The sequence below is a fragment of the Manis pentadactyla genome, chromosome 9, assembly GCF_030020395.1.
Source record: "Manis pentadactyla isolate mManPen7 chromosome 9, mManPen7.hap1, whole genome shotgun sequence".
Classification (NCBI taxonomy): domain Eukaryota; kingdom Metazoa; phylum Chordata; class Mammalia; order Pholidota; family Manidae; genus Manis; species Manis pentadactyla.
This window is the reverse complement of record NC_080027.1, coordinates 45751996-45823667: the sequence shown is the minus strand read 5'-3', so window position 1 is coordinate 45823667 and position 71672 is coordinate 45751996. Positions and strand designations below refer to the sequence as shown.

The following is a 71672-nucleotide window of genomic DNA, read 5'->3' as shown; positions in this document are numbered from 1 at the left end:
TTATATTATTGCCACATTACAAACAACGGAAATTATATTTCAACATCTTAACCGTCCAAACTATTTTACCCTGATGCTAATCTTGCCTAATACCGTGAGATGGATTGGAGTAATTTCTAGGATTCCTTTGGACTTGATAAATAGTTCGATGATAGTGTACTTTCCCAATCAATTCTATTAAAAAGGAAGCAAACTTCCCCCTGGACACGATTAAGAGTCTTGACAGGGAGTCTGATAGAGGAGAAATAATTTTGGAGTGGGGTCAGTGTGGTAAGGAAGTTTGCATAAAATGGTATATGAAGAGTGGACCAATATTTTCATACCATTAGAAACATACTATTGTTGGTATGTTTCACTCAACAAACACTGAGCTACCCACTGAGCCCTAGCAGCAGAGCATGTGAGAACACATAAGTCTTTCTTCCTCTGTCCTTTTCCAGTGTCAGTCTGCAATCAGAGCTTGCCACGGCACCGTCTGGGCTGAGGACCTAGAGCTAATGACTGGCTGGTTGCAGAGAGGGACACCTTGAAGAAGCCAGAGATGCTGAAGGTCAAGAATAAAGCAGAGACCCTATAGCCTCCCAGGCTTTTCCCCGGGTTGCAGGGAAGGTCCACAGTGCAGCACTGTGGTATTCCTGTGTCCAGGCGTCCCCCCAGCTCCACAGAGTTCCAGAAGAGCGACCTGCAGACCTGTCTCCCAGTGTTGTGTTGGACATCACTGTGTGCCCCCAGTGACTGAAACCTCGTGGATCCTACGGACATAATTTTCTGCTTTTGGCAGCAGTGGCATTTAGAAATTCCTTAGATAGAGCTGCAAGCTGAGGAACTACTTTCTGAGCCCCACTGATCCCCACCTGCAGCCTCTACCCTCAACCTCTGAAGTGAACTAGAGTAAATTTAATTCCAACCCCAGGAGTGAAACATTTGTAGGCAGAGTCTTTGCCTGAAGTCTCCTAAATTCCCACACTCAGAATCGAGAACCCCGATGCTCTCACTGGGGTCCAGATGATACACTTTCCAGAGCTGTCCCCCCCCACCCCGCATTATTCTCCTTTCCTAGGGACAAAGTCCCACTTCTCTGCATCTCTGGCAGTGCCAAGCAAAGTTCAGAGAAGGCAAGAGGATGTCAGATGTTCTCATGGTGCCTTCTGACCTGAGGGAGGCTGCAGGCTGCACGGCCCTGTTTTCAGCCTGCTTTCGCGGTGCCAACTCCGGAATGGACAGGAACGCAGCTCCTGACTGAAGAGCAAGCTCTCTCCTGTCTTCTTGCTAATGATGGTATAGCTGGATCTCAGGTACCTTCTACCCAGGTGTACTTTCGGAGGGTGTGAAGCACAGACTCTGGCTCCACTGATCCTGGAGTTTTGGTTAGGTCCCAACATACCTGGGGTATTTATTACTCTGGAGCCTAAGGGATGTCGCCCTCTAGGAACTTCTCCATCCTTCCTTCCTTGAACTCAAAGGATCCTCCTGGGACAGACAGTCAGGCACATTGGAAAAGAAAATGATTTCCTTTGTCTCTAAAAGAAAAAAGCCCTTTTAATTTAGCCGTTTGTTGGCTATGTGTCCTGTAGGGAGTTAGTGACTCTCCTAGGTTTGGGGTCTTATATCCATTCACACATGTTCATACTCATTTGCACACCCACACTCAGAATCTTCCATGTGTGGGCTTCCTCTATGTGCTTGTTAGATAGCCTCCCAAATCATCCTATTGGATGGAGCGATGTTAACTTATCATGACTTCTGTTATGGCATTGCAATGATAAATAAGCAAGAGAGAATTACTGAGAAAATGCACTGTAATTTTCAGAGAGAAAATCCTGCAGTAATTTCTGCTACAGTGAAAGATTTTAAAATCATATTTATATACATGTGGAAATTAGGAAACATGATTTGTTCCTTATTTTTTATTTTCACCTTGAGCCTCATGTGAATCATTCATGCTCCTCAAGTTGTCGAATAAGCACCATCTGTTTCTTTAAGGTCCTCCCATATTTTGCTCTATTTTTTATATCTTTTTCTTCTGCATATACCTACATTGCTGCTATTTATCTTCCCTTGAGCTAAATGGAAACTGTAGGATCCCTTCCATATTTCTTTCTAATTAATCTGCAATGTGCCTGTTTAGGTATATGTTCACTTATTTGTGGTTTTGGTATTAAATTTATAGAACTGTCATCAGGTTCTGCATCTGATACTGTTCTATATTTTCAGTTAAGACTAAATCTTAAAAGTCTGCCATGTTGCAGTGTGTAAGTCATCTTCATTATTGACTGCTGTGCAGTTTCCATTCTGTGCATTTTCCCTTTCTGTGTAAGTAGCTAACAGCATGTGACCTAAGATGAATTGTTACCAGAAATAATGTTACTGTCAATACTCTGGTCCACCTTTACTTATGGACCTCAAGAAGGTACATGTGCAGGAACTTTTTATAGTTGTGGCGTACAAAAAAATTTAACTTCACTTGGAATTTCTCTCCCAAATATATATAACCCCACTGGAAATTTCTGAAGTTTCTTTATTTTTTACATTCTTTATACCATTTGATGCTTGTCTTTTGAAAACTGATGGATGTAAAGTAGCATCTCATTATTTTAATTTTAATTTCTTCTGACCAGGGAGCATCCTTCATATTCTGTTTAGCCACTTTTGGTTTTGAAGCTGTGAAACCATAAGTGTTCACATACATGTTCACATCCCTTTCCATCTTTTCCTATTTATTTTTGTTTTTTCTTGCATATTTACAAAATCTCCTTTCAAAGTTTAAACACTAGAGTCCCCTGTTGGCTTGATTTTGCTAAGGTCTCCTGTAGTCTGACATGTATTTGCCAAATTTACTGTGTGCTGTCCATTATTCAATGGAAATCTTTCAATTTGATCAAGTCAAATTATTGTTCTATTAATGGATTATCCCTGGAGATCTTATTTCGGGATTCCACAAGATCACCAAGGTGTTTCTGTTTTGTTAATGTTTGTTTGATAATATTTTAATAATAAATTTTCTGACACAGGATTATTGCAAGGGTAAAATTACTTTTACTTTTTTACTGAATGAATATTTTGATCGTACTGTGTAGAAAGCATTATACTATGTGTTAGAAATAGAGCACATCAAAGAATATTTTCTGCCTCCTTAGGAGAAGGAGACCACACTTACAGCTACATCAAGGACCACACTAGCAGCAATTATCATACATCTTCTTACCGTGTCATATTATTCTGATTGTTACCTGATATTTCCTTTAGTCCTCATAACAACCTAGTGAGGTAGAATGGGGTGACGTGGGGAAAGGGGAAAGACAATAAAGAAAAGAAAGAAAAATTATAAATTACACCTAAGAAAATTCTTTGCATCTGTGTTTTGTGTGGGTTTCAGCCTGTCTTGGATACTGATGCTGTTAAAAGAAACGCCTAGTGTCACTCACCTGGGCCCATACTCCTTGCAACAGCCTTTACAGACATTTCTCCAACCTGAGCCAGTGTTGAGGCTGAACTAGCTTTGTGGTTTTTCCTGTGATTCCTAGACTCACATTTTCTGGATTTTATCCCCAGGCAAGGGAAATGAAAGCAAAAATAAACAAATGAACTATATCAAGCCAAAATGCTTCTGCACAGCAGAGGAAACCATCAGCAAAATGAAAAGGCAATTTATTGTATGGAAGGATATATTTACAAGTGATATATCTGATAAGGGGCTAGTATCTAAAATGTATAAAGAACTCATAAACTCAACAGAAAACCTGAAATAATCTTATTTAAAAATGGTCCAAGGACCTGAACAGACATTTTTTTCAAAGAAGACATGCAGGTGGCCAACAGACACATGGGAAGATGCTCAACATCATCAATCATCAGGGAAATGCAAATTAAAACACAATGAGATATCACCTCACATTAGCCAGAATGGCTAGTATCAACAAGATAAGAAATAACAGCTTGGTATTTCATCTAGAAATTCTGGCGTAATTATGTACTTATTTTTGATTAATATTTTAGAAAGCAGACACGTTTTCTGTGGGTTGTGCTGGTCTGATGAAGTGCCTCCCTTCTTCAATCCCATTTTCTTCCGTATGTCTTCAGTTCACAGGATCGTGTTCCTGCTTTGGTTCAAACTCAAGTTCCTGTTATCATATTCTGCTTAGTCCTTCAAATTCTCTTGTAGATTTGCACCCCAGCCTTCCGCCTAATGGCCATAGTATTGGACCTCTGCCTTAGGTGCTCCTTGGCTATGTCCTTCCTGTTGGCATATTCTGCTGCTGTGTTGGGAGAACTGTTATGAAATCTATTGACACTTTCCACTGCTTCTTGGACTCCTCTTTCTTAGAGGTTTAGAGCCTTTGCAGTTGTAAGCATGGACCTTGAGTATGTTCCTCATTGCTGCAACCCCAGAACCATAACAAAACTTTGTCTATATTCTCTGTAAATGCACACTTGATAGACAATATGTTAGATGTTGGTCTCAAGGGCCATTATCACTCTGTGTATGTGCTTGATGATAAGATGTCAATATGTAATATTGTGAAAAGTGGTAGGTATTTAATATTTTGTAAGAGACAGTGGTCCAAATTTACCTTAGAAGCTGTTTAGTACATTCATACCTTTTATACACATAACGCCTTCCTGTTGGTATTCGGTCATGCACACTTGAAACCAAGCCATTTGAATTATTTTGAAATGTTTGAGAGAATGAAATTTTGGGGAGTTCTCCTTCAAATAACAAAGTAAAAGTTTATCTAGGTTTTAACCAAGATGGATCCTGAGAGATTTTTTTTACTTTTCGGAAATGTAATTCAGTGTTAATGCTTGATTATATGCTTTCAGGTATTGTTTTTCCTTATGTGAATGCATGTTTAATTTTCAAAGGGTAGCTCATAATGGTATCCAGGAGCAGAGGAATGAAATACCAATTTATTGTTCTTCACTGTGAGAGGGAGGAGGAAAGAAATGGGCAGAGCTTTGTGGAATGAAAGCTTAAGTTGGTCAAGGATGTATGTCAGGTGATTTTGGTTAAGACCAAAAGACCCAGACTTTGGGGACAGTATTGGTATTAGACTATGGAGAGATTTTGCTTCCATGATCAAAACAGGGTAATACCCTTACAAATTATTACTGAGTCACAAAGGCTTCCATTTAGAAAGGATCTGCTTAAACAAATTGTTCACTATTCTCAGGTAATAGAGGAGTAATGTGAAATACTGTGAGCCCAGCTCTTTCGGGCCTAAGAACACATTTTTTGTAGTTGTGTAAGGCTTAAACTTTTAACTCTCTATAAAGTGGTTTCTTTTGTTGCCTGGTACCTTACTGCCCATCAGGTATTTATTCCATTCCTCATTCTCACCTGTTGAGAGGACTGTATTCCAAGAACTCCTATTGTGTCCCTCCTAACCAACCTTTGAGCCCCTGAAAGCAACAACAATGTTCTATGTATTTTTGTGTCTTAAGAGTTCACAGAAATCCTAGGACATATTGTGCTTACTACCTGTCCAATTAATAAGCATACAATGTTTGAACAGCATACTTTATGTTTAAGTATGATTACTTGATCATATGTTACAATCCTTACAACCCTTTACCACATTAGCACAGGTGTGTGTGCACCCCATGAACTATGACACCCTGGATTAAAAGATGCATGTCAACAGCACACACCCACTGGAAGGAGAATCTAATAAAGATCATGGCTAATTGTTACACACATGAGTAACGCAGGTAGAAATCTTGTCCTTTTGCCAAGTACACAGGACACAATACAAAAGGTCACCTCGTCTCCTAGAGAAGGAGAGAGAGAGAGGCAGAGATGGAGTTGGAGACACAGAGATGGAGAGACAAAAAAAGACACTGATGTGGTCAAAGGCTGACAGAGTAAGAGCCAATTAATGACTAGAAGCATCTTCCCTTCATTCAGGACAGAAACTTCACTCCTATGTCCTTGTCTCCAATATACTCCCTTCTGTGGAAATGCAATAAGAACACATTACACAACACAACCTACCAAATATCCACAGATGTATATTCAAGAATACAAAGTCATGATACATTAACAGCTGTATTTATAGGAACATAAACTTCTTACTTTAGAACCTACTCCCAGGAATGTCTATACTTTGGACAAAATAAAACAATGTGTAAGGAAAGACAGGTGAAAGGGACAAGGAGATTCCCAATGGAGAGGTGAGAGAAAGAGAAACTTAAAACGAAACTGAAGTTTTATTAAAGAAGGTGTGATATCTAATTTTCTGAGTTTAGAAAATAACTCATCAATGTAAATTTCAGGCTATTCACCTTTTATTGCTTCAGAGTGACCTTCCATTAGGAATGCAGAGATCCAGTGTCCCTACCACGCTTTCCTCAGTAACCTCTGGATTCCTTGCTTGATCTCCTGGGTGCGCACTCCATAAACAATAGGGTTGAGGGCTGCAGGGATGACGTGGTGGAGGACATTGAGCAGGGCCGGCACCTCAGGGAAAACCTTCTTCTTGGCCACATGCGTGAGGACGAAGACCAGCAGGATTGTGCTGAAGAAGAGGATGAGGATGAAGTGGGAGCCACACGTGCTCAGGGCCTTGGCCACAGCTCCCTCTGCCTTGAGTCTCAGCACAGCTCTCAGGATGAGGGTGTAGGAGAGGAAGATGAGGATGAGGTCGGATCCTAGCAGAGTCCAGCCTCCAGCAAACTGGTAGATGCGATTGATGGTGACATCATCACAGGAGAGCGTGGACACAGACATATTGGCGCAGATGCAGTTCTCAATGACGTTTCTCCTACAGTAATGGAGCCATGCTGCGAGAATTGGGATGGGCATTGTGAGAAGGACATTCCTGGCCAAAATAAAAATGGCAGCCTTACCCACAAACTGGTCATTGATGATGGACGGGTACCTCAGTGGGTGGCAGATGGCCACATAGCGGTCATAGGCCATGACCATGAAGGTGCAGGACTCCATGGCGAGGAAACTGTTCATGATGTACATCTGCAGGAAGCAGGCAGAGAAGCTAATGGACCTGAGGTCAAACCAGAAGATGGCCAGGACCTTGGGGATGACGGTGAGGCAGAGCACCATGTCCAGCATGGAGAGGAGGCTGAGCAGGTAGTACATGGGCTGGTGCAGAGAGGCCTCCATCCGGATGGTGACGAGGAGGGTGGCATTGGCCCCCATGGCCAGGAGGAAGAGGAGGCTGAGGGGCAGGGACAGCCAGAGCTGCCAGCTGGGGGACCTGACAAAACAATTCAGGAGGAAGTCTGAAATCTCAGTGGAGGTGGTGACATTGTGTTGTGTGGTCATACTTTGTCATGTATTCCTACAGCCTTCTTCTGGGAATCTGTAATTAGGATAAAAATTGGCTATTGACTACACAAACATGAATTTCCAATAATATGCCTTTCCTATGTAAACTGTGTGCGTCCTAGCAGTTTATCCAAAGTAAGCAAATGCGTCTGTTTATTTGTTGTGCCATGCTACTGGGGTATTTCTCTCATTCTAAGCAGCATAGAGGCGTGAGGTAATAGCATTTGTTTATACATGTTTGATCTGTTCAAGGCTCAGTTTCAATGTAATTATATCCTTGCATATAAATGTAGAAACTACTTTTTGTGACAGGTGAGTCTAAATTTGTACTTGTGAGTTTCTTTCTTTTTGTATTTTTTAATGTACACATAGGCGACCACCAGTGCAACTTAACTCTAGCAGTACATACCAATAAGTATCAGAGCCAGCATGAAGTGGCGCTCAGAAGAGTATCCCCAGTCGTTTTGTCACCTTCATTCTGACTTTTCAGCTGTATTTACTTTGCTTTAATTAGAGATTTAAGATAATTATGGAACTGAAATTAGTATTTGACATTTCGTCTGAAAAGTATTTCAAGTGGATAGGTATGGAATCCCCCTAATACTTGTTTTCCCCTCTGTTTATCAGCTCTTCACCTTTGTAGGATTCCTAATTTCTGGAAGTACCTTTTAAAGGATGATGGCCAATTTTGCCGAGTTTTGGAAGGGCCATACCTGCCGTTAAACCAGACGGGAAGGCAGTCATTCTGCGGGCAGCTGTGGGAGGCTGGCGACGTTTATCTTTATACTCCTGCCCTCTTCTGTTTCCCTTTTCAAGCATCGATGTCATGGACCAGGTGGGCAGTCCCCTGCTTCCAGGCACTGCTTTAATGTTGGCATTGCTTTCTATCACTCAGCCTTTTCCCCTGGCATTGTGGGACGTAGCAGAGCCACAGAACTGAACAGGGAGCTGTTCTTACTCTCGAGGAGGTAAAGCAAAAACCTTCTTGGGAACAATGGGGAATCATAAGAACAAATGACAGGGTCTTGCGCAAACCATTAGGACAGGATGGGGAGGACTGACTAACTTTGACATGGGCGTAGGTTGGACAAGAAAGATTGTACATAGAGTGATGTGGTACCCTCATTTACATTAAAGGTGAAGGATCCTAAGGTTCTTCCCCTGATTGTGAAAGGGTCCAAGGAAGGCTGTAGCTTGGCAAATAGTATATAGGTCAGGTCTTTCTGGGATCCTTCAAGTCATGGAGTCCATTGTACCTAAATCTGTGTATATGGACAGAGTCTCTGTTAAAGAGTTATTTTGTGGGTTAGAAATTATTTTTCATCAGGAGTATTAGAACTACGCTGCTTATTACTCATTAGTCTCACTAATGTAACATAAAATTATGTTAGGTTTGGAAGTCTTACTACTTGCTGGGAACTATGCCCAAATATTCTAAGACTTTATCCCTTTGATCATTCAACATCCTATGAGATATATTATATTATTGCCACATTACAAACAACGGAAATTATATTTCAACATCTTAACCGTCCAAACTATTTTACCCTGATGCTAATCTTGCCTAATACCGTGAGATGGATTGGAGTAATTTCTAGGATTCCTTTGGACTTGATAAATAGTTCGATGATAGTGTACTTTCCCAATCAATTCTATTAAAAAGGAAGCAAACTTCCCCCTGGACACGATTAAGAGTCTTGACAGGGAGTCTGATAGAGGAGAAATAATTTTGGAGTGGGGTCAGTGTGGTAAGGAAGTTTGCATAAAATGGTATATGAAGAGTGGACCAATATTTTCATACCATTAGAAACATACTATTGTTGGTATGTTTCACTCAACAAACACTGAGCTACCCACTGAGCCCTAGCAGCAGAGCATGTGAGAACACATAAGTCTTTCTTCCTCTGTCCTTTTCCAGTGTCAGTCTGCAATCAGAGCTTGCCACGGCACCGTCTGGGCTGAGGACCTAGAGCTAATGACTGGCTGGTTGCAGAGAGGGACACCTTGAAGAAGCCAGAGATGCTGAAGGTCAAGAATAAAGCAGAGACCCTATAGCCTCCCAGGCTTTTCCCCGGGTTGCAGGGAAGGTCCACAGTGCAGCACTGTGGTATTCCTGTGTCCAGGCGTCCCCCCAGCTCCACAGAGTTCCAGAAGAGCGACCTGCAGACCTGTCTCCCAGTGTTGTGTTGGACATCACTGTGTGCCCCCAGTGACTGAAACCTCGTGGATCCTACGGACATAATTTTCTGCTTTTGGCAGCAGTGGCATTTAGAAATTCCTTAGATAGAGCTGCAAGCTGAGGAACTACTTTCTGAGCCCCACTGATCCCCACCTGCAGCCTCTACCCTCAACCTCTGAAGTGAACTAGAGTAAATTTAATTCCAACCCCAGGAGTGAAACATTTGTAGGCAGAGTCTTTGCCTGAAGTCTCCTAAATTCCCACACTCAGAATCGAGAACCCCGATGCTCTCACTGGGGTCCAGATGATACACTTTCCAGAGCTGTCCCCCCCCACCCCGCATTATTCTCCTTTCCTAGGGACAAAGTCCCACTTCTCTGCATCTCTGGCAGTGCCAAGCAAAGTTCAGAGAAGGCAAGAGGATGTCAGATGTTCTCATGGTGCCTTCTGACCTGAGGGAGGCTGCAGGCTGCACGGCCCTGTTTTCAGCCTGCTTTCGCGGTGCCAACTCCGGAATGGACAGGAACGCAGCTCCTGACTGAAGAGCAAGCTCTCTCCTGTCTTCTTGCTAATGATGGTATAGCTGGATCTCAGGTACCTTCTACCCAGGTGTACTTTCGGAGGGTGTGAAGCACAGACTCTGGCTCCACTGATCCTGGAGTTTTGGTTAGGTCCCAACATACCTGGGGTATTTATTACTCTGGAGCCTAAGGGATGTCGCCCTCTAGGAACTTCTCCATCCTTCCTTCCTTGAACTCAAAGGATCCTCCTGGGACAGACAGTCAGGCACATTGGAAAAGAAAATGATTTCCTTTGTCTCTAAAAGAAAAAAGCCCTTTTAATTTAGCCGTTTGTTGGCTATGTGTCCTGTAGGGAGTTAGTGACTCTCCTAGGTTTGGGGTCTTATATCCATTCACACATGTTCATACTCATTTGCACACCCACACTCAGAATCTTCCATGTGTGGGCTTCCTCTATGTGCTTGTTAGATAGCCTCCCAAATCATCCTATTGGATGGAGCGATGTTAACTTATCATGACTTCTGTTATGGCATTGCAATGATAAATAAGCAAGAGAGAATTACTGAGAAAATGCACTGTAATTTTCAGAGAGAAAATCCTGCAGTAATTTCTGCTACAGTGAAAGATTTTAAAATCATATTTATATACATGTGGAAATTAGGAAACATGATTTGTTCCTTATTTTTTATTTTCACCTTGAGCCTCATGTGAATCATTCATGCTCCTCAAGTTGTCGAATAAGCACCATCTGTTTCTTTAAGGTCCTCCCATATTTTGCTCTATTTTTTATATCTTTTTCTTCTGCATATACCTACATTGCTGCTATTTATCTTCCCTTGAGCTAAATGGAAACTGTAGGATCCCTTCCATATTTCTTTCTAATTAATCTGCAATGTGCCTGTTTAGGTATATGTTCACTTATTTGTGGTTTTGGTATTAAATTTATAGAACTGTCATCAGGTTCTGCATCTGATACTGTTCTATATTTTCAGTTAAGACTAAATCTTAAAAGTCTGCCATGTTGCAGTGTGTAAGTCATCTTCATTATTGACTGCTGTGCAGTTTCCATTCTGTGCATTTTCCCTTTCTGTGTAAGTAGCTAACAGCATGTGACCTAAGATGAATTGTTACCAGAAATAATGTTACTGTCAATACTCTGGTCCACCTTTACTTATGGACCTCAAGAAGGTACATGTGCAGGAACTTTTTATAGTTGTGGCGTACAAAAAAATTTAACTTCAGTTGGAATTTCTCTCCCAAATATATATAACCCCACTGGAAATTTCTGAAGTTTCTTTATTTTTTACATTCTTTATACCATTTGATGCTTGTCTTTTGAAAACTGATGGATGTAAAGTAGCATCTCATTATTTTAATTTTAATTTCTTCTGACCAGGGAGCATCCTTCATATTCTGTTTAGCCACTTTTGGTTTTGAAGCTGTGAAACCATAAGTGTTCACATACATGTTCACATCCCTTTCCATCTTTTCCTATTTATTTTTGTTTTTTCTTGCATATTTACAAAATCTCCTTTCAAAGTTTAAACACTAGAGTCCCCTGTTGGCTTGATTTTGCTAAGGTCTCCTGTAGTCTGACATGTATTTGCCAAATTTACTGTGTGCTGTCCATTATTCAATGGAAATCTTTCAATTTGATCAAGTCAAATTATTGTTCTATTAATGGATTATCCCTGGAGATCTTATTTCGGGATTCCACAAGATCACCAAGGTGTTTCTGTTTTGTTAATGTTTGTTTGATAATATTTTAATAATAAATTTTCTGACACAGGATTATTGCAAGGGTAAAATTACTTTTACTTTTTTACTGAATGAATATTTTGATCGTACTGTGTAGAAAGCATTATACTATGTGTTAGAAATAGAGCACATCAAAGAATATTTTCTGCCTCCTTAGGAGAAGGAGACCACACTTACAGCTACATCAAGGACCACACTAGCAGCAATTATCATACATCTTCTTACCGTGTCATATTATTCTGATTGTTACCTGATATTTCCTTTAGTCCTCATAACAACCTAGTGAGGTAGAATGGGGTGACGTGGGGAAAGGGGAAAGACAATAAAGAAAAGAAAGAAAAATTATAAATTACACCTAAGAAAATTCTTTGCATCTGTGTTTTGTGTGGGTTTCAGCCTGTCTTGGATACTGATGCTGTTAAAAGAAACGCCTAGTGTCACTCACCTGGGCCCATACTCCTTGCAACAGCCTTTACAGACATTTCTCCAACCTGAGCCAGTGTTGAGGCTGAACTAGCTTTGTGGTTTTTCCTGTGATTCCTAGACTCACATTTTCTGGATTTTATCCCCAGGCAAGGGAAATGAAAGCAAAAATAAACAAATGAACTATATCAAGCCAAAATGCTTCTGCACAGCAGAGGAAACCATCAGCAAAATGAAAAGGCAATTTATTGTATGGAAGGATATATTTACAAGTGATATATCTGATAAGGGGCTAGTATCTAAAATGTATAAAGAACTCATAAACTCAACAGAAAACCTGAAATAATCTTATTTAAAAATGGTCCAAGGACCTGAACAGACATTTTTTTCAAAGAAGACATGCAGGTGGCCAACAGACACATGGGAAGATGCTCAACATCATCAATCATCAGGGAAATGCAAATTAAAACACAATGAGATATCACCTCACATTAGCCAGAATGGCTAGTATCAACAAGATAAGAAATAACAGCTTGGTATTTCATCTAGAAATTCTGGCGTAATTATGTACTTATTTTTGATTAATATTTTAGAAAGCAGACACGTTTTCTGTGGGTTGTGCTGGTCTGATGAAGTGCCTCCCTTCTTCAATCCCATTTTCTTCCGTATGTCTTCAGTTCACAGGATCGTGTTCCTGCTTTGGTTCAAACTCAAGTTCCTGTTATCATATTCTGCTTAGTCCTTCAAATTCTCTTGTAGATTTGCACCCCAGCCTTCCGCCTAATGGCCATAGTATTGGACCTCTGCCTTAGGTGCTCCTTGGCTATGTCCTTCCTGTTGGCATATTCTGCTGCTGTGTTGGGAGAACTGTTATGAAATCTATTGACACTTTCCACTGCTTCTTGGACTCCTCTTTCTTAGAGGTTTAGAGCCTTTGCAGTTGTAAGCATGGACCTTGAGTATGTTCCTCATTGCTGCAACCCCAGAACCATAACAAAACTTTGTCTATATTCTCTGTAAATGCACACTTGATAGACAATATGTTAGATGTTGGTCTCAAGGGCCATTATCACTCTGTGTATGTGCTTGATGATAAGATGTCAATATGTAATATTGTGAAAAGTGGTAGGTATTTAATATTTTGTAAGAGACAGTGGTCCAAATTTACCTTAGAAGCTGTTTAGTACATTCATACCTTTTATACACATAACGCCTTCCTGTTGGTATTCGGTCATGCACACTTGAAACCAAGCCATTTGAATTATTTTGAAATGTTTGAGAGAATGAAATTTTGGGGAGTTCTCCTTCAAATAACAAAGTAAAAGTTTATCTAGGTTTTAACCAAGATGGATCCTGAGAGATTTTTTTTACTTTTCGGAAATGTAATTCAGTGTTAATGCTTGATTATATGCTTTCAGGTATTGTTTTTCCTTATGTGAATGCATGTTTAATTTTCAAAGGGTAGCTCATAATGGTATCCAGGAGCAGAGGAATGAAATACCAATTTATTGTTCTTCACTGTGAGAGGGAGGAGGAAAGAAATGGGCAGAGCTTTGTGGAATGAAAGCTTAAGTTGGTCAAGGATGTATGTCAGGTGATTTTGGTTAAGACCAAAAGACCCAGACTTTGGGGACAGTATTGGTATTAGACTATGGAGAGATTTTGCTTCCATGATCAAAACAGGGTAATACCCTTACAAATTATTACTGAGTCACAAAGGCTTCCATTTAGAAAGGATCTGCTTAAACAAATTGTTCACTATTCTCAGGTAATAGAGGAGTAATGTGAAATACTGTGAGCCCAGCTCTTTCGGGCCTAAGAACACATTTTTTGTAGTTGTGTAAGGCTTAAACTTTTAACTCTCTATAAAGTGGTTTCTTTTGTTGCCTGGTACCTTACTGCCCATCAGGTATTTATTCCATTCCTCATTCTCACCTGTTGAGAGGACTGTATTCCAAGAACTCCTATTGTGTCCCTCCTAACCAACCTTTGAGCCCCTGAAAGCAACAACAATGTTCTATGTATTTTTGTGTCTTAAGAGTTCACAGAAATCCTAGGACATATTGTGCTTACTACCTGTCCAATTAATAAGCATACAATGTTTGAACAGCATACTTTATGTTTAAGTATGATTACTTGATCATATGTTACAATCCTTACAACCCTTTACCACATTAGCACAGGTGTGTGTGCACCCCATGAACTATGACACCCTGGATTAAAAGATGCATGTCAACAGCACACACCCACTGGAAGGAGAATCTAATAAAGATCATGGCTAATTGTTACACACATGAGTAACGCAGGTAGAAATCTTGTCCTTTTGCCAAGTACACAGGACACAATACAAAAGGTCACCTCGTCTCCTAGAGAAGGAGAGAGAGAGAGGCAGAGATGGAGTTGGAGACACAGAGATGGAGAGACAAAAAAAGACACTGATGTGGTCAAAGGCTGACAGAGTAAGAGCCAATTAATGACTAGAAGCATCTTCCCTTCATTCAGGACAGAAACTTCACTCCTATGTCCTTGTCTCCAATATACTCCCTTCTGTGGAAATGCAATAAGAACACATTACACAACACAACCTACCAAATATCCACAGATGTATATTCAAGAATACAAAGTCATGATACATTAACAGCTGTATTTATAGGAACATAAACTTCTTACTTTAGAACCTACTCCCAGGAATGTCTATACTTTGGACAAAATAAAACAATGTGTAAGGAAAGACAGGTGAAAGGGACAAGGAGATTCCCAATGGAGAGGTGAGAGAAAGAGAAACTTAAAACGAAACTGAAGTTTTATTAAAGAAGGTGTGATATCTAATTTTCTGAGTTTAGAAAATAACTCATCAATGTAAATTTCAGGCTATTCACCTTTTATTGCTTCAGAGTGACCTTCCATTAGGAATGCAGAGATCCAGTGTCCCTACCACGCTTTCCTCAGTAACCTCTGGATTCCTTGCTTGATCTCCTGGGTGCGCACTCCATAAACAATAGGGTTGAGGGCTGCAGGGATGACGTGGTGGAGGACATTGAGCAGGGCCGGCACCTCAGGGAAAACCTTCTTCTTGGCCACATGCGTGAGGACGAAGACCAGCAGGATTGTGCTGAAGAAGAGGATGAGGATGAAGTGGGAGCCACACGTGCTCAGGGCCTTGGCCACAGCTCCCTCTGCCTTGAGTCTCAGCACAGCTCTCAGGATGAGGGTGTAGGAGAGGAAGATGAGGATGAGGTCGGATCCTAGCAGAGTCCAGCCTCCAGCAAACTGGTAGATGCGATTGATGGTGACATCATCACAGGAGAGCGTGGACACAGACATATTGGCGCAGATGCAGTTCTCAATGACGTTTCTCCTACAGTAATGGAGCCATGCTGCGAGAATTGGGATGGGCATTGTGAGAAGGACATTCCTGGCCAAAATAAAAATGGCAGCCTTACCCACAAACTGGTCATTGATGATCGACGGGTACCTCAGTGGGTGGCAGATGGCCACATAGCGGTCATAGGCCATGACCATGAAGGTGCAGGACTCCATGGCGAGGAAACTGTTCATGATGTACATCTGCAGGAAGCAGGCAGAGAAGCTAATGGACCTGAGGTCAAACCAGAAGATGGCCAGGACCTTGGGGATGACGGTGAGGCAGAGCACCATGTCCAGCATGGAGAGGAGGCTGAGCAGGTAGTACATGGGCTGGTGCAGAGAGGCCTCCATCCGGATGGTGACGAGGAGGGTGGCATTGGCCCCCATGGCCAGGAGGAAGAGGAGGCTGAGGGGCAGGGACAGCCAGAGCTGCCAGCTGGGGGACCTGACAAAACAATTCAGGAGGAAGTCTGAAATCTCAGTGGAGGTGGTGACATTGTGTTGTGTGGTCATACTTTGTCATGTATTCCTACAGCCTTCTTCTGGGAATCTGTAATTAGGATAAAAATTGGCTATTGACTACACAAACATGAATTTCCAATAATATGCCTTTCCTATGTAAACTGTGTGCGTCCTAGCAGTTTATCCAAAGTAAGCAAATGCGTCTGTTTATTTGTTGTGCCATGCTACTGGGGTATTTCTCTCATTCTAAGCAGCATAGAGGCGTGAGGTAATAGCATTTGTTTATACATGTTTGATCTGTTCAAGGCTCAGTTTCAATGTAATTATATCCTTGCATATAAATGTAGAAACTACTTTTTGTGACAGGTGAGTCTAAATTTGTACTTGTGAGTTTCTTTCTTTTTGTATTTTTTAATGTACACATAGGCGACCACCAGTGCAACTTAACTCTAGCAGTACATACCAATAAGTATCAGAGCCAGCACGAAGTGGCGCTCAGAAGAGTATCCCCAGTCGTTTTGTCACCTTCATTCTGACTTTTCAGCTGTATTTACTTTGCTTTAATTAGAGATTTAAGATAATTATGGAACTGAAATTAGTATTTGACATTTCGTCTGAAAAGTATTTCAAGTGGATAGGTATGGAATCCCCCTAATACTTGTTTTCCCCTCTGTTTATCAGCTCTTCACCTTTGTAGGATTCCTAATTTCTGGAAGTACCTTTTAAAGGATGATGGCCAATTTTGCCGAGTTTTGGAAGGGCCATACCTGCCGTTAAACCAGACGGGAAGGCAGTCATTCTGCGGGCAGCTGTGGGAGGCTGGCGACGTTTATCTTTATACTCCTGCCCTCTTCTGTTTCCCTTTTCAAGCATCGATGTCATGGACCAGGTGGGCAGTCCCCTGCTTCCAGGCACTGCTTTAATGTTGGCATTGCTTTCTATCACTCAGCCTTTTCCCCTGGCATTGTGGGACGTAGCAGAGCCACAGAACTGAACAGGGAGCTGTTCTTACTCTCGAGGAGGTAAAGCAAAAACCTTCTTGGGAACAATGGGGAATCATAAGAACAAATGACAGGGTCTTGCGCAAACCATTAGGACAGGATGGGGAGGACTGACTAACTTTGACATGGGCGTAGGTTGGACAAGAAAGATTGTACATAGAGTGATGTGGTACCCTCATTTACATTAAAGGTGAAGGATCCTAAGGTTCTTCCCCTGATTGTGAAAGGGTCCAAGGAAGGCTGTAGCTTGGCAAATAGTATATAGGTCAGGTCTTTCTGGGATCCTTCAAGTCATGGAGTCCATTGTACCTAAATCTGTGTATATGGACAGAGTCTCTGTTAAAGAGTTATTTTGTGGGTTAGAAATTATTTTTCATCAGGAGTATTAGAACTACGCTGCTTATTACTCATTAGTCTCACTAATGTAACATAAAATTATGTTAGGTTTGGAAGTCTTACTACTTGCTGGGAACTATGCCCAAATATTCTAAGACTTTATCCCTTTGATCATTCAACATCCTATGAGATATATTATATTATTGCCACATTACAAACAACGGAAATTATATTTCAACATCTTAACCGTCCAAACTATTTTACCCTGATGCTAATCTTGCCTAATACCGTGAGATGGATTGGAGTAATTTCTAGGATTCCTTTGGACTTGATAAATAGTTCGATGATAGTGTACTTTCCCAATCAATTCTATTAAAAAGGAAGCAAACTTCCCCCTGGACACGATTAAGAGTCTTGACAGGGAGTCTGATAGAGGAGAAATAATTTTGGAGTGGGGTCAGTGTGGTAAGGAAGTTTGCATAAAATGGTATATGAAGAGTGGACCAATATTTTCATACCATTAGAAACATACTATTGTTGGTATGTTTCACTCAACAAACACTGAGCTACCCACTGAGCCCTAGCAGCAGAGCATGTGAGAACACATAAGTCTTTCTTCCTCTGTCCTTTTCCAGTGTCAGTCTGCAATCAGAGCTTGCCACGGCACCGTCTGGGCTGAGGACCTAGAGCTAATGACTGGCTGGTTGCAGAGAGGGACACCTTGAAGAAGCCAGAGATGCTGAAGGTCAAGAATAAAGCAGAGACCCTATAGCCTCCCAGGCTTTTCCCCGGGTTGCAGGGAAGGTCCACAGTGCAGCACTGTGGTATTCCTGTGTCCAGGCGTCCCCCCAGCTCCACAGAGTTCCAGAAGAGCGACCTGCAGACCTGTCTCCCAGTGTTGTGTTGGACATCACTGTGTGCCCCCAGTGACTGAAACCTCGTGGATCCTACGGACATAATTTTCTGCTTTTGGCAGCAGTGGCATTTAGAAATTCCTTAGATAGAGCTGCAAGCTGAGGAACTACTTTCTGAGCCCCACTGATCCCCACCTGCAGCCTCTACCCTCAACCTCTGAAGTGAACTAGAGTAAATTTAATTCCAACCCCAGGAGTGAAACATTTGTAGGCAGAGTCTTTGCCTGAAGTCTCCTAAATTCCCACACTCAGAATCGAGAACCCCGATGCTCTCACTGGGGTCCAGATGATACACTTTCCAGAGCTGTCCCCCCCCACCCCGCATTATTCTCCTTTCCTAGGGACAAAGTCCCACTTCTCTGCATCTCTGGCAGTGCCAAGCAAAGTTCAGAGAAGGCAAGAGGATGTCAGATGTTCTCATGGTGCCTTCTGACCTGAGGGAGGCTGCAGGCTGCACGGCCCTGTTTTCAGCCTGCTTTCGCGGTGCCAACTCCGGAATGGACAGGAACGCAGCTCCTGACTGAAGAGCAAGCTCTCTCCTGTCTTCTTGCTAATGATGGTATAGCTGGATCTCAGGTACCTTCTACCCAGGTGTACTTTCGGAGGGTGTGAAGCACAGACTCTGGCTCCACTGATCCTGGAGTTTTGGTTAGGTCCCAACATACCTGGGGTATTTATTACTCTGGAGCCTAAGGGATGTCGCCCTCTAGGAACTTCTCCATCCTTCCTTCCTTGAACTCAAAGGATCCTCCTGGGACAGACAGTCAGGCACATTGGAAAAGAAAATGATTTCCTTTGTCTCTAAAAGAAAAAAGCCCTTTTAATTTAGCCGTTTGTTGGCTATGTGTCCTGTAGGGAGTTAGTGACTCTCCTAGGTTTGGGGTCTTATATCCATTCACACATGTTCATACTCATTTGCACACCCACACTCAGAATCTTCCATGTGTGGGCTTCCTCTATGTGCTTGTTAGATAGCCTCCCAAATCATCCTATTGGATGGAGCGATGTTAACTTATCATGACTTCTGTTATGGCATTGCAATGATAAATAAGCAAGAGAGAATTACTGAGAAAATGCACTGTAATTTTCAGAGAGAAAATCCTGCAGTAATTTCTGCTACAGTGAAAGATTTTAAAATCATATTTATATACATGTGGAAATTAGGAAACATGATTTGTTCCTTATTTTTTATTTTCACCTTGAGCCTCATGTGAATCATTCATGCTCCTCAAGTTGTCGAATAAGCACCATCTGTTTCTTTAAGGTCCTCCCATATTTTGCTCTATTTTTTATATCTTTTTCTTCTGCATATACCTACATTGCTGCTATTTATCTTCCCTTGAGCTAAATGGAAACTGTAGGATCCCTTCCATATTTCTTTCTAATTAATCTGCAATGTGCCTGTTTAGGTATATGTTCACTTATTTGTGGTTTTGGTATTAAATTTATAGAACTGTCATCAGGTTCTGCATCTGATACTGTTCTATATTTTCAGTTAAGACTAAATCTTAAAAGTCTGCCATGTTGCAGTGTGTAAGTCATCTTCATTATTGACTGCTGTGCAGTTTCCATTCTGTGCATTTTCCCTTTCTGTGTAAGTAGCTAACAGCATGTGACCTAAGATGAATTGTTACCAGAAATAATGTTACTGTCAATACTCTGGTCCACCTTTACTTATGGACCTCAAGAAGGTACATGTGCAGGAACTTTTTATAGTTGTGGCGTACAAAAAAATTTAACTTCAGTTGGAATTTCTCTCCCAAATATATATAACCCCACTGGAAATTTCTGAAGTTTCTTTATTTTTTACATTCTTTATACCATTTGATGCTTGTCTTTTGAAAACTGATGGATGTAAAGTAGCATCTCATTATTTTAATTTTAATTTCTTCTGACCAGGGAGCATCCTTCATATTCTGTTTAGCCACTTTTGGTTTTGAAGCTGTGAAACCATAAGTGTTCACATACATGTTCACATCCCTTTCCATCTTTTCCTATTTATTTTTGTTTTTTCTTGCATATTTACAAAATCTCCTTTCAAAGTTTAAACACTAGAGTCCCCTGTTGGCTTGATTTTGCTAAGGTCTCCTGTAGTCTGACATGTATTTGCCAAATTTACTGTGTGCTGTCCATTATTCAATGGAAATCTTTCAATTTGATCAAGTCAAATTATTGTTCTATTAATGGATTATCCCTGGAGATCTTATTTCGGGATTCCACAAGATCACCAAGGTGTTTCTGTTTTGTTAATGTTTGTTTGATAATATTTTAATAATAAATTTTCTGACACAGGATTATTGCAAGGGTAAAATTACTTTTACTTTTTTACTGAATGAATATTTTGATCGTACTGTGTAGAAAGCATTATACTATGTGTTAGAAATAGAGCACATCAAAGAATATTTTCTGCCTCCTTAGGAGAAGGAGACCACACTTACAGCTACATCAAGGACCACACTAGCAGCAATTATCATACATCTTCTTACCGTGTCATATTATTCTGATTGTTACCTGATATTTCCTTTAGTCCTCATAACAACCTAGTGAGGTAGAATGGGGTGACGTGGGGAAAGGGGAAAGACAATAAAGAAAAGAAAGAAAAATTATAAATTACACCTAAGAAAATTCTTTGCATCTGTGTTTTGTGTGGGTTTCAGCCTGTCTTGGATACTGATGCTGTTAAAAGAAACGCCTAGTGTCACTCACCTGGGCCCATACTCCTTGCAACAGCCTTTACAGACATTTCTCCAACCTGAGCCAGTGTTGAGGCTGAACTAGCTTTGTGGTTTTTCCTGTGATTCCTAGACTCACATTTTCTGGATTTTATCCCCAGGCAAGGGAAATGAAAGCAAAAATAAACAAATGAACTATATCAAGCCAAAATGCTTCTGCACAGCAGAGGAAACCATCAGCAAAATGAAAAGGCAATTTATTGTATGGAAGGATATATTTACAAGTGATATATCTGATAAGGGGCTAGTATCTAAAATGTATAAAGAACTCATAAACTCAACAGAAAACCTGAAATAACCTTATTTAAAAATGGTCCAAGGACCTGAACAGACATTTTTTTCAAAGAAGACATGCAGGTGGCCAACAGACACATGGGAAGATGCTCAACATCATCAATCATCAGGGAAATGCAAATTAAAACACAATGAGATATCACCTCACATTAGCCAGAATGGCTAGTATCAACAAGATAAGAAATAACAGCTTGGTATTTCATCTAGAAATTCTGGCGTAATTATGTACTTATTTTTGATTAATATTTTAGAAAGCAGACACGTTTTCTGTGGGTTGTGCTGGTCTGATGAAGTGCCTCCCTTCTTCAATCCCATTTTCTTCCGTATGTCTTCAGTTCACAGGATCGTGTTCCTGCTTTGGTTCAAACTCAAGTTCCTGTTATCATATTCTGCTTAGTCCTTCAAATTCTCTTGTAGATTTGCACCCCAGCCTTCCGCCTAATGGCCATAGTATTGGACCTCTGCCTTAGGTGCTCCTTGGCTATGTCCTTCCTGTTGGCATATTCTGCTGCTGTGTTGGGAGAACTGTTATGAAATCTATTGACACTTTCCACTGCTTCTTGGACTCCTCTTTCTTAGAGGTTTAGAGCCTTTGCAGTTGTAAGCATGGACCTTGAGTATGTTCCTCATTGCTGCAACCCCAGAACCATAACAAAACTTTGTCTATATTCTCTGTAAATGCACACTTGATAGACAATATGTTAGATGTTGGTCTCAAGGGCCATTATCACTCTGTGTATGTGCTTGATGATAAGATGTCAATATGTAATATTGTGAAAAGTGGTAGGTATTTAATATTTTGTAAGAGACAGTGGTCCAAATTTACCTTAGAAGCTGTTTAGTACATTCATACCTTTTATACACATAACGCCTTCCTGTTGGTATTCGGTCATGCACACTTGAAACCAAGCCATTTGAATTATTTTGAAATGTTTGAGAGAATGAAATTTTGGGGAGTTCTCCTTCAAATAACAAAGTAAAAGTTTATCTAGGTTTTAACCAAGATGGATCCTGAGAGATTTTTTTTACTTTTCGGAAATGTAATTCAGTGTTAATGCTTGATTATATGCTTTCAGGTATTGTTTTTCCTTATGTGAATGCATGTTTAATTTTCAAAGGGTAGCTCATAATGGTATCCAGGAGCAGAGGAATGAAATACCAATTTATTGTTCTTCACTGTGAGAGGGAGGAGGAAAGAAATGGGCAGAGCTTTGTGGAATGAAAGCTTAAGTTGGTCAAGGATGTATGTCAGGTGATTTTGGTTAAGACCAAAAGACCCAGACTTTGGGGACAGTATTGGTATTAGACTATGGAGAGATTTTGCTTCCATGATCAAAACAGGGTAATACCCTTACAAATTATTACTGAGTCACAAAGGCTTCCATTTAGAAAGGATCTGCTTAAACAAATTGTTCACTATTCTCAGGTAATAGAGGAGTAATGTGAAATACTGTGAGCCCAGCTCTTTCGGGCCTAAGAACACATTTTTTGTAGTTGTGTAAGGCTTAAACTTTTAACTCTCTATAAAGTGGTTTCTTTTGTTGCCTGGTACCTTACTGCCCATCAGGTATTTATTCCATTCCTCATTCTCACCTGTTGAGAGGACTGTATTCCAAGAACTCCTATTGTGTCCCTCCTAACCAACCTTTGAGCCCCTGAAAGCAACAACAATGTTCTATGTATTTTTGTGTCTTAAGAGTTCACAGAAATCCTAGGACATATTGTGCTTACTACCTGTCCAATTAATAAGCATACAATGTTTGAACAGCATACTTTATGTTTAAGTATGATTACTTGATCATATGTTACAATCCTTACAACCCTTTACCACATTAGCACAGGTGTGTGTGCACCCCATGAACTATGACACCCTGGATTAAAAGATGCATGTCAACAGCACACACCCACTGGAAGGAGAATCTAATAAAGATCATGGCTAATTGTTACACACATGAGTAACGCAGGTAGAAATCTTGTCCTTTTGCCAAGTACACAGGACACAATACAAAAGGTCACCTCGTCTCCTAGAGAAGGAGAGAGAGAGAGGCAGAGATGGAGTTGGAGACACAGAGATGGAGAGACAAAAAAAGACACTGATGTGGTCAAAGGCTGACAGAGTAAGAGCCAATTAATGACTAGAAGCATCTTCCCTTCATTCAGGACAGAAACTTCACTCCTATGTCCTTGTCTCCAATATACTCCCTTCTGTGGAAATGCAATAAGAACACATTACACAACACAACCTACCAAATATCCACAGATGTATATTCAAGAATACAAAGTCATGATACATTAACAGCTGTATTTATAGGAACATAAACTTCTTACTTTAGAACCTACTCCCAGGAATGTCTATACTTTGGACAAAATAAAACAATGTGTAAGGAAAGACAGGTGAAAGGGACAAGGAGATTCCCAATGGAGAGGTGAGAGAAAGAGAAACTTAAAACGAAACTGAAGTTTTATTAAAGAAGGTGTGATATCTAATTTTCTGAGTTTAGAAAATAACTCATCAATGTAAATTTCAGGCTATTCACCTTTTATTGCTTCAGAGTGACCTTCCATTAGGAATGCAGAGATCCAGTGTCCCTACCACGCTTTCCTCAGTAACCTCTGGATTCCTTGCTTGATCTCCTGGGTGCGCACTCCATAAACAATAGGGTTGAGGGCTGCAGGGATGACGTGGTGGAGGACATTGAGCAGGGCCGGCACCTCAGGGAAAACCTTCTTCTTGGCCACATGCGTGAGGACGAAGACCAGCAGGATTGTGCTGAAGAAGAGGATGAGGATGAAGTGGGAGCCACACGTGCTCAGGGCCTTGGCCACAGCTCCCTCTGCCTTGAGTCTCAGCACAGCTCTCAGGATGAGGGTGTAGGAGAGGAAGATGAGGATGAGGTCGGATCCTAGCAGAGTCCAGCCTCCAGCAAACTGGTAGATGCGATTGATGGTGACATCATCACAGGAGAGCGTGGACACAGACATATTGGCGCAGATGCAGTTCTCAATGACGTTTCTCCTACAGTAATGGAGCCATGCTGCGAGAATTGGGATGGGCATTGTGAGAAGGACATTCCTGGCCAAAATAAAAATGGCAGCCTTACCCACAAACTGGTCATTGATGATCGACGGGTACCTCAGTGGGTGGCAGATGGCCACATAGCGGTCATAGGCCATGACCATGAAGGTGCAGGACTCCATGGCGAGGAAACTGTTCATGATGTACATCTGCAGGAAGCAGGCAGAGAAGCTAATGGACCTGAGGTCAAACCAGAAGATGGCCAGGACCTTGGGGATGACGGTGAGGCAGAGCACCATGTCCAGCATGGAGAGGAGGCTGAGCAGGTAGTACATGGGCTGGTGCAGAGAGGCCTCCATCCGGATGGTGACGAGGAGGGTGGCATTGGCCCCCATGGCCAGGAGGAAGAGGAGGCTGAGGGGCAGGGACAGCCAGAGCTGCCAGCTGGGGGACCTGACAAAACAATTCAGGAGGAAGTCTGAAATCTCAGTGGAGGTGGTGACATTGTGTTGTGTGGTCATACTTTGTCATGTATTCCTACAGCCTTCTTCTGGGAATCTGTAATTAGGATAAAAATTGGCTATTGACTACACAAACATGAATTTCCAATAATATGCCTTTCCTATGTAAACTGTGTGCGTCCTAGCAGTTTATCCAAAGTAAGCAAATGCGTCTGTTTATTTGTTGTGCCATGCTACTGGGGTATTTCTCTCATTCTAAGCAGCATAGAGGCGTGAGGTAATAGCATTTGTTTATACATGTTTGATCTGTTCAAGGCTCAGTTTCAATGTAATTATATCCTTGCATATAAATGTAGAAACTACTTTTTGTGACAGGTGAGTCTAAATTTGTACTTGTGAGTTTCTTTCTTTTTGTATTTTTTAATGTACACATAGGCGACCACCAGTGCAACTTAACTCTAGCAGTACATACCAATAAGTATCAGAGCCAGCACGAAGTGGCGCTCAGAAGAGTATCCCCAGTCGTTTTGTCACCTTCATTCTGACTTTTCAGCTGTATTTACTTTGCTTTAATTAGAGATTTAAGATAATTATGGAACTGAAATTAGTATTTGACATTTCGTCTGAAAAGTATTTCAAGTGGATAGGTATGGAATCCCCCTAATACTTGTTTTCCCCTCTGTTTATCAGCTCTTCACCTTTGTAGGATTCCTAATTTCTGGAAGTACCTTTTAAAGGATGATGGCCAATTTTGCCGAGTTTTGGAAGGGCCATACCTGCCGTTAAACCAGACGGGAAGGCAGTCATTCTGCGGGCAGCTGTGGGAGGCTGGCGACGTTTATCTTTATACTCCTGCCCTCTTCTGTTTCCCTTTTCAAGCATCGATGTCATGGACCAGGTGGGCAGTCCCCTGCTTCCAGGCACTGCTTTAATGTTGGCATTGCTTTCTATCACTCAGCCTTTTCCCCTGGCATTGTGGGACGTAGCAGAGCCACAGAACTGAACAGGGAGCTGTTCTTACTCTCGAGGAGGTAAAGCAAAAACCTTCTTGGGAACAATGGGGAATCATAAGAACAAATGACAGGGTCTTGCGCAAACCATTAGGACAGGATGGGGAGGACTGACTAACTTTGACATGGGCGTAGGTTGGACAAGAAAGATTGTACATAGAGTGATGTGGTACCCTCATTTACATTAAAGGTGAAGGATCCTAAGGTTCTTCCCCTGATTGTGAAAGGGTCCAAGGAAGGCTGTAGCTTGGCAAATAGTATATAGGTCAGGTCTTTCTGGGATCCTTCAAGTCATGGAGTCCATTGTACCTAAATCTGTGTATATGGACAGAGTCTCTGTTAAAGAGTTATTTTGTGGGTTAGAAATTATTTTTCATCAGGAGTATTAGAACTACGCTGCTTATTACTCATTAGTCTCACTAATGTAACATAAAATTATGTTAGGTTTGGAAGTCTTACTACTTGCTGGGAACTATGCCCAAATATTCTAAGACTTTATCCCTTTGATCATTCAACATCCTATGAGATATATTATATTATTGCCACATTACAAACAACGGAAATTATATTTCAACATCTTAACCGTCCAAACTATTTTACCCTGATGCTAATCTTGCCTAATACCGTGAGATGGATTGGAGTAATTTCTAGGATTCCTTTGGACTTGATAAATAGTTCGATGATAGTGTACTTTCCCAATCAATTCTATTAAAAAGGAAGCAAACTTCCCCCTGGACACGATTAAGAGTCTTGACAGGGAGTCTGATAGAGGAGAAATAATTTTGGAGTGGGGTCAGTGTGGTAAGGAAGTTTGCATAAAATGGTATATGAAGAGTGGACCAATATTTTCATACCATTAGAAACATACTATTGTTGGTATGTTTCACTCAACAAACACTGAGCTACCCACTGAGCCCTAGCAGCAGAGCATGTGAGAACACATAAGTCTTTCTTCCTCTGTCCTTTTCCAGTGTCAGTCTGCAATCAGAGCTTGCCACGGCACCGTCTGGGCTGAGGACCTAGAGCTAATGACTGGCTGGTTGCAGAGAGGGACACCTTGAAGAAGCCAGAGATGCTGAAGGTCAAGAATAAAGCAGAGACCCTATAGCCTCCCAGGCTTTTCCCCGGGTTGCAGGGAAGGTCCACAGTGCAGCACTGTGGTATTCCTGTGTCCAGGCGTCCCCCCAGCTCCACAGAGTTCCAGAAGAGCGACCTGCAGACCTGTCTCCCAGTGTTGTGTTGGACATCACTGTGTGCCCCCAGTGACTGAAACCTCGTGGATCCTACGGACATAATTTTCTGCTTTTGGCAGCAGTGGCATTTAGAAATTCCTTAGATAGAGCTGCAAGCTGAGGAACTACTTTCTGAGCCCCACTGATCCCCACCTGCAGCCTCTACCCTCAACCTCTGAAGTGAACTAGAGTAAATTTAATTCCAACCCCAGGAGTGAAACATTTGTAGGCAGAGTCTTTGCCTGAAGTCTCCTAAATTCCCACACTCAGAATCGAGAACCCCGATGCTCTCACTGGGGTCCAGATGATACACTTTCCAGAGCTGTCCCCCCCCACCCCGCATTATTCTCCTTTCCTAGGGACAAAGTCCCACTTCTCTGCATCTCTGGCAGTGCCAAGCAAAGTTCAGAGAAGGCAAGAGGATGTCAGATGTTCTCATGGTGCCTTCTGACCTGAGGGAGGCTGCAGGCTGCACGGCCCTGTTTTCAGCCTGCTTTCGCGGTGCCAACTCCGGAATGGACAGGAACGCAGCTCCTGACTGAAGAGCAAGCTCTCTCCTGTCTTCTTGCTAATGATGGTATAGCTGGATCTCAGGTACCTTCTACCCAGGTGTACTTTCGGAGGGTGTGAAGCACAGACTCTGGCTCCACTGATCCTGGAGTTTTGGTTAGGTCCCAACATACCTGGGGTATTTATTACTCTGGAGCCTAAGGGATGTCGCCCTCTAGGAACTTCTCCATCCTTCCTTCCTTGAACTCAAAGGATCCTCCTGGGACAGACAGTCAGGCACATTGGAAAAGAAAATGATTTCCTTTGTCTCTAAAAGAAAAAAGCCCTTTTAATTTAGCCGTTTGTTGGCTATGTGTCCTGTAGGGAGTTAGTGACTCTCCTAGGTTTGGGGTCTTATATCCATTCACACATGTTCATACTCATTTGCACACCCACACTCAGAATCTTCCATGTGTGGGCTTCCTCTATGTGCTTGTTAGATAGCCTCCCAAATCATCCTATTGGATGGAGCGATGTTAACTTATCATGACTTCTGTTATGGCATTGCAATGATAAATAAGCAAGAGAGAATTACTGAGAAAATGCACTGTAATTTTCAGAGAGAAAATCCTGCAGTAATTTCTGCTACAGTGAAAGATTTTAAAATCATATTTATATACATGTGGAAATTAGGAAACATGATTTGTTCCTTATTTTTTATTTTCACCTTGAGCCTCATGTGAATCATTCATGCTCCTCAAGTTGTCGAATAAGCACCATCTGTTTCTTTAAGGTCCTCCCATATTTTGCTCTATTTTTTATATCTTTTTCTTCTGCATATACCTACATTGCTGCTATTTATCTTCCCTTGAGCTAAATGGAAACTGTAGGATCCCTTCCATATTTCTTTCTAATTAATCTGCAATGTGCCTGTTTAGGTATATGTTCACTTATTTGTGGTTTTGGTATTAAATTTATAGAACTGTCATCAGGTTCTGCATCTGATACTGTTCTATATTTTCAGTTAAGACTAAATCTTAAAAGTCTGCCATGTTGCAGTGTGTAAGTCATCTTCATTATTGACTGCTGTGCAGTTTCCATTCTGTGCATTTTCCCTTTCTGTGTAAGTAGCTAACAGCATGTGACCTAAGATGAATTGTTACCAGAAATAATGTTACTGTCAATACTCTGGTCCACCTTTACTTATGGACCTCAAGAAGGTACATGTGCAGGAACTTTTTATAGTTGTGGCGTACAAAAAAATTTAACTTCAGTTGGAATTTCTCTCCCAAATATATATAACCCCACTGGAAATTTCTGAAGTTTCTTTATTTTTTACATTCTTTATACCATTTGATGCTTGTCTTTTGAAAACTGATGGATGTAAAGTAGCATCTCATTATTTTAATTTTAATTTCTTCTGACCAGGGAGCATCCTTCATATTCTGTTTAGCCACTTTTGGTTTTGAAGCTGTGAAACCATAAGTGTTCACATACATGTTCACATCCCTTTCCATCTTTTCCTATTTATTTTTGTTTTTTCTTGCATATTTACAAAATCTCCTTTCAAAGTTTAAACACTAGAGTCCCCTGTTGGCTTGATTTTGCTAAGGTCTCCTGTAGTCTGACATGTATTTGCCAAATTTACTGTGTGCTGTCCATTATTCAATGGAAATCTTTCAATTTGATCAAGTCAAATTATTGTTCTATTAATGGATTATCCCTGGAGATCTTATTTCGGGATTCCACAAGATCACCAAGGTGTTTCTGTTTTGTTAATGTTTGTTTGATAATATTTTAATAATAAATTTTCTGACACAGGATTATTGCAAGGGTAAAATTACTTTTACTTTTTTACTGAATGAATATTTTGATCGTACTGTGTAGAAAGCATTATACTATGTGTTAGAAATAGAGCACATCAAAGAATATTTTCTGCCTCCTTAGGAGAAGGAGACCACACTTACAGCTACATCAAGGACCACACTAGCAGCAATTATCATACATCTTCTTACCGTGTCATATTATTCTGATTGTTACCTGATATTTCCTTTAGTCCTCATAACAACCTAGTGAGGTAGAATGGGGTGACGTGGGGAAAGGGGAAAGACAATAAAGAAAAGAAAGAAAAATTATAAATTACACCTAAGAAAATTCTTTGCATCTGTGTTTTGTGTGGGTTTCAGCCTGTCTTGGATACTGATGCTGTTAAAAGAAACGCCTAGTGTCACTCACCTGGGCCCATACTCCTTGCAACAGCCTTTACAGACATTTCTCCAACCTGAGCCAGTGTTGAGGCTGAACTAGCTTTGTGGTTTTTCCTGTGATTCCTAGACTCACATTTTCTGGATTTTATCCCCAGGCAAGGGAAATGAAAGCAAAAATAAACAAATGAACTATATCAAGCCAAAATGCTTCTGCACAGCAGAGGAAACCATCAGCAAAATGAAAAGGCAATTTATTGTATGGAAGGATATATTTACAAGTGATATATCTGATAAGGGGCTAGTATCTAAAATGTATAAAGAACTCATAAACTCAACAGAAAACCTGAAATAATCTTATTTAAAAATGGTCCAAGGACCTGAACAGACATTTTTTTCAAAGAAGACATGCAGGTGGCCAACAGACACATGGGAAGATGCTCAACATCATCAATCATCAGGGAAATGCAAATTAAAACACAATGAGATATCACCTCACATTAGCCAGAATGGCTAGTATCAACAAGATAAGAAATAACAGCTTGGTATTTCATCTAGAAATTCTGGCGTAATTATGTACTTATTTTTGATTAATATTTTAGAAAGCAGACACGTTTTCTGTGGGTTGTGCTGGTCTGATGAAGTGCCTCCCTTCTTCAATCCCATTTTCTTCCGTATGTCTTCAGTTCACAGGATCGTGTTCCTGCTTTGGTTCAAACTCAAGTTCCTGTTATCATATTCTGCTTAGTCCTTCAAATTCTCTTGTAGATTTGCACCCCAGCCTTCCGCCTAATGGCCATAGTATTGGACCTCTGCCTTAGGTGCTCCTTGGCTATGTCCTTCCTGTTGGCATATTCTGCTGCTGTGTTGGGAGAACTGTTATGAAATCTATTGACACTTTCCACTGCTTCTTGGACTCCTCTTTCTTAGAGGTTTAGAGCCTTTGCAGTTGTAAGCATGGACCTTGAGTATGTTCCTCATTGCTGCAACCCCAGAACCATAACAAAACTTTGTCTATATTCTCTGTAAATGCACACTTGATAGACAATATGTTAGATGTTGGTCTCAAGGGCCATTATCACTCTGTGTATGTGCTTGATGATAAGATGTCAATATGTAATATTGTGAAAAGTGGTAGGTATTTAATATTTTGTAAGAGACAGTGGTCCAAATTTACCTTAGAAGCTGTTTAGTACATTCATACCTTTTATACACATAACGCCTTCCTGTTGGTATTCGGTCATGCACACTTGAAACCAAGCCATTTGAATTATTTTGAAATGTTTGAGAGAATGAAATTTTGGGGAGTTCTCCTTCAAATAACAAAGTAAAAGTTTATCTAGGTTTTAACCAAGATGGATCCTGAGAGATTTTTTTTACTTTTCGGAAATGTAATTCAGTGTTAATGCTTGATTATATGCTTTCAGGTATTGTTTTTCCTTATGTGAATGCATGTTTAATTTTCAAAGGGTAGCTCATAATGGTATCCAGGAGCAGAGGAATGAAATACCAATTTATTGTTCTTCACTGTGAGAGGGAGGAGGAAAGAAATGGGCAGAGCTTTGTGGAATGAAAGCTTAAGTTGGTCAAGGATGTATGTCAGGTGATTTTGGTTAAGACCAAAAGACCCAGACTTTGGGGACAGTATTGGTATTAGACTATGGAGAGATTTTGCTTCCATGATCAAAACAGGGTAATACCCTTACAAATTATTACTGAGTCACAAAGGCTTCCATTTAGAAAGGATCTGCTTAAACAAATTGTTCACTATTCTCAGGTAATAGAGGAGTAATGTGAAATACTGTGAGCCCAGCTCTTTCGGGCCTAAGAACACATTTTTTGTAGTTGTGTAAGGCTTAAACTTTTAACTCTCTATAAAGTGGTTTCTTTTGTTGCCTGGTACCTTACTGCCCATCAGGTATTTATTCCATTCCTCATTCTCACCTGTTGAGAGGACTGTATTCCAAGAACTCCTATTGTGTCCCTCCTAACCAACCTTTGAGCCCCTGAAAGCAACAACAATGTTCTATGTATTTTTGTGTCTTAAGAGTTCACAGAAATCCTAGGACATATTGTGCTTACTACCTGTCCAATTAATAAGCATACAATGTTTGAACAGCATACTTTATGTTTAAGTATGATTACTTGATCATATGTTACAATCCTTACAACCCTTTACCACATTAGCACAGGTGTGTGTGCACCCCATGAACTATGACACCCTGGATTAAAAGATGCATGTCAACAGCACACACCCACTGGAAGGAGAATCTAATAAAGATCATGGCTAATTGTTACACACATGAGTAACGCAGGTAGAAATCTTGTCCTTTTGCCAAGTACACAGGACACAATACAAAAGGTCACCTCGTCTCCTAGAGAAGGAGAGAGAGAGAGGCAGAGATGGAGTTGGAGACACAGAGATGGAGAGACAAAAAAAGACACTGATGTGGTCAAAGGCTGACAGAGTAAGAGCCAATTAATGACTAGAAGCATCTTCCCTTCATTCAGGACAGAAACTTCACTCCTATGTCCTTGTCTCCAATATACTCCCTTCTGTGGAAATGCAATAAGAACACATTACACAACACAACCTACCAAATATCCACAGATGTATATTCAAGAATACAAAGTCATGATACATTAACAGCTGTATTTATAGGAACATAAACTTCTTACTTTAGAACCTACTCCCAGGAATGTCTATACTTTGGACAAAATAAAACAATGTGTAAGGAAAGACAGGTGAAAGGGACAAGGAGATTCCCAATGGAGAGGTGAGAGAAAGAGAAACTTAAAACGAAACTGAAGTTTTATTAAAGAAGGTGTGATATCTAATTTTCTGAGTTTAGAAAATAACTCATCAATGTAAATTTCAGGCTATTCACCTTTTATTGCTTCAGAGTGACCTTCCATTAGGAATGCAGAGATCCAGTGTCCCTACCACGCTTTCCTCAGTAACCTCTGGATTCCTTGCTTGATCTCCTGGGTGCGCACTCCATAAACAATAGGGTTGAGGGCTGCAGGGATGACGTGGTGGAGGACATTGAGCAGGGCCGGCACCTCAGGGAAAACCTTCTTCTTGGCCACATGCGTGAGGACGAAGACCAGCAGGATTGTGCTGAAGAAGAGGATGAGGATGAAGTGGGAGCCACACGTGCTCAGGGCCTTGGCCACAGCTCCCTCTGCCTTGAGTCTCAGCACAGCTCTCAGGATGAGGGTGTAGGAGAGGAAGATGAGGATGAGGTCGGATCCTAGCAGAGTCCAGCCTCCAGCAAACTGGTAGATGCGATTGATGGTGACATCATCACAGGAGAGCGTGGACACAGACATATTGGCGCAGATGCAGTTCTCAATGACGTTTCTCCTACAGTAATGGAGCCATGCTGCGAGAATTGGGATGGGCATTGTGAGAAGGACATTCCTGGCCAAAATAAAAATGGCAGCCTTACCCACAAACTGGTCATTGATGATCGACGGGTACCTCAGTGGGTGGCAGATGGCCACATAGCGGTCATAGGCCATGACCATGAAGGTGCAGGACTCCATGGCGAGGAAACTGTTCATGATGTACATCTGCAGGAAGCAGGCAGAGAAGCTAATGGACCTGAGGTCAAACCAGAAGATGGCCAGGACCTTGGGGATGACGGTGAGGCAGAGCACCATGTCCAGCATGGAGAGGAGGCTGAGCAGGTAGTACATGGGCTGGTGCAGAGAGGCCTCCATCCGGATGGTGACGAGGAGGGTGGCATTGGCCCCCATGGCCAGGAGGAAGAGGAGGCTGAGGGGCAGGGACAGCCAGAGCTGCCAGCTGGGGGACCTGACAAAACAATTCAGGAGGAAGTCTGAAATCTCAGTGGAGGTGGTGACATTGTGTTGTGTGGTCATACTTTGTCATGTATTCCTACAGCCTTCTTCTGGGAATCTGTAATTAGGATAAAAATTGGCTATTGACTACACAAACATGAATTTCCAATAATATGCCTTTCCTATGTAAACTGTGTGCGTCCTAGCAGTTTATCCAAAGTAAGCAAATGCGTCTGTTTATTTGTTGTGCCATGCTACTGGGGTATTTCTCTCATTCTAAGCAGCATAGAGGCGTGAGGTAATAGCATTTGTTTATACATGTTTGATCTGTTCAAGGCTCAGTTTCAATGTAATTATATCCTTGCATATAAATGTAGAAACTACTTTTTGTGACAGGTGAGTCTAAATTTGTACTTGTGAGTTTCTTTCTTTTTGTATTTTTTAATGTACACATAGGCGACCACCAGTGCAACTTAACTCTAGCAGTACATACCAATAAGTATCAGAGCCAGCACGAAGTGGCGCTCAGAAGAGTATCCCCAGTCGTTTTGTCACCTTCATTCTGACTTTTCAGCTGTATTTACTTTGCTTTAATTAGAGATTTAAGATAATTATGGAACTGAAATTAGTATTTGACATTTCGTCTGAAAAGTATTTCAAGTGGATAGGTATGGAATCCCCCTAATACTTGTTTTCCCCTCTGTTTATCAGCTCTTCACCTTTGTAGGATTCCTAATTTCTGGAAGTACCTTTTAAAGGATGATGGCCAATTTTGCCGAGTTTTGGAAGGGCCATACCTGCCGTTAAACCAGACGGGAAGGCAGTCATTCTGCGGGCAGCTGTGGGAGGCTGGCGACGTTTATCTTTATACTCCTGCCCTCTTCTGTTTCCCTTTTCAAGCATCGATGTCATGGACCAGGTGGGCAGTCCCCTGCTTCCAGGCACTGCTTTAATGTTGGCATTGCTTTCTATCACTCAGCCTTTTCCCCTGGCATTGTGGGACGTAGCAGAGCCACAGAACTGAACAGGGAGCTGTTCTTACTCTCGAGGAGGTAAAGCAAAAACCTTCTTGGGAACAATGGGGAATCATAAGAACAAATGACAGGGTCTTGCGCAAACCATTAGGACAGGATGGGGAGGACTGACTAACTTTGACATGGGCGTAGGTTGGACAAGAAAGATTGTACATAGAGTGATGTGGTACCCTCATTTACATTAAAGGTGAAGGATCCTAAGGTTCTTCCCCTGATTGTGAAAGGGTCCAAGGAAGGCTGTAGCTTGGCAAATAGTATATAGGTCAGGTCTTTCTGGGATCCTTCAAGTCATGGAGTCCATTGTACCTAAATCTGTGTATATGGACAGAGTCTCTGTTAAAGAGTTATTTTGTGGGTTAGAAATTATTTTTCATCAGGAGTATTAGAACTACGCTGCTTATTACTCATTAGTCTCACTAATGTAACATAAAATTATGTTAGGTTTGGAAGTCTTACTACTTGCTGGGAACTATGCCCAAATATTCTAAGACTTTATCCCTTTGATCATTCAACATCCTATGAGATATATTATATTATTGCCACATTACAAACAACGGAAATTATATTTCAACATCTTAACCGTCCAAACTATTTTACCCTGATGCTAATCTTGCCTAATACCGTGAGATGGATTGGAGTAATTTCTAGGATTCCTTTGGACTTGATAAATAGTTCGATGATAGTGTACTTTCCCAATCAATTCTATTAAAAAGGAAGCAAACTTCCCCCTGGACACGATTAAGAGTCTTGACAGGGAGTCTGATAGAGGAGAAATAATTTTGGAGTGGGGTCAGTGTGGTAAGGAAGTTTGCATAAAATGGTATATGAAGAGTGGACCAATATTTTCATACCATTAGAAACATACTATTGTTGGTATGTTTCACTCAACAAACACTGAGCTACCCACTGAGCCCTAGCAGCAGAGCATGTGAGAACACATAAGTCTTTCTTCCTCTGTCCTTTTCCAGTGTCAGTCTGCAATCAGAGCTTGCCACGGCACCGTCTGGGCTGAGGACCTAGAGCTAATGACTGGCTGGTTGCAGAGAGGGACACCTTGAAGAAGCCAGAGATGCTGAAGGTCAAGAATAAAGCAGAGACCCTATAGCCTCCCAGGCTTTTCCCCGGGTTGCAGGGAAGGTCCACAGTGCAGCACTGTGGTATTCCTGTGTCCAGGCGTCCCCCCAGCTCCACAGAGTTCCAGAAGAGCGACCTGCAGACCTGTCTCCCAGTGTTGTGTTGGACATCACTGTGTGCCCCCAGTGACTGAAACCTCGTGGATCCTACGGACATAATTTTCTGCTTTTGGCAGCAGTGGCATTTAGAAATTCCTTAGATAGAGCTGCAAGCTGAGGAACTACTTTCTGAGCCCCACTGATCCCCACCTGCAGCCTCTACCCTCAACCTCTGAAGTGAACTAGAGTAAATTTAATTCCAACCCCAGGAGTGAAACATTTGTAGGCAGAGTCTTTGCCTGAAGTCTCCTAAATTCCCACACTCAGAATCGAGAACCCCGATGCTCTCACTGGGGTCCAGATGATACACTTTCCAGAGCTGTCCCCCCCCACCCCGCATTATTCTCCTTTCCTAGGGACAAAGTCCCACTTCTCTGCATCTCTGGCAGTGCCAAGCAAAGTTCAGAGAAGGCAAGAGGATGTCAGATGTTCTCATGGTGCCTTCTGACCTGAGGGAGGCTGCAGGCTGCACGGCCCTGTTTTCAGCCTGCTTTCGCGGTGCCAACTCCGGAATGGACAGGAACGCAGCTCCTGACTGAAGAGCAAGCTCTCTCCTGTCTTCTTGCTAATGATGGTATAGCTGGATCTCAGGTACCTTCTACCCAGGTGTACTTTCGGAGGGTGTGAAGCACAGACTCTGGCTCCACTGATCCTGGAGTTTTGGTTAGGTCCCAACATACCTGGAGTATTTATTACTCTGGAGCCTAAGGGATGTCGCCCTCTAGGAACTTCTCCATCCTTCCTTCCTTGAACTCAAAGGATCCTCCTGGGACAGACAGTCAGGCACATTGGAAAAGAAAATGATTTCCTTTGTCTCTAAAAGAAAAAAGCCCTTTTAATTTAGCCGTTTGTTGGCTATGTGTCCTGTAGGGAGTTAGTGACTCTCCTAGGTTTGGGGTCTTATATCCATTCACACATGTTCATACTCATTTGCACACCCACACTCAGAATCTTCCATGTGTGGGCTTCCTCTATGTGCTTGTTAGATAGCCTCCCAAATCATCCTATTGGATGGAGCGATGTTAACTTATCATGACTTCTGTTATGGCATTGCAATGATAAATAAGCAAGAGAGAATTACTGAGAAAATGCACTGTAATTTTCAGAGAGAAAATCCTGCAGTAATTTCTGCTACAGTGAAAGATTTTAAAATCATATTTATATACATGTGGAAATTAGGAAACATGATTTGTTCCTTATTTTTTATTTTCACCTTGAGCCTCATGTGAATCATTCATGCTCCTCAAGTTGTCGAATAAGCACCATCTGTTTCTTTAAGGTCCTCCCATATTTTGCTCTATTTTTTATATCTTTTTCTTCTGCATATACCTACATTGCTGCTATTTATCTTCCCTTGAGCTAAATGGAAACTGTAGGATCCCTTCCATATTTCTTTCTAATTAATCTGCAATGTGCCTGTTTAGGTATATGTTCACTTATTTGTGGTTTTGGTATTAAATTTATAGAACTGTCATCAGGTTCTGCATCTGATACTGTTCTATATTTTCAGTTAAGACTAAATCTTAAAAGTCTGCCATGTTGCAGTGTGTAAGTCATCTTCATTATTGACTGCTGTGCAGTTTCCATTCTGTGCATTTTCCCTTTCTGTGTAAGTAGCTAACAGCATGTGACCTAAGATGAATTGTTACCAGAAATAATGTTACTGTCAATACTCTGGTCCACCTTTACTTATGGACCTCAAGAAGGTACATGTGCAGGAACTTTTTATAGTTGTGGCGTATAAAAAAATTTAACTTCAGTTGGAATTTCTCTCCCAAATATATATAACCCCACTGGAAATTTCTGAAGTTTCTTTATTTTTTACATTCTTTATACCATTTGATGCTTGTCTTTTGAAAACTGATGGATGTAAAGTAGCATCTCATTATTTTAATTTTAATTTCTTCTGACCAGGGAGCATCCTTCATATTCTGTTTAGCCACTTTTGGTTTTGAAGCTGTGAAACCATAAGTGTTCACATACATGTTCACATCCCTTTCCATCTTTTCCTATTTATTTTTGTTTTTTCTTGCATATTTACAAAATCTCCTTTCAAAGTTTAAACACTAGAGTCCCCTGTTGGCTTGATTTTGCTAAGGTCTCCTGTAGTCTGACATGTATTTGCCAAATTTACTGTGTGCTGTCCATTATTCAATGGAAATCTTTCAATTTGATCAAGTCAAATTATTGTTCTATTAATGGATTATCCCTGGAGATCTTATTTCGGGATTCCACAAGATCACCAAGGTGTTTCTGTTTTGTTAATGTTTGTTTGATAATATTTTAATAATAAATTTTCTGACACAGGATTATTGCAAGGGTAAAATTACTTTTACTTTTTTACTGAATGAATATTTTGATCGTACTGTGTAGAAAGCATTATACTATGTGTTAGAAATAGAGCACATCAAAGAATATTTTCTGCCTCCTTAGGAGAAGGAGACCACACTTACAGCTACATCAAGGACCACACTAGCAGCAATTATCATACATCTTCTTACCGTGTCATATTATTCTGATTGTTACCTGATATTTCCTTTAGTCCTCATAACAACCTAGTGAGGTAGAATGGGGTGACGTGGGGAAAGGGGAAAGACAATAAAGAAAAGAAAGAAAAATTATAAATTACACCTAAGAAAATTCTTTGCATCTGTGTTTTGTGTGGGTTTCAGCCTGTCTTGGATACTGATGCTGTTAAAAGAAACGCCTAGTGTCACTCACCTGGGCCCATACTCCTTGCAACAGCCTTTACAGACATTTCTCCAACCTGAGCCAGTGTTGAGGCTGAACTAGCTTTGTGGTTTTTCCTGTGATTCCTAGACTCACATTTTCTGGATTTTATCCCCAGGCAAGGGAAATGAAAGCAAAAATAAACAAATGAACTATATCAAGCCAAAATGCTTCTGCACAGCAGAGGAAACCATCAGCAAAATGAAAAGGCAATTTATTGTATGGAAGGATATATTTACAAGTGATATATCTGATAAGGGGCTAGTATCTAAAATGTATAAAGAACTCATAAACTCAACAGAAAACCTGAAATAATCTTATTTAAAAATGGTCCAAGGACCTGAACAGACATTTTTTTCAAAGAAGACATGCAGGTGGCCAACAGACACATGGGAAGATGCTCAACATCATCAATCATCAGGGAAATGCAAATTAAAACACAATGAGATATCACCTCACATTAGCCAGAATGGCTAGTATCAACAAGATAAGAAATAACAGCTTGGTATTTCATCTAGAAATTCTGGCGTAATTATGTACTTATTTTTGATTAATATTTTAGAAAGCAGACACGTTTTCTGTGGGTTGTGCTGGTCTGATGAAGTGCCTCCCTTCTTCAATCCCATTTTCTTCCGTATGTCTTCAGTTCACAGGATCGTGTTCCTGCTTTGGTTCAAACTCAAGTTCCTGTTATCATATTCTGCTTAGTCCTTCAAATTCTCTTGTAGATTTGCACCCCAGCCTTCCGCCTAATGGCCATAGTATTGGACCTCTGCCTTAGGTGCTCCTTGGCTATGTCCTTCCTGTTGGCATATTCTGCTGCTGTGTTGGGAGAACTGTTATGAAATCTATTGACACTTTCCACTGCTTCTTGGACTCCTCTTTCTTAGAGGTTTAGAGCCTTTGCAGTTGTAAGCATGGACCTTGAGTATGTTCCTCATTGCTGCAACCCCAGAACCATAACAAAACTTTGTCTATATTCTCTGTAAATGCACACTTGATAGACAATATGTTAGATGTTGGTCTCAAGGGCCATTATCACTCTGTGTATGTGCTTGATGATAAGATGTCAATATGTAATATTGTGAAAAGTGGTAGGTATTTAATATTTTGTAAGAGACAGTGGTCCAAATTTACCTTAGAAGCTGTTTAGTACATTCATACCTTTTATACACATAACGCCTTCCTGTTGGTATTCGGTCATGCACACTTGAAACCAAGCCATTTGAATTATTTTGAAATGTTTGAGAGAATGAAATTTTGGGGAGTTCTCCTTCAAATAACAAAGTAAAAGTTTATCTAGGTTTTAACCAAGATGGATCCTGAGAGATTTTTTTTACTTTTCGGAAATGTAATTCAGTGTTAATGCTTGATTATATGCTTTCAGGTATTGTTTTTCCTTATGTGAATGCATGTTTAATTTTCAAAGGGTAGCTCATAATGGTATCCAGGAGCAGAGGAATGAAATACCAATTTATTGTTCTTCACTGTGAGAGGGAGGAGGAAAGAAATGGGCAGAGCTTTGTGGAATGAAAGCTTAAGTTGGTCAAGGATGTATGTCAGGTGATTTTGGTTAAGACCAAAAGACCCAGACTTTGGGGACAGTATTGGTATTAGACTATGGAGAGATTTTGCTTCCATGATCAAAACAGGGTAATACCCTTACAAATTATTACTGAGTCACAAAGGCTTCCATTTAGAAAGGATCTGCTTAAACAAATTGTTCACTATTCTCAGGTAATAGAGGAGTAATGTGAAATACTGTGAGCCCAGCTCTTTCGGGCCTAAGAACACATTTTTTGTAGTTGTGTAAGGCTTAAACTTTTAACTCTCTATAAAGTGGTTTCTTTTGTTGCCTGGTACCTTACTGCCCATCAGGTATTTATTCCATTCCTCATTCTCACCTGTTGAGAGGACTGTATTCCAAGAACTCCTATTGTGTCCCTCCTAACCAACCTTTGAGCCCCTGAAAGCAACAACAATGTTCTATGTATTTTTGTGTCTTAAGAGTTCACAGAAATCCTAGGACATATTGTGCTTACTACCTGTCCAATTAATAAGCATACAATGTTTGAACAGCATACTTTATGTTTAAGTATGATTACTTGATCATATGTTACAATCCTTACAACCCTTTACCACATTAGCACAGGTGTGTGTGCACCCCATGAACTATGACACCCTGGATTAAAAGATGCATGTCAACAGCACACACCCACTGGAAGGAGAATCTAATAAAGATCATGGCTAATTGTTACACACATGAGTAACGCAGGTAGAAATCTTGTCCTTTTGCCAAGTACACAGGACACAATACAAAAGGTCACCTCGTCTCCTAGAGAAGGAGAGAGAGAGAGGCAGAGATGGAGTTGGAGACACAGAGATGGAGAGACAAAAAAAGACACTGATGTGGTCAAAGGCTGACAGAGTAAGAGCCAATTAATGACTAGAAGCATCTTCCCTTCATTCAGGACAGAAACTTCACTCCTATGTCCTTGTCTCCAATATACTCCCTTCTGTGGAAATGCAATAAGAACACATTACACAACACAACCTACCAAATATCCACAGATGTATATTCAAGAATACAAAGTCATGATACATTAACAGCTGTATTTATAGGAACATAAACTTCTTACTTTAGAACCTACTCCCAGGAATGTCTATACTTTGGACAAAATAAAACAATGTGTAAGGAAAGACAGGTGAAAGGGACAAGGAGATTCCCAATGGAGAGGTGAGAGAAAGAGAAACTTAAAACGAAACTGAAGTTTTATTAAAGAAGGTGTGATATCTAATTTTCTGAGTTTAGAAAATAACTCATCAATGTAAATTTCAGGCTATTCACCTTTTATTGCTTCAGAGTGACCTTCCATTAGGAATGCAGAGATCCAGTGTCCCTACCACGCTTTCCTCAGTAACCTCTGGATTCCTTGCTTGATCTCCTGGGTGCGCACTCCATAAACAATAGGGTTGAGGGCTGCAGGGATGACGTGGTGGAGGACATTGAGCAGGGCCGGCACCTCAGGGAAAACCTTCTTCTTGGCCACATGCGTGAGGACGAAGACCAGCAGGATTGTGCTGAAGAAGAGGATGAGGATGAAGTGGGAGCCACACGTGCTCAGGGCCTTGGCCACAGCTCCCTCTGCCTTGAGTCTCAGCACAGCTCTCAGGATGAGGGTGTAGGAGAGGAAGATGAGGATGAGGTCGGATCCTAGCAGAGTCCAGCCTCCAGCAAACTGGTAGATGCGATTGATGGTGACATCATCACAGGAGAGCGTGGACACAGACATATTGGCGCAGATGCAGTTCTCAATGACGTTTCTCCTACAGTAATGGAGCCATGCTGCGAGAATTGGGATGGGCATTGTGAGAAGGATATTCCTGGCCAAAATAAAAATGGCAGCCTTACCCACAAACTGGTCATTGATGATCGACGGGTACCTCAGTGGGTGGCAGATGGCCACATAGCGGTCATAGGCCATGACCATGAAGGTGCAGGACTCCATGGCGAGGAAACTGTTCATGATGTACATCTGCAGGAAGCAGGCAGAGAAGCTAATGGACCTGAGGTCAAACCAGAAGATGGCCAGGACCTTGGGGATGACGGTGAGGCAGAGCACCATGTCCAGCATGGAGAGGAGGCTGAGCAGGTAGTACATGGGCTGGTGCAGAGAGGCCTCCATCCGGATGGTGACGAGGAGGGTGGCATTGGCCCCCATGGCCAGGAGGAAGAGGAGGCTGAGGGGCAGGGACAGCCAGAGCTGCCAGCTGGGGGACCTGACAAAACAATTCAGGAGGAAGTCTGAAATCTCAGTGGAGGTGGTGACATTGTGTTGTGTGGTCATACTTTGTCATGTATTCCTACAGCCTTCTTCTGGGAATCTGTAATTAGGATAAAAATTGGCTATTGACTACACAAACATGAATTTCCAATAATATGCCTTTCCTATGTAAACTGTGTGCGTCCTAGCAGTTTATCCAAAGTAAGCAAATGCGTCTGTTTATTTGTTGTGCCATGCTACTGGGGTATTTCTCTCATTCTAAGCAGCATAGAGGCGTGAGGTAATAGCATTTGTTTATACATGTTTGATCTGTTCAAGGCTCAGTTTCAATGTAATTATATCCTTGCATATAAATGTAGAAACTACTTTTTGTGACAGGTGAGTCTAAATTTGTACTTGTGAGTTTCTTTCTTTTTGTATTTTTTAATGTACACATAGGCGACCACCAGTGCAACTTAACTCTAGCAGTACATACCAATAAGTATCAGAGCCAGCATGAAGTGGCGCTCAGAAGAGTATCCCCAGTCGTTTTGTCACCTTCATTCTGACTTTTCAGCTGTATTTACTTTGCTTTAATTAGAGATTTAAGATAATTATGGAACTGAAATTAGTATTTGACATTTCGTCTGAAAAGTATTTCAAGTGGATAGGTATGGAATCCCCCTAATACTTGTTTTCCCCTCTGTTTATCAGCTCTTCACCTTTGTAGGATTCCTAATTTCTGGAAGTACCTTTTAAAGGATGATGGCCAATTTTGCCGAGTTTTGGAAGGGCCATACCTGCCGTTAAACCAGACGGGAAGGCAGTCATTCTGCGGGCAGCTGTGGGAGGCTGGCGACGTTTATCTTTATACTCCTGCCCTCTTCTGTTTCCCTTTTCAAGCATCGATGTCATGGACCAGGTGGGCAGTCCCCTGCTTCCAGGCACTGCTTTAATGTTGGCATTGCTTTCTATCACTCAGCCTTTTCCCCTGGCATTGTGGGACGTAGCAGAGCCACAGAACTGAACAGGGAGCTGTTCTTACTCTCGAGGAGGTAAAGCAAAAACCTTCTTGGGAACAATGGGGAATCATAAGAACAAATGACAGGGTCTTGCGCAAACCATTAGGACAGGATGGGGAGGACTGACTAACTTTGACATGGGCGTAGGTTGGACAAGAAAGATTGTACATAGAGTGATGTGGTACCCTCATTTACATTAAAGGTGAAGGATCCTAAGGTTCTTCCCCTGATTGTGAAAGGGTCCAAGGAAGGCTGTAGCTTGGCAAATAGTATATAGGTCAGGTCTTTCTGGGATCCTTCAAGTCATGGAGTCCATTGTACCTAAATCTGTGTATATGGACAGAGTCTCTGTTAAAGAGTTATTTTGTGGGTTAGAAATTATTTTTCATCAGGAGTATTAGAACTACGCTGCTTATTACTCATTAGTCTCACTAATGTAACATAAAATTATGTTAGGTTTGGAAGTCTTACTACTTGCTGGGAACTATGCCCAAATATTCTAAGACTTTATCCCTTTGATCATTCAACATCCTATGAGATATATTATATTATTGCCACATTACAAACAACGGAAATTATATTTCAACATCTTAACCGTCCAAACTATTTTACCCTGATGCTAATCTTGCCTAATACCGTGAGATGGATTGGAGTAATTTCTAGGATTCCTTTGGACTTGATAAATAGTTCGATGATAGTGTACTTTCCCAATCAATTCTATTAAAAAGGAAGCAAACTTCCCCCTGGACACGATTAAGAGTCTTGACAGGGAGTCTGATAGAGGAGAAATAATTTTGGAGTGGGGTCAGTGTGGTAAGGAAGTTTGCATAAAATGGTATATGAAGAGTGGACCAATATTTTCATACCATTAGAAACATACTATTGTTGGTATGTTTCACTCAACAAACACTGAGCTACCCACTGAGCCCTAGCAGCAGAGCATGTGAGAACACATAAGTCTTTCTTCCTCTGTCCTTTTCCAGTGTCAGTCTGCAATCAGAGCTTGCCACGGCACCGTCTGGGCTGAGGACCTAGAGCTAATGACTGGCTGGTTGCAGAGAGGGACACCTTGAAGAAGCCAGAGATGCTGAAGGTCAAGAATAAAGCAGAGACCCTATAGCCTCCCAGGCTTTTCCCCGGGTTGCAGGGAAGGTCCACAGTGCAGCACTGTGGTATTCCTGTGTCCAGGCGTCCCCCCAGCTCCACAGAGTTCCAGAAGAGCGACCTGCAGACCTGTCTCCCAGTGTTGTGTTGGACATCACTGTGTGCCCCCAGTGACTGAAACCTCGTGGATCCTACGGACATAATTTTCTGCTTTTGGCAGCAGTGGCATTTAGAAATTCCTTAGATAGAGCTGCAAGCTGAGGAACTACTTTCTGAGCCCCACTGATCCCCACCTGCAGCCTCTACCCTCAACCTCTGAAGTGAACTAGAGTAAATTTAATTCCAACCCCAGGAGTGAAACATTTGTAGGCAGAGTCTTTGCCTGAAGTCTCCTAAATTCCCACACTCAGAATCGAGAACCCCGATGCTCTCACTGGGGTCCAGATGATACACTTTCCAGAGCTGTCCCCCCCCACCCCGCATTATTCTCCTTTCCTAGGGACAAAGTCCCACTTCTCTGCATCTCTGGCAGTGCCAAGCAAAGTTCAGAGAAGGCAAGAGGATGTCAGATGTTCTCATGGTGCCTTCTGACCTGAGGGAGGCTGCAGGCTGCACGGCCCTGTTTTCAGCCTGCTTTCGCGGTGCCAACTCCGGAATGGACAGGAACGCAGCTCCTGACTGAAGAGCAAGCTCTCTCCTGTCTTCTTGCTAATGATGGTATAGCTGGATCTCAGGTACCTTCTACCCAGGTGTACTTTCGGAGGGTGTGAAGCACAGACTCTGGCTCCACTGATCCTGGAGTTTTGGTTAGGTCCCAACATACCTGGAGTATTTATTACTCTGGAGCCTAAGGGATGTCGCCCTCTAGGAACTTCTCCATCCTTCCTTCCTTGAACTCAAAGGATCCTCCTGGGACAGACAGTCAGGCACATTGGAAAAGAAAATGATTTCCTTTGTCTCTAAAAGAAAAAAGCCCTTTTAATTTAGCCGTTTGTTGGCTATGTGTCCTGTAGGGAGTTAGTGACTCTCCTAGGTTTGGGGTCTTATATCCATTCACACATGTTCATACTCATTTGCACACCCACACTCAGAATCTTCCATGTGTGGGCTTCCTCTATGTGCTTGTTAGATAGCCTCCCAAATCATCCTATTGGATGGAGCGATGTTAACTTATCATGACTTCTGTTATGGCATTGCAATGATAAATAAGCAAGAGAGAATTACTGAGAAAATGCACTGTAATTTTCAGAGAGAAAATCCTGCAGTAATTTCTGCTACAGTGAAAGATTTTAAAATCATATTTATATACATGTGGAAATTAGGAAACATGATTTGTTCCTTATTTTTTATTTTCACCTTGAGCCTCATGTGAATCATTCATGCTCCTCAAGTTGTCGAATAAGCACCATCTGTTTCTTTAAGGTCCTCCCATATTTTGCTCTATTTTTTATATCTTTTTCTTCTGCATATACCTACATTGCTGCTATTTATCTTCCCTTGAGCTAAATGGAAACTGTAGGATCCCTTCCATATTTCTTTCTAATTAATCTGCAATGTGCCTGTTTAGGTATATGTTCACTTATTTGTGGTTTTGGTATTAAATTTATAGAACTGTCATCAGGTTCTGCATCTGATACTGTTCTATATTTTCAGTTAAGACTAAATCTTAAAAGTCTGCCATGTTGCAGTGTGTAAGTCATCTTCATTATTGACTGCTGTGCAGTTTCCATTCTGTGCATTTTCCCTTTCTGTGTAAGTAGCTAACAGCATGTGACCTAAGATGAATTGTTACCAGAAATAATGTTACTGTCAATACTCTGGTCCACCTTTACTTATGGACCTCAAGAAGGTACATGTGCAGGAACTTTTTATAGTTGTGGCGTACAAAAAAATTTAACTTCAGTTGGAATTTCTCTCCCAAATATATATAACCCCACTGGAAATTTCTGAAGTTTCTTTATTTTTTACATTCTTTATACCATTTGATGCTTGTCTTTTGAAAACTGATGGATGTAAAGTAGCATCTCATTATTTTAATTTTAATTTCTTCTGACCAGGGAGCATCCTTCATATTCTGTTTAGCCACTTTTGGTTTTGAAGCTGTGAAACCATAAGTGTTCACATACATGTTCACATCCCTTTCCATCTTTTCCTATTTATTTTTGTTTTTTCTTGCATATTTACAAAATCTCCTTTCAAAGTTTAAACACTAGAGTCCCCTGTTGGCTTGATTTTGCTAAGGTCTCCTGTAGTCTGACATGTATTTGCCAAATTTACTGTGTGCTGTCCATTATTCAATGGAAATCTTTCAATTTGATCAAGTCAAATTATTGTTCTATTAATGGATTATCCCTGGAGATCTTATTTCGGGATTCCACAAGATCACCAAGGTGTTTCTGTTTTGTTAATGTTTGTTTGATAATATTTTAATAATAAATTTTCTGACACAGGATTATTGCAAGGGTAAAATTACTTTTACTTTTTTACTGAATGAATATTTTGATCGTACTGTGTAGAAAGCATTATACTATGTGTTAGAAATAGAGCACATCAAAGAATATTTTCTGCCTCCTTAGGAGAAGGAGACCACACTTACAGCTACATCAAGGACCACACTAGCAGCAATTATCATACATCTTCTTACCGTGTCATATTATTCTGATTGTTACCTGATATTTCCTTTAGTCCTCATAACAACCTAGTGAGGTAGAATGGGGTGACGTGGGGAAAGGGGAAAGACAATAAAGAAAAGAAAGAAAAATTATAAATTACACCTAAGAAAATTCTTTGCATCTGTGTTTTGTGTGGGTTTCAGCCTGTCTTGGATACTGATGCTGTTAAAAGAAACGCCTAGTGTCACTCACCTGGGCCCATACTCCTTGCAACAGCCTTTACAGACATTTCTCCAACCTGAGCCAGTGTTGAGGCTGAACTAGCTTTGTGGTTTTTCCTGTGATTCCTAGACTCACATTTTCTGGATTTTATCCCCAGGCAAGGGAAATGAAAGCAAAAATAAACAAATGAACTATATCAAGCCAAAATGCTTCTGCACAGCAGAGGAAACCATCAGCAAAATGAAAAGGCAATTTATTGTATGGAAGGATATATTTACAAGTGATATATCTGATAAGGGGCTAGTATCTAAAATGTATAAAGAACTCATAAACTCAACAGAAAACCTGAAATAATCTTATTTAAAAATGGTCCAAGGACCTGAACAGACATTTTTTTCAAAGAAGACATGCAGGTGGCCAACAGACACATGGGAAGATGCTCAACATCATCAATCATCAGGGAAATGCAAATTAAAACACAATGAGATATCACCTCACATTAGCCAGAATGGCTAGTATCAACAAGATAAGAAATAACAGCTTGGTATTTCATCTAGAAATTCTGGCGTAATTATGTACTTATTTTTGATTAATATTTTAGAAAGCAGACACGTTTTCTGTGGGTTGTGCTGGTCTGATGAAGTGCCTCCCTTCTTCAATCCCATTTTCTTCCGTATGTCTTCAGTTCACAGGATCGTGTTCCTGCTTTGGTTCAAACTCAAGTTCCTGTTATCATATTCTGCTTAGTCCTTCAAATTCTCTTGTAGATTTGCACCCCAGCCTTCCGCCTAATGGCCATAGTATTGGACCTCTGCCTTAGGTGCTCCTTGGCTATGTCCTTCCTGTTGGCATATTCTGCTGCTGTGTTGGGAGAACTGTTATGAAATCTATTGACACTTTCCACTGCTTCTTGGACTCCTCTTTCTTAGAGGTTTAGAGCCTTTGCAGTTGTAAGCATGGACCTTGAGTATGTTCCTCATTGCTGCAACCCCAGAACCATAACAAAACTTTGTCTATATTCTCTGTAAATGCACACTTGATAGACAATATGTTAGATGTTGGTCTCAAGGGCCATTATCACTCTGTGTATGTGCTTGATGATAAGATGTCAATATGTAATATTGTGAAAAGTGGTAGGTATTTAATATTTTGTAAGAGACAGTGGTCCAAATTTACCTTAGAAGCTGTTTAGTACATTCATACCTTTTATACACATAACGCCTTCCTGTTGGTATTCGGTCATGCACACTTGAAACCAAGCCATTTGAATTATTTTGAAATGTTTGAGAGAATGAAATTTTGGGGAGTTCTCCTTCAAATAACAAAGTAAAAGTTTATCTAGGTTTTAACCAAGATGGATCCTGAGAGATTTTTTTTACTTTTCGGAAATGTAATTCAGTGTTAATGCTTGATTATATGCTTTCAGGTATTGTTTTTCCTTATGTGAATGCATGTTTAATTTTCAAAGGGTAGCTCATAATGGTATCCAGGAGCAGAGGAATGAAATACCAATTTATTGTTCTTCACTGTGAGAGGGAGGAGGAAAGAAATGGGCAGAGCTTTGTGGAATGAAAGCTTAAGTTGGTCAAGGATGTATGTCAGGTGATTTTGGTTAAGACCAAAAGACCCAGACTTTGGGGACAGTATTGGTATTAGACTATGGAGAGATTTTGCTTCCATGATCAAAACAGGGTAATACCCTTACAAATTATTACTGAGTCACAAAGGCTTCCATTTAGAAAGGATCTGCTTAAACAAATTGTTCACTATTCTCAGGTAATAGAGGAGTAATGTGAAATACTGTGAGCCCAGCTCTTTCGGGCCTAAGAACACATTTTTTGTAGTTGTGTAAGGCTTAAACTTTTAACTCTCTATAAAGTGGTTTCTTTTGTTGCCTGGTACCTTACTGCCCATCAGGTATTTATTCCATTCCTCATTCTCACCTGTTGAGAGGACTGTATTCCAAGAACTCCTATTGTGTCCCTCCTAACCAACCTTTGAGCCCCTGAAAGCAACAACAATGTTCTATGTATTTTTGTGTCTTAAGAGTTCACAGAAATCCTAGGACATATTGTGCTTACTACCTGTCCAATTAATAAGCATACAATGTTTGAACAGCATACTTTATGTTTAAGTATGATTACTTGATCATATGTTACAATCCTTACAACCCTTTACCACATTAGCACAGGTGTGTGTGCACCCCATGAACTATGACACCCTGGATTAAAAGATGCATGTCAACAGCACACACCCACTGGAAGGAGAATCTAATAAAGATCATGGCTAATTGTTACACACATGAGTAACGCAGGTAGAAATCTTGTCCTTTTGCCAAGTACACAGGACACAATACAAAAGGTCACCTCGTCTCCTAGAGAAGGAGAGAGAGAGAGGCAGAGATGGAGTTGGAGACACAGAGATGGAGAGACAAAAAAAGACACTGATGTGGTCAAAGGCTGACAGAGTAAGAGCCAATTAATGACTAGAAGCATCTTCCCTTCATTCAGGACAGAAACTTCACTCCTATGTCCTTGTCTCCAATATACTCCCTTCTGTGGAAATGCAATAAGAACACATTACACAACACAACCTACCAAATATCCACAGATGTATATTCAAGAATACAAAGTCATGATACATTAACAGCTGTATTTATAGGAACATAAACTTCTTACTTTAGAACCTACTCCCAGGAATGTCTATACTTTGGACAAAATAAAACAATGTGTAAGGAAAGACAGGTGAAAGGGACAAGGAGATTCCCAATGGAGAGGTGAGAGAAAGAGAAACTTAAAACGAAACTGAAGTTTTATTAAAGAAGGTGTGATATCTAATTTTCTGAGTTTAGAAAATAACTCATCAATGTAAATTTCAGGCTATTCACCTTTTATTGCTTCAGAGTGACCTTCCATTAGGAATGCAGAGATCCAGTGTCCCTACCACGCTTTCCTCAGTAACCTCTGGATTCCTTGCTTGATCTCCTGGGTGCGCACTCCATAAACAATAGGGTTGAGGGCTGCAGGGATGACGTGGTGGAGGACATTGAGCAGGGCCGGCACCTCAGGGAAAACCTTCTTCTTGGCCACATGCGTGAGGACGAAGACCAGCAGGATTGTGCTGAAGAAGAGGATGAGGATGAAGTGGGAGCCACACGTGCTCAGGGCCTTGGCCACAGCTCCCTCTGCCTTGAGTCTCAGCACAGCTCTCAGGATGAGGGTGTAGGAGAGGAAGATGAGGATGAGGTCGGATCCTAGCAGAGTCCAGCCTCCAGCAAACTGGTAGATGCGATTGATGGTGACATCATCACAGGAGAGCGTGGACACAGACATATTGGCGCAGATGCAGTTCTCAATGACGTTTCTCCTACAGTAATGGAGCCATGCTGCGAGAATTGGGATGGGCATTGTGAGAAGGATATTCCTGGCCAAAATAAAAATGGCAGCCTTACCCACAAACTGGTCATTGATGATCGACGGGTACCTCAGTGGGTGGCAGATGGCCACATAGCGGTCATAGGCCATGACCATGAAGGTGCAGGACTCCATGGCGAGGAAACTGTTCATGATGTACATCTGCAGGAAGCAGGCAGAGAAGCTAATGGACCTGAGGTCAAACCAGAAGATGGCCAGGACCTTGGGGATGACGGTGAGGCAGAGCACCATGTCCAGCATGGAGAGGAGGCTGAGCAGGTAGTACATGGGCTGGTGCAGAGAGGCCTCCATCCGGATGGTGACGAGGAGGGTGGCATTGGCCCCCATGGCCAGGAGGAAGAGGAGGCTGAGGGGCAGGGACAGCCAGAGCTGCCAGCTGGGGGACCTGACAAAACAATTCAGGAGGAAGTCTGAAATCTCAGTGGAGGTGGTGACATTGTGTTGTGTGGTCATACTTTGTCATGTATTCCTACAGCCTTCTTCTGGGAATCTGTAATTAGGATAAAAATTGGCTATTGACTACACAAACATGAATTTCCAATAATATGCCTTTCCTATGTAAACTGTGTGCGTCCTAGCAGTTTATCCAAAGTAAGCAAATGCGTCTGTTTATTTGTTGTGCCATGCTACTGGGGTATTTCTCTCATTCTAAGCAGCATAGAGGCGTGAGGTAATAGCATTTGTTTATACATGTTTGATCTGTTCAAGGCTCAGTTTCAATGTAATTATATCCTTGCATATAAATGTAGAAACTACTTTTTGTGACAGGTGAGTCTAAATTTGTACTTGTGAGTTTCTTTCTTTTTGTATTTTTTAATGTACACATAGGCGACCACCAGTGCAACTTAACTCTAGCAGTACATACCAATAAGTATCAGAGCCAGCATGAAGTGGCGCTCAGAAGAGTATCCCCAGTCGTTTTGTCACCTTCATTCTGACTTTTCAGCTGTATTTACTTTGCTTTAATTAGAGATTTAAGATAATTATGGAACTGAAATTAGTATTTGACATTTCGTCTGAAAAGTATTTCAAGTGGATAGGTATGGAATCCCCCTAATACTTGTTTTCCCCTCTGTTTATCAGCTCTTCACCTTTGTAGGATTCCTAATTTCTGGAAGTACCTTTTAAAGGATGATGGCCAATTTTGCCGAGTTTTGGAAGGGCCATACCTGCCGTTAAACCAGACGGGAAGGCAGTCATTCTGCGGGCAGCTGTGGGAGGCTGGCGACGTTTATCTTTATACTCCTGCCCTCTTCTGTTTCCCTTTTCAAGCATCGATGTCATGGACCAGGTGGGCAGTCCCCTGCTTCCAGGCACTGCTTTAATGTTGGCATTGCTTTCTATCACTCAGCCTTTTCCCCTGGCATTGTGGGACGTAGCAGAGCCACAGAACTGAACAGGGAGCTGTTCTTACTCTCGAGGAGGTAAAGCAAAAACCTTCTTGGGAACAATGGGGAATCATAAGAACAAATGACAGGGTCTTGCGCAAACCATTAGGACAGGATGGGGAGGACTGACTAACTTTGACATGGGCGTAGGTTGGACAAGAAAGATTGTACATAGAGTGATGTGGTACCCTCATTTACATTAAAGGTGAAGGATCCTAAGGTTCTTCCCCTGATTGTGAAAGGGTCCAAGGAAGGCTGTAGCTTGGCAAATAGTATATAGGTCAGGTCTTTCTGGGATCCTTCAAGTCATGGAGTCCATTGTACCTAAATCTGTGTATATGGACAGAGTCTCTGTTAAAGAGTTATTTTGTGGGTTAGAAATTATTTTTCATCAGGAGTATTAGAACTACGCTGCTTATTACTCATTAGTCTCACTAATGTAACATAAAATTATGTTAGGTTTGGAAGTCTTACTACTTGCTGGGAACTATGCCCAAATATTCTAAGACTTTATCCCTTTGATCATTCAACATCCTATGAGATATATTATATTATTGCCACATTACAAACAACGGAAATTATATTTCAACATCTTAACCGTCCAAACTATTTTACCCTGATGCTAATCTTGCCTAATACCGTGAGATGGATTGGAGTAATTTCTAGGATTCCTTTGGACTTGATAAATAGTTCGATGATAGTGTACTTTCCCAATCAATTCTATTAAAAAGGAAGCAAACTTCCCCCTGGACACGATTAAGAGTCTTGACAGGGAGTCTGATAGAGGAGAAATAATTTTGGAGTGGGGTCAGTGTGGTAAGGAAGTTTGCATAAAATGGTATATGAAGAGTGGACCAATATTTTCATACCATTAGAAACATACTATTGTTGGTATGTTTCACTCAACAAACACTGAGCTACCCACTGAGCCCTAGCAGCAGAGCATGTGAGAACACATAAGTCTTTCTTCCTCTGTCCTTTTCCAGTGTCAGTCTGCAATCAGAGCTTGCCACGGCACCGTCTGGGCTGAGGACCTAGAGCTAATGACTGGCTGGTTGCAGAGAGGGACACCTTGAAGAAGCCAGAGATGCTGAAGGTCAAGAATAAAGCAGAGACCCTATAGCCTCCCAGGCTTTTCCCCGGGTTGCAGGGAAGGTCCACAGTGCAGCACTGTGGTATTCCTGTGTCCAGGCGTCCCCCCAGCTCCACAGAGTTCCAGAAGAGCGACCTGCAGACCTGTCTCCCAGTGTTGTGTTGGACATCACTGTGTGCCCCCAGTGACTGAAACCTCGTGGATCCTACGGACATAATTTTCTGCTTTTGGCAGCAGTGGCATTTAGAAATTCCTTAGATAGAGCTGCAAGCTGAGGAACTACTTTCTGAGCCCCACTGATCCCCACCTGCAGCCTCTACCCTCAACCTCTGAAGTGAACTAGAGTAAATTTAATTCCAACCCCAGGAGTGAAACATTTGTAGGCAGAGTCTTTGCCTGAAGTCTCCTAAATTCCCACACTCAGAATCGAGAACCCCGATGCTCTCACTGGGGTCCAGATGATACACTTTCCAGAGCTGTCCCCCCCCACCCCGCATTATTCTCCTTTCCTAGGGACAAAGTCCCACTTCTCTGCATCTCTGGCAGTGCCAAGCAAAGTTCAGAGAAGGCAAGAGGATGTCAGATGTTCTCATGGTGCCTTCTGACCTGAGGGAGGCTGCAGGCTGCACGGCCCTGTTTTCAGCCTGCTTTCGCGGTGCCAACTCCGGAATGGACAGGAACGCAGCTCCTGACTGAAGAGCAAGCTCTCTCCTGTCTTCTTGCTAATGATGGTATAGCTGGATCTCAGGTACCTTCTACCCAGGTGTACTTTCGGAGGGTGTGAAGCACAGACTCTGGCTCCACTGATCCTGGAGTTTTGGTTAGGTCCCAACATACCTGGGGTATTTATTACTCTGGAGCCTAAGGGATGTCGCCCTCTAGGAACTTCTCCATCCTTCCTTCCTTGAACTCAAAGGATCCTCCTGGGACAGACAGTCAGGCACATTGGAAAAGAAAATGATTTCCTTTGTCTCTAAAAGAAAAAAGCCCTTTTAATTTAGCCGTTTGTTGGCTATGTGTCCTGTAGGGAGTTAGTGACTCTCCTAGGTTTGGGGTCTTATATCCATTCACACATGTTCATACTCATTTGCACACCCACACTCAGAATCTTCCATGTGTGGGCTTCCTCTATGTGCTTGTTAGATAGCCTCCCAAATCATCCTATTGGATGGAGCGATGTTAACTTATCATGACTTCTGTTATGGCATTGCAATGATAAATAAGCAAGAGAGAATTACTGAGAAAATGCACTGTAATTTTCAGAGAGAAAATCCTGCAGTAATTTCTGCTACAGTGAAAGATTTTAAAATCATATTTATATACATGTGGAAATTAGGAAACATGATTTGTTCCTTATTTTTTATTTTCACCTTGAGCCTCATGTGAATCATTCATGCTCCTCAAGTTGTCGAATAAGCACCATCTGTTTCTTTAAGGTCCTCCCATATTTTGCTCTATTTTTTATATCTTTTTCTTCTGCATATACCTACATTGCTGCTATTTATCTTCCCTTGAGCTAAATGGAAACTGTAGGATCCCTTCCATATTTCTTTCTAATTAATCTGCAATGTGCCTGTTTAGGTATATGTTCACTTATTTGTGGTTTTGGTATTAAATTTATAGAACTGTCATCAGGTTCTGCATCTGATACTGTTCTATATTTTCAGTTAAGACTAAATCTTAAAAGTCTGCCATGTTGCAGTGTGTAAGTCATCTTCATTATTGACTGCTGTGCAGTTTCCATTCTGTGCATTTTCCCTTTCTGTGTAAGTAGCTAACAGCATGTGACCTAAGATGAATTGTTACCAGAAATAATGTTACTGTCAATACTCTGGTCCACCTTTACTTATGGACCTCAAGAAGGTACATGTGCAGGAACTTTTTATAGTTGTGGCGTATAAAAAAATTTAACTTCAGTTGGAATTTCTCTCCCAAATATATATAACCCCACTGGAAATTTCTGAAGTTTCTTTATTTTTTACATTCTTTATACCATTTGATGCTTGTCTTTTGAAAACTGATGGATGTAAAGTAGCATCTCATTATTTTAATTTTAATTTCTTCTGACCAGGGAGCATCCTTCATATTCTGTTTAGCCACTTTTGGTTTTGAAGCTGTGAAACCATAAGTGTTCACATACATGTTCACATCCCTTTCCATCTTTTCCTATTTATTTTTGTTTTTTCTTGCATATTTACAAAATCTCCTTTCAAAGTTTAAACACTAGAGTCCCCTGTTGGCTTGATTTTGCTAAGGTCTCCTGTAGTCTGACATGTATTTGCCAAATTTACTGTGTGCTGTCCATTATTCAATGGAAATCTTTCAATTTGATCAAGTCAAATTATTGTTCTATTAATGGATTATCCCTGGAGATCTTATTTCGGGATTCCACAAGATCACCAAGGTGTTTCTGTTTTGTTAATGTTTGTTTGATAATATTTTAATAATAAATTTTCTGACACAGGATTATTGCAAGGGTAAAATTACTTTTACTTTTTTACTGAATGAATATTTTGATCGTACTGTGTAGAAAGCATTATACTATGTGTTAGAAATAGAGCACATCAAAGAATATTTTCTGCCTCCTTAGGAGAAGGAGACCACACTTACAGCTACATCAAGGACCACACTAGCAGCAATTATCATACATCTTCTTACCGTGTCATATTATTCTGATTGTTACCTGATATTTCCTTTAGTCCTCATAACAACCTAGTGAGGTAGAATGGGGTGACGTGGGGAAAGGGGAAAGACAATAAAGAAAAGAAAGAAAAATTATAAATTACACCTAAGAAAATTCTTTGCATCTGTGTTTTGTGTGGGTTTCAGCCTGTCTTGGATACTGATGCTGTTAAAAGAAACGCCTAGTGTCACTCACCTGGGCCCATACTCCTTGCAACAGCCTTTACAGACATTTCTCCAACCTGAGCCAGTGTTGAGGCTGAACTAGCTTTGTGGTTTTTCCTGTGATTCCTAGACTCACATTTTCTGGATTTTATCCCCAGGCAAGGGAAATGAAAGCAAAAATAAACAAATGAACTATATCAAGCCAAAATGCTTCTGCACAGCAGAGGAAACCATCAGCAAAATGAAAAGGCAATTTATTGTATGGAAGGATATATTTACAAGTGATATATCTGATAAGGGGCTAGTATCTAAAATGTATAAAGAACTCATAAACTCAACAGAAAACCTGAAATAATCTTATTTAAAAATGGTCCAAGGACCTGAACAGACATTTTTTTCAAAGAAGACATGCAGGTGGCCAACAGACACATGGGAAGATGCTCAACATCATCAATCATCAGGGAAATGCAAATTAAAACACAATGAGATATCACCTCACATTAGCCAGAATGGCTAGTATCAACAAGATAAGAAATAACAGCTTGGTATTTCATCTAGAAATTCTGGCGTAATTATGTACTTATTTTTGATTAATATTTTAGAAAGCAGACACGTTTTCTGTGGGTTGTGCTGGTCTGATGAAGTGCCTCCCTTCTTCAATCCCATTTTCTTCCGTATGTCTTCAGTTCACAGGATCGTGTTCCTGCTTTGGTTCAAACTCAAGTTCCTGTTATCATATTCTGCTTAGTCCTTCAAATTCTCTTGTAGATTTGCACCCCAGCCTTCCGCCTAATGGCCATAGTATTGGACCTCTGCCTTAGGTGCTCCTTGGCTATGTCCTTCCTGTTGGCATATTCTGCTGCTGTGTTGGGAGAACTGTTATGAAATCTATTGACACTTTCCACTGCTTCTTGGACTCCTCTTTCTTAGAGGTTTAGAGCCTTTGCAGTTGTAAGCATGGACCTTGAGTATGTTCCTCATTGCTGCAACCCCAGAACCATAACAAAACTTTGTCTATATTCTCTGTAAATGCACACTTGATAGACAATATGTTAGATGTTGGTCTCAAGGGCCATTATCACTCTGTGTATGTGCTTGATGATAAGATGTCAATATGTAATATTGTGAAAAGTGGTAGGTATTTAATATTTTGTAAGAGACAGTGGTCCAAATTTACCTTAGAAGCTGTTTAGTACATTCATACCTTTTATACACATAACGCCTTCCTGTTGGTATTCGGTCATGCACACTTGAAACCAAGCCATTTGAATTATTTTGAAATGTTTGAGAGAATGAAATTTTGGGGAGTTCTCCTTCAAATAACAAAGTAAAAGTTTATCTAGGTTTTAACCAAGATGGATCCTGAGAGATTTTTTTTACTTTTCGGAAATGTAAATCAGTGTTAATGCTTGATTATATGCTTTCAGGTATTGTTTTTCCTTATGTGAATGCATGTTTAATTTTCAAAGGGTAGCTCATAATGGTATCCAGGAGCAGAGGAATGAAATACCAATTTATTGTTCTTCACTGTGAGAGGGAGGAGGAAAGAAATGGGCAGAGCTTTGTGGAATGAAAGCTTAAGTTGGTCAAGGATGTATGTCAGGTGATTTTGGTTAAGACCAAAAGACCCAGACTTTGGGGACAGTATTGGTATTAGACTATGGAGAGATTTTGCTTCCATGATCAAAACAGGGTAATACCCTTACAAATTATTACTGAGTCACAAAGGCTTCCATTTAGAAAGGATCTGCTTAAACAAATTGTTCACTATTCTCAGGTAATAGAGGAGTAATGTGAAATACTGTGAGCCCAGCTCTTTCGGGCCTAAGAACACATTTTTTGTAGTTGTGTAAGGCTTAAACTTTTAACTCTCTATAAAGTGGTTTCTTTTGTTGCCTGGTACCTTACTGCCCATCAGGTATTTATTCCATTCCTCATTCTCACCTGTTGAGAGGACTGTATTCCAAGAACTCCTATTGTGTCCCTCCTAACCAACCTTTGAGCCCCTGAAAGCAACAACAATGTTCTATGTATTTTTGTGTCTTAAGAGTTCACAGAAATCCTAGGACATATTGTGCTTACTACCTGTCCAATTAATAAGCATACAATGTTTGAACAGCATACTTTATGTTTAAGTATGATTACTTGATCATATGTTACAATCCTTACAACCCTTTACCACATTAGCACAGGTGTGTGTGCACCCCATGAACTATGACACCCTGGATTAAAAGATGCATGTCAACAGCACACACCCACTGGAAGGAGAATCTAATAAAGATCATGGCTAATTGTTACACACATGAGTAACGCAGGTAGAAATCTTGTCCTTTTGCCAAGTACACAGGACACAATACAAAAGGTCACCTCGTCTCCTAGAGAAGGAGAGAGAGAGAGGCAGAGATGGAGTTGGAGACACAGAGATGGAGAGACAAAAAAAGACACTGATGTGGTCAAAGGCTGACAGAGTAAGAGCCAATTAATGACTAGAAGCATCTTCCCTTCATTCAGGACAGAAACTTCACTCCTATGTCCTTGTCTCCAATATACTCCCTTCTGTGGAAATGCAATAAGAACACATTACACAACACAACCTACCAAATATCCACAGATGTATATTCAAGAATACAAAGTCATGATACATTAACAGCTGTATTTATAGGAACATAAACTTCTTACTTTAGAACCTACTCCCAGGAATGTCTATACTTTGGACAAAATAAAACAATGTGTAAGGAAAGACAGGTGAAAGGGACAAGGAGATTCCCAATGGAGAGGTGAGAGAAAGAGAAACTTAAAACGAAACTGAAGTTTTATTAAAGAAGGTGTGATATCTAATTTTCTGAGTTTAGAAAATAACTCATCAATGTAAGTTTCAGGCTATTCACCTTTTATTGCTTCAGAGTGACCTTCCATTAGGAATGCAGAGATCCAGTGTCCCTACCACGCTTTCCTCAGTAACCTCTGGATTCCTTGCTTGATCTCCTGGGTGCGCACTCCATAAACAATAGGGTTGAGGGCTGCAGGGATGACGTGGTGGAGGACATTGAGCAGGGCCGGCACCTCAGGGAAAACCTTCTTCTTGGCCACATGCGTGAGGACGAAGACCAGCAGGATTGTGCTGAAGAAGAGGATGAGGATGAAGTGGGAGCCACACGTGCTCAGGGCCTTGGCCACAGCTCCCTCTGCCTTGAGTCTCAGCACAGCTCTCAGGATGAGGGTGTAGGAGAGGAAGATGAGGATGAGGTCGGATCCTAGCAGAGTCCAGCCTCCAGCAAACTGGTAGATGCGATTGATGGTGACATCATCACAGGAGAGCGTGGACACAGACATATTGGCGCAGATGCAGTTCTCAATGACGTTTCTCCTACAGTAATGGAGCCATGCTGCGAGAATTGGGATGGGCATTGTGAGAAGGACATTCCTGGCCAAAATAAAAATGGCAGCCTTACCCACAAACTGGTCATTGATGATCGACGGGTACCTCAGTGGGTGGCAGATGGCCACATAGCGGTCATAGGCCATGACCATGAAGGTGCAGGACTCCATGGCGAGGAAACTGTTCATGATGTACATCTGCAGGAAGCAGGCAGAGAAGCTAATGGACCTGAGGTCAAACCAGAAGATGGCCAGGACCTTGGGGATGACGGTGAGGCAGAGCACCATGTCCAGCATGGAGAGGAGGCTGAGCAGGTAGTACATGGGCTGGTGCAGAGAGGCCTCCATCCGGATGGTGACGAGGAGGGTGGCATTGGCCCCCATGGCCAGGAGGAAGAGGAGGCTGAGGGGCAGGGACAGCCAGAGCTGCCAGCTGGGGGACCTGACAAAACAATTCAGGAGGAAGTCTGAAATCTCAGTGGAGGTGGTGACATTGTGTTGTGTGGTCATACTTTGTCATGTATTCCTACAGCCTTCTTCTGGGAATCTGTAATTAGGATAAAAATTGGCTATTGACTACACAAACATGAATTTCCAATAATATGCCTTTCCTATGTAAACTGTGTGCGTCCTAGCAGTTTATCCAAAGTAAGCAAATGCGTCTGTTTATTTGTTGTGCCATGCTACTGGGGTATTTCTCTCATTCTAAGCAGCATAGAGGCGTGAGGTAATAGCATTTGTTTATACATGTTTGATCTGTTCAAGGCTCAGTTTCAATGTAATTATATCCTTGCATATAAATGTAGAAACTACTTTTTGTGACAGGTGAGTCTAAATTTGTACTTGTGAGTTTCTTTCTTTTTGTATTTTTTAATGTACACATAGGCGACCACCAGTGCAACTTAACTCTAGCAGTACATACCAATAAGTATCAGAGCCAGCACGAAGTGGCGCTCAGAAGAGTATCCCCAGTCGTTTTGTCACCTTCATTCTGACTTTTCAGCTGTATTTACTTTGCTTTAATTAGAGATTTAAGATAATTATGGAACTGAAATTAGTATTTGACATTTCGTCTGAAAAGTATTTCAAGTGGATAGGTATGGAATCCCCCTAATACTTGTTTTCCCCTCTGTTTATCAGCTCTTCACCTTTGTAGGATTCCTAATTTCTGGAAGTACCTTTTAAAGGATGATGGCCAATTTTGCCGAGTTTTGGAAGGGCCATACCTGCCGTTAAACCAGACGGGAAGGCAGTCATTCTGCGGGCAGCTGTGGGAGGCTGGCGACGTTTATCTTTATACTCCTGCCCTCTTCTGTTTCCCTTTTCAAGCATCGATGTCATGGACCAGGTGGGCAGTCCCCTGCTTCCAGGCACTGCTTTAATGTTGGCATTGCTTTCTATCACTCAGCCTTTTCCCCTGGCATTGTGGGACGTAGCAGAGCCACAGAACTGAACAGGGAGCTGTTCTTACTCTCGAGGAGGTAAAGCAAAAACCTTCTTGGGAACAATGGGGAATCATAAGAACAAATGACAGGGTCTTGCGCAAACCATTAGGACAGAATGGGGAGGACTGACTAACTTTGACATGGGCGTAGGTTGGACAAGAAAGATTGTACATAGAGTGATGTGGTACCCTCATTTACATTAAAGGTGAAGGATCCTAAGGTTCTTCCCCTGATTGTGAAAGGGTCCAAGGAAGGCTGTAGCTTGGCAAATAGTATATAGGTCAGGTCTTTCTGGGATCCTTCAAGTCATGGAGTCCATTGTACCTAAATCTGTGTATATGGACAGAGTCTCTGTTAAAGAGTTATTTTGTGGGTTAGAAATTATTTTTCATCAGGAGTATTAGAACTACGCTGCTTATTACTCATTAGTCTCACTAATGTAACATAAAATTATGTTAGGTTTGGAAGTCTTACTACTTGCTGGGAACTATGCCCAAATATTCTAAGACTTTATCCCTTTGATCATTCAACATCCTATGAGATATATTATATTATTGCCACATTACAAACAACGGAAATTATATTTCAACATCTTAACCGTCCAAACTATTTTACCCTGATGCTAATCTTGCCTAATACCGTGAGATGGATTGGAGTAATTTCTAGGATTCCTTTGGACTTGATAAATAGTTCGATGATAGTGTACTTTCCCAATCAATTCTATTAAAAAGGAAGCAAACTTCCCCCTGGACACGATTAAGAGTCTTGACAGGGAGTCTGATAGAGGAGAAATAATTTTGGAGTGGGGTCAGTGTGGTAAGGAAGTTTGCATAAAATGGTATATGAAGAGTGGACCAATATTTTCATACCATTAGAAACATACTATTGTTGGTATGTTTCACTCAACAAACACTGAGCTACCCACTGAGCCCTAGCAGCAGAGCATGTGAGAACACATAAGTCTTTCTTCCTCTGTCCTTTTCCAGTGTCAGTCTGCAATCAGAGCTTGCCACGGCACCGTCTGGGCTGAGGACCTAGAGCTAATGACTGGCTGGTTGCAGAGAGGGACACCTTGAAGAAGCCAGAGATGCTGAAGGTCAAGAATAAAGCAGAGACCCTATAGCCTCCCAGGCTTTTCCCCGGGTTGCAGGGAAGGTCCACAGTGCAGCACTGTGGTATTCCTGTGTCCAGGCGTCCCCCCAGCTCCACAGAGTTCCAGAAGAGCGACCTGCAGACCTGTCTCCCAGTGTTGTGTTGGACATCACTGTGTGCCCCCAGTGACTGAAACCTCGTGGATCCTACGGACATAATTTTCTGCTTTTGGCAGCAGTGGCATTTAGAAATTCCTTAGATAGAGCTGCAAGCTGAGGAACTACTTTCTGAGCCCCACTGATCCCCACCTGCAGCCTCTACCCTCAACCTCTGAAGTGAACTAGAGTAAATTTAATTCCAACCCCAGGAGTGAAACATTTGTAGGCAGAGTCTTTGCCTGAAGTCTCCTAAATTCCCACACTCAGAATCGAGAACCCCGATGCTCTCACTGGGGTCCAGATGATACACTTTCCAGAGCTGTCCCCCCCCACCCCGCATTATTCTCCTTTCCTAGGGACAAAGTCCCACTTCTCTGCATCTCTGGCAGTGCCAAGCAAAGTTCAGAGAAGGCAAGAGGATGTCAGATGTTCTCATGGTGCCTTCTGACCTGAGGGAGGCTGCAGGCTGCACGGCCCTGTTTTCAGCCTGCTTTCGCGGTGCCAACTCCGGAATGGACAGGAACGCAGCTCCTGACTGAAGAGCAAGCTCTCTCCTGTCTTCTTGCTAATGATGGTATAGCTGGATCTCAGGTACCTTCTACCCAGGTGTACTTTCGGAGGGTGTGAAGCACAGACTCTGGCTCCACTGATCCTGGAGTTTTGGTTAGGTCCCAACATACCTGGAGTATTTATTACTCTGGAGCCTAAGGGATGTCGCCCTCTAGGAACTTCTCCATCCTTCCTTCCTTGAACTCAAAGGATCCTCCTGGGACAGACAGTCAGGCACATTGGAAAAGAAAATGATTTCCTTTGTCTCTAAAAGAAAAAAGCCCTTTTAATTTAGCCCTTTGTTGGCTATGTGTCCTGTAGGGAGTTAGTGACTCTCCTAGGTTTGGGGTCTTATATCCATTCACACATGTTCATACTCATTTGCACACCCACACTCAGAATCTTCCATGTGTGGGCTTCCTCTATGTGCTTGTTAGATAGCCTCCCAAATCATCCTATTGGATGGAGCGATGTTAACTTATCATGACTTCTGTTATGGCATTGCAATGATAAATAAGCAAGAGAGAATTACTGAGAAAATGCACTGTAATTTTCAGAGAGAAAATCCTGCAGTAATTTCTGCTACAGTGAAAGATTTTAAAATCATATTTATATACATGTGGAAATTAGGAAACATGATTTGTTCCTTATTTTTTATTTTCACCTTGAGCCTCATGTGAATCATTCATGCTCCTCAAGTTGTCGAATAAGCACCATCTGTTTCTTTAAGGTCCTCCCATATTTTGCTCTATTTTTTATATCTTTTTCTTCTGCATATACCTACATTGCTGCTATTTATCTTCCCTTGAGCTAAATGGAAACTGTAGGATCCCTTCCATATTTCTTTCTAATTAATCTGCAATGTGCCTGTTTAGGTATATGTTCACTTATTTGTGGTTTTGGTATTAAATTTATAGAACTGTCATCAGGTTCTGCATCTGATACTGTTCTATATTTTCAGTTAAGACTAAATCTTAAAAGTCTGCCATGTTGCAGTGTGTAAGTCATCTTCATTATTGACTGCTGTGCAGTTTCCATTCTGTGCATTTTCCCTTTCTGTGTAAGTAGCTAACAGCATGTGACCTAAGATGAATTGTTACCAGAAATAATGTTACTGTCAATACTCTGGTCCACCTTTACTTATGGACCTCAAGAAGGTACATGTGCAGAAATTTTTATAGTTGTGGCGTATAAAAAAATTTAACTTCAGTTGGAATTTCTCTCCCAAATATATATAACCCCACTGGAAATTTCTGAAGTTTCTTTATTTTTTACATTCTTTATACCATTTGATGCTTGTCTTTTGAAAACTGATGGATGTAAAGTAGCATCTCATTATTTTAATTTTAATTTCTTCTGACCAGGGAGCATCCTTCATATTCTGTTTAGCCACTTTTGGTTTTGAAGCTGTGAAACCATAAGTGTTCACATACATGTTCACATTCCTTTCCATCTTTTCCTATTTATTTTTGTTTTTTCTTGCATATTTACAAAATCTCCTTTCAAAGTTTAAACACTAGAGTCCCCTGTTGGCTTGATTTTGCTAAGGTCTCCTGTAGTCTGACATGTATTTGCCAAATTTACTGTGTGCTGTCCATTATTCAATGGAAATCTTTCAATTTGATCAAGTCAAATTATTGTTCTATTAATGGATTATCCCTGGAGATCTTATTTCGGGATTCCACAAGATCACCAAGGTGTTTCTGTTTTGTTAATGTTTGTTTGATAATATTTTAATAATAAATTTTCTGACACAGGATTATTGCAAGGGTAAAATTACTTTTACTTTTTTACTGAATGAATATTTTGATCGTACTGTGTAGAAAGCATTATACTATGTGTTAGAAATAGAGCACATCAAAGAATATTTTCTGCCTCCTTAGGAGAAGGAGACCACACTTACAGCTACATCAAGGACCACACTAGCAGCAATTATCATACATCTTCTTACCGTGTCATATTATTCTGATTGTTACCTGATATTTCCTTTAGTCCTCATAACAACCTAGTGAGGTAGAATGGGGTGACGTGGGGAAAGGGGAAAGACAATAAAGAAAAGAAAGAAAAATTATAAATTACACCTAAGAAAATTCTTTGCATCTGTGTTTTGTGTGGGTTTCAGCCTGTCTTGGATACTGATGCTGTTAAAAGAAACGCCTAGTGTCACTCACCTGGGCCCATACTCCTTGCAACAGCCTTTACAGACATTTCTCCAACCTGAGCCAGTGTTGAGGCTGAACTAGCTTTGTGGTTTTTCCTGTGATTCCTAGACTCACATTTTCTGGATTTTATCCCCAGGCAAGGGAAATGAAAGCAAAAATAAACAAATGAACTATATCAAGCCAAAATGCTTCTGCACAGCAGAGGAAACCATCAGCAAAATGAAAAGGCAATTTATTGTATGGAAGGATATATTTACAAGTGATATATCTGATAAGGGGCTAGTATCTAAAATGTATAAAGAACTCATAAACTCAACAGAAAACCTGAAATAATCTTATTTAAAAATGGTCCAAGGACCTGAACAGACATTTTTTTCAAAGAAGACATGCAGGTGGCCAACAGACACATGGGAAGATGCTCAACATCATCAATCATCAGGGAAATGCAAATTAAAACACAATGAGATATCACCTCACATTAGCCAGAATGGCTAGTATCAACAAGATAAGAAATAACAGCTTGGTATTTCATCTAGAAATTCTGGCGTAATTATGTACTTATTTTTGATTAATATTTTAGAAAGCAGACACGTTTTCTGTGGGTTGTGCTGGTCTGATGAAGTGCCTCCCTTCTTCAATCCCATTTTCTTCCGTATGTCTTCAGTTCACAGGATCGTGTTCCTGCTTTGGTTCAAACTCAAGTTCCTGTTATCATATTCTGCTTAGTCCTTCAAATTCTCTTGTAGATTTGCACCCCAGCCTTCCGCCTAATGGCCATAGTATTGGACCTCTGCCTTAGGTGCTCCTTGGCTATGTCCTTCCTGTTGGCATATTCTGCTGCTGTGTTGGGAGAACTGTTATGAAATCTATTGACACTTTCCACTGCTTCTTGGACTCCTCTTTCTTAGAGGTTTAGAGCCTTTGCAGTTGTAAGCATGGACCTTGAGTATGTTCCTCATTGCTGCAACCCCAGAACCATAACAAAACTTTGTCTATATTCTCTGTAAATGCACACTTGATAGACAATATGTTAGATGTTGGTCTCAAGGGCCATTATCACTCTGTGTATGTGCTTGATGATAAGATGTCAATATGTAATATTGTGAAAAGTGGTAGGTATTTAATATTTTGTAAGAGACAGTGGTCCAAATTTACCTTAGAAGCTGTTTAGTACATTCATACCTTTTATACACATAACGCCTTCCTGTTGGTATTCGGTCATGCACACTTGAAACCAAGCCATTTGAATTATTTTGAAATGTTTGAGAGAATGAAATTTTGGGGAGTTCTCCTTCAAATAACAAAGTAAAAGTTTATCTAGGTTTTAACCAAGATGGATCCTGAGAGATTTTTTTTACTTTTCGGAAATGTAATTCAGTGTTAATGCTTGATTATATGCTTTCAGGTATTGTTTTTCCTTATGTGAATGCATGTTTAATTTTCAAAGGGTAGCTCATAATGGTATCCAGGAGCAGAGGAATGAAATACCAATTTATTGTTCTTCACTGTGAGAGGGAGGAGGAAAGAAATGGGCAGAGCTTTGTGGAATGAAAGCTTAAGTTGGTCAAGGATGTATGTCAGGTGATTTTGGTTAAGACCAAAAGACCCAGACTTTGGGGACAGTATTGGTATTAGACTATGGAGAGATTTTGCTTCCATGATCAAAACAGGGTAATACCCTTACAAATTATTACTGAGTCACAAAGGCTTCCATTTAGAAAGGATCTGCTTAAACAAATTGTTCACTATTCTCAGGTAATAGAGGAGTAATGTGAAATACTGTGAGCCCAGCTCTTTCGGGCCTAAGAACACATTTTTTGTAGTTGTGTAAGGCTTAAACTTTTAACTCTCTATAAAGTGGTTTCTTTTGTTGCCTGGTACCTTACTGCCCATCAGGTATTTATTCCATTCCTCATTCTCACCTGTTGAGAGGACTGTATTCCAAGAACTCCTATTGTGTCCCTCCTAACCAACCTTTGAGCCCCTGAAAGCAACAACAATGTTCTATGTATTTTTGTGTCTTAAGAGTTCACAGAAATCCTAGGACATATTGTGCTTACTACCTGTCCAATTAATAAGCATACAATGTTTGAACAGCATACTTTATGTTTAAGTATGATTACTTGATCATATGTTACAATCCTTACAACCCTTTACCACATTAGCACAGGTGTGTGTGCACCCCATGAACTATGACACCCTGGATTAAAAGATGCATGTCAACAGCACACACCCACTGGAAGGAGAATCTAATAAAGATCATGGCTAATTGTTACACACATGAGTAACGCAGGTAGAAATCTTGTCCTTTTGCCAAGTACACAGGACACAATACAAAAGGTCACCTCGTCTCCTAGAGAAGGAGAGAGAGAGAGGCAGAGATGGAGTTGGAGACACAGAGATGGAGAGACAAAAAAAGACACTGATGTGGTCAAAGGCTGACAGAGTAAGAGCCAATTAATGACTAGAAGCATCTTCCCTTCATTCAGGACAGAAACTTCACTCCTATGTCCTTGTCTCCAATATACTCCCTTCTGTGGAAATGCAATAAGAACACATTACACAACACAACCTACCAAATATCCACAGATGTATATTCAAGAATACAAAGTCATGATACATTAACAGCTGTATTTATAGGAACATAAACTTCTTACTTTAGAACCTACTCCCAGGAATGTCTATACTTTGGACAAAATAAAACAATGTGTAAGGAAAGACAGGTGAAAGGGACAAGGAGATTCCCAATGGAGAGGTGAGAGAAAGAGAAACTTAAAACGAAACTGAAGTTTTATTAAAGAAGGTGTGATATCTAATTTTCTGAGTTTAGAAAATAACTCATCAATGTAAATTTCAGGCTATTCACCTTTTATTGCTTCAGAGTGACCTTCCATTAGGAATGCAGAGATCCAGTGTCCCTACCACGCTTTCCTCAGTAACCTCTGGATTCCTTGCTTGATCTCCTGGGTGCGCACTCCATAAACAATAGGGTTGAGGGCTGCAGGGATGACGTGGTGGAGGACATTGAGCAGGGCCGGCACCTCAGGGAAAACCTTCTTCTTGGCCACATGCGTGAGGACGAAGACCAGCAGGATTGTGCTGAAGAAGAGGATGAGGATGAAGTGGGAGCCACACGTGCTCAGGGCCTTGGCCACAGCTCCCTCTGCCTTGAGTCTCAGCACAGCTCTCAGGATGAGGGTGTAGGAGAGGAAGATGAGGATGAGGTCGGATCCTAGCAGAGTCCAGCCTCCAGCAAACTGGTAGATGCGATTGATGGTGACATCATCACAGGAGAGCGTGGACACAGACATATTGGCGCAGATGCAGTTCTCAATGACGTTTCTCCTACAGTAATGGAGCCATGCTGCGAGAATTGGGATGGGCATTGTGAGAAGGACATTCCTGGCCAAAATAAAAATGGCAGCCTTACCCACAAACTGGTCATTGATGATCGACGGGTACCTCAGTGGGTGGCAGATGGCCACATAGCGGTCATAGGCCATGACCATGAAGGTGCAGGACTCCATGGCGAGGAAACTGTTCATGATGTACATCTGCAGGAAGCAGGCAGAGAAGCTAATGGACCTGAGGTCAAACCAGAAGATGGCCAGGACCTTGGGGATGACGGTGAGGCAGAGCACCATGTCCAGCATGGAGAGGAGGCTGAGCAGGTAGTACATGGGCTGGTGCAGAGAGGCCTCCATCCGGATGGTGACGAGGAGGGTGGCATTGGCCCCCATGGCCAGGAGGAAGAGGAGGCTGAGGGGCAGGGACAGCCAGAGCTGCCAGCTGGGGGACCTGACAAAACAATTCAGGAGGAAGTCTGAAATCTCAGTGGAGGTGGTGACATTGTGTTGTGTGGTCATACTTTGTCATGTATTCCTACAGCCTTCTTCTGGGAATCTGTAATTAGGATAAAAATTGGCTATTGACTACACAAACATGAATTTCCAATAATATGCCTTTCCTATGTAAACTGTGTGCGTCCTAGCAGTTTATCCAAAGTAAGCAAATGCGTCTGTTTATTTGTTGTGCCATGCTACTGGGGTATTTCTCTCATTCTAAGCAGCATAGAGGCGTGAGGTAATAGCATTTGTTTATACATGTTTGATCTGTTCAAGGCTCAGTTTCAATGTAATTATATCCTTGCATATAAATGTAGAAACTACTTTTTGTGACAGGTGAGTCTAAATTTGTACTTGTGAGTTTCTTTCTTTTTGTATTTTTTAATGTACACATAGGCGACCACCAGTGCAACTTAACTCTAGCAGTACATACCAATAAGTATCAGAGCCAGCACGAAGTGGCGCTCAGAAGAGTATCCCCAGTCGTTTTGTCACCTTCATTCTGACTTTTCAGCTGTATTTACTTTGCTTTAATTAGAGATTTAAGATAATTATGGAACTGAAATTAGTATTTGACATTTCGTCTGAAAAGTATTTCAAGTGGATAGGTATGGAATCCCCCTAATACTTGTTTTCCCCTCTGTTTATCAGCTCTTCACCTTTGTAGGATTCCTAATTTCTGGAAGTACCTTTTAAAGGATGATGGCCAATTTTGCCGAGTTTTGGAAGGGCCATACCTGCCGTTAAACCAGACGGGAAGGCAGTCATTCTGCGGGCAGCTGTGGGAGGCTGGCGACGTTTATCTTTATACTCCTGCCCTCTTCTGTTTCCCTTTTCAAGCATCGATGTCATGGACCAGGTGGGCAGTCCCCTGCTTCCAGGCACTGCTTTAATGTTGGCATTGCTTTCTATCACTCAGCCTTTTCCCCTGGCATTGTGGGACGTAGCAGAGCCACAGAACTGAACAGGGAGCTGTTCTTACTCTCGAGGAGGTAAAGCAAAAACCTTCTTGGGAACAATGGGGAATCATAAGAACAAATGACAGGGTCTTGCGCAAACCATTAGGACAGGATGGGGAGGACTGACTAACTTTGACATGGGCGTAGGTTGGACAAGAAAGATTGTACATAGAGTGATGTGGTACCCTCATTTACATTAAAGGTGAAGGATCCTAAGGTTCTTCCCCTGATTGTGAAAGGGTCCAAGGAAGGCTGTAGCTTGGCAAATAGTATATAGGTCAGGTCTTTCTGGGATCCTTCAAGTCATGGAGTCCATTGTACCTAAATCTGTGTATATGGACAGAGTCTCTGTTAAAGAGTTATTTTGTGGGTTAGAAATTATTTTTCATCAGGAGTATTAGAACTACGCTGCTTATTACTCATTAGTCTCACTAATGTAACATAAAATTATGTTAGGTTTGGAAGTCTTACTACTTGCTGGGAACTATGCCCAAATATTCTAAGACTTTATCCCTTTGATCATTCAACATCCTATGAGATATATTATATTATTGCCACATTACAAACAACGGAAATTATATTTCAACATCTTAACCGTCCAAACTATTTTACCCTGATGCTAATCTTGCCTAATACCGTGAGATGGATTGGAGTAATTTCTAGGATTCCTTTGGACTTGATAAATAGTTCGATGATAGTGTACTTTCCCAATCAATTCTATTAAAAAGGAAGCAAACTTCCCCCTGGACACGATTAAGAGTCTTGACAGGGAGTCTGATAGAGGAGAAATAATTTTGGAGTGGGGTCAGTGTGGTAAGGAAGTTTGCATAAAATGGTATATGAAGAGTGGACCAATATTTTCATACCATTAGAAACATACTATTGTTGGTATGTTTCACTCAACAAACACTGAGCTACCCACTGAGCCCTAGCAGCAGAGCATGTGAGAACACATAAGTCTTTCTTCCTCTGTCCTTTTCCAGTGTCAGTCTGCAATCAGAGCTTGCCACGGCACCGTCTGGGCTGAGGACCTAGAGCTAATGACTGGCTGGTTGCAGAGAGGGACACCTTGAAGAAGCCAGAGATGCTGAAGGTCAAGAATAAAGCAGAGACCCTATAGCCTCCCAGGCTTTTCCCCGGGTTGCAGGGAAGGTCCACAGTGCAGCACTGTGGTATTCCTGTGTCCAGGCGTCCCCCCAGCTCCACAGAGTTCCAGAAGAGCGACCTGCAGACCTGTCTCCCAGTGTTGTGTTGGACATCACTGTGTGCCCCCAGTGACTGAAACCTCGTGGATCCTACGGACATAATTTTCTGCTTTTGGCAGCAGTGGCATTTAGAAATTCCTTAGATAGAGCTGCAAGCTGAGGAACTACTTTCTGAGCCCCACTGATCCCCACCTGCAGCCTCTACCCTCAACCTCTGAAGTGAACTAGAGTAAATTTAATTCCAACCCCAGGAGTGAAACATTTGTAGGCAGAGTCTTTGCCTGAAGTCTCCTAAATTCCCACACTCAGAATCGAGAACCCCGATGCTCTCACTGGGGTCCAGATGATACACTTTCCAGAGCTGTCCCCCCCCACCCCGCATTATTCTCCTTTCCTAGGGACAAAGTCCCACTTCTCTGCATCTCTGGCAGTGCCAAGCAAAGTTCAGAGAAGGCAAGAGGATGTCAGATGTTCTCATGGTGCCTTCTGACCTGAGGGAGGCTGCAGGCTGCACGGCCCTGTTTTCAGCCTGCTTTCGCGGTGCCAACTCCGGAATGGACAGGAACGCAGCTCCTGACTGAAGAGCAAGCTCTCTCCTGTCTTCTTGCTAATGATGGTATAGCTGGATCTCAGGTACCTTCTACCCAGGTGTACTTTCGGAGGGTGTGAAGCACAGACTCTGGCTCCACTGATCCTGGAGTTTTGGTTAGGTCCCAACATACCTGGAGTATTTATTACTCTGGAGCCTAAGGGATGTCGCCCTCTAGGAACTTCTCCATCCTTCCTTCCTTGAACTCAAAGGATCCTCCTGGGACAGACAGTCAGGCACATTGGAAAAGAAAATGATTTCCTTTGTCTCTAAAAGAAAAAAGCCCTTTTAATTTAGCCCTTTGTTGGCTATGTGTCC

The 71672-nt window shown here is 41.4% G+C and overlaps 8 protein-coding genes across 8 annotated transcripts; all 8 read right to left on the bottom strand.

Annotated features, from left to right (window-relative positions):
• Nucleotides 1–6334: 6334 nt before the first annotated feature.
• Nucleotides 6335–7282, bottom strand: LOC130684732 (olfactory receptor 56A3). The gene has a single exon (XM_057506634.1). The coding sequence runs from the start codon at nucleotides 7280–7282 to the stop codon at nucleotides 6335–6337; it is 948 nt and encodes a 315-aa protein (XP_057362617.1).
• A 7815-nt stretch (nucleotides 7283–15097) lies between these two features.
• LOC130684731 (olfactory receptor 56A3) lies at nucleotides 15098–16045 on the bottom strand. The gene has a single exon (XM_057506633.1). It carries the CDS (start codon nucleotides 16043–16045, stop codon nucleotides 15098–15100), a length of 948 nt encoding a protein of 315 aa, XP_057362616.1.
• A 7815-nt stretch (nucleotides 16046–23860) lies between these two features.
• LOC130684730 (olfactory receptor 56A3) lies at nucleotides 23861–24808 on the bottom strand. Its single transcript, XM_057506632.1, has one exon. It carries the CDS (start codon nucleotides 24806–24808, stop codon nucleotides 23861–23863), a length of 948 nt encoding a protein of 315 aa, XP_057362615.1.
• Nucleotides 24809–32623: 7815 nt separating this feature from the next.
• Nucleotides 32624–33571, bottom strand: LOC130684729 (olfactory receptor 56A3). Its single transcript, XM_057506631.1, has one exon. It carries the CDS (start codon nucleotides 33569–33571, stop codon nucleotides 32624–32626), a length of 948 nt encoding a protein of 315 aa, XP_057362614.1.
• A 7815-nt stretch (nucleotides 33572–41386) lies between these two features.
• On the bottom strand, nucleotides 41387–42334 carry LOC130684728 (olfactory receptor 56A3-like). The gene has a single exon (XM_057506629.1). It carries the CDS (start codon nucleotides 42332–42334, stop codon nucleotides 41387–41389), a length of 948 nt encoding a protein of 315 aa, XP_057362612.1.
• Nucleotides 42335–50149: 7815 nt separating this feature from the next.
• On the bottom strand, nucleotides 50150–51097 carry LOC118933117 (olfactory receptor 56A3-like). The gene has a single exon (XM_036927091.2). It carries the CDS (start codon nucleotides 51095–51097, stop codon nucleotides 50150–50152), a length of 948 nt encoding a protein of 315 aa, XP_036782986.2.
• Nucleotides 51098–58912: 7815 nt separating this feature from the next.
• Nucleotides 58913–59860, bottom strand: LOC130684727 (olfactory receptor 56A3). Its single transcript, XM_057506628.1, has one exon. It carries the CDS (start codon nucleotides 59858–59860, stop codon nucleotides 58913–58915), a length of 948 nt encoding a protein of 315 aa, XP_057362611.1.
• Nucleotides 59861–67674: 7814 nt separating this feature from the next.
• LOC130684726 (olfactory receptor 56A3) lies at nucleotides 67675–68622 on the bottom strand. Its single transcript, XM_057506627.1, has one exon. The coding sequence runs from the start codon at nucleotides 68620–68622 to the stop codon at nucleotides 67675–67677; it is 948 nt and encodes a 315-aa protein (XP_057362610.1).
• Nucleotides 68623–71672: the final 3050 nt, after the last annotated feature.

Excerpts from the sequence above, each read along its gene's own strand:
- LOC130684732 (XM_057506634.1), bottom strand. The coding sequence starts at position 7,282 with ATGACCACACAACACAATGTCACCACCTCCACTGAGATTTCAGACTTC.
- LOC130684731 (XM_057506633.1), bottom strand. The coding sequence starts at position 16,045 with ATGACCACACAACACAATGTCACCACCTCCACTGAGATTTCAGACTTC.
- LOC130684730 (XM_057506632.1), bottom strand. The coding sequence starts at position 24,808 with ATGACCACACAACACAATGTCACCACCTCCACTGAGATTTCAGACTTC.
- LOC130684729 (XM_057506631.1), bottom strand. The coding sequence starts at position 33,571 with ATGACCACACAACACAATGTCACCACCTCCACTGAGATTTCAGACTTC.
- LOC130684728 (XM_057506629.1), bottom strand. The coding sequence starts at position 42,334 with ATGACCACACAACACAATGTCACCACCTCCACTGAGATTTCAGACTTC.
- LOC118933117 (XM_036927091.2), bottom strand. The coding sequence starts at position 51,097 with ATGACCACACAACACAATGTCACCACCTCCACTGAGATTTCAGACTTC.
- LOC130684727 (XM_057506628.1), bottom strand. The coding sequence starts at position 59,860 with ATGACCACACAACACAATGTCACCACCTCCACTGAGATTTCAGACTTC.
- LOC130684726 (XM_057506627.1), bottom strand. The coding sequence starts at position 68,622 with ATGACCACACAACACAATGTCACCACCTCCACTGAGATTTCAGACTTC.